Source organism: Castor canadensis, chromosome 6 (genome assembly GCF_047511655.1).
Source record: "Castor canadensis chromosome 6, mCasCan1.hap1v2, whole genome shotgun sequence".
Classification (NCBI taxonomy): domain Eukaryota; kingdom Metazoa; phylum Chordata; class Mammalia; order Rodentia; family Castoridae; genus Castor; species Castor canadensis.
In genome coordinates, this window is record NC_133391.1 from 112,188,437 (window position 1) to 112,245,200 (window position 56,764).

The 56,764-nt window shown below is 38.1% G+C and overlaps 2 protein-coding genes across 9 annotated transcripts in view; one reads left to right on the forward strand and one right to left on the reverse strand.

The window, feature by feature from the left end:
* Ankrd34b (ankyrin repeat domain 34B) overlaps positions 1-14,579 on the forward strand; it is a 15,279-nt gene extending 700 nt beyond the window's left edge. Inside the window, exons 1-5 of one of the 8 annotated variants that reach the window (XM_074077210.1) lie at positions 1-48; positions 491-604; positions 2,258-2,336; positions 5,404-5,467; positions 11,129-14,579. The exon at positions 1-48 is cut by the window's left edge and continues 8 nt beyond it. In XM_074077210.1, coding sequence (XP_073933311.1) covers positions 11,152-12,675 — 1,524 coding nt within the window. In that variant the 5' untranslated portion in view covers positions 1-48; positions 491-604; positions 2,258-2,336; positions 5,404-5,467; positions 11,129-11,151 and the 3' untranslated portion in view covers positions 12,676-14,579. Of the gene's footprint in view, positions 49-102; positions 246-490; positions 611-2,257; positions 2,337-5,403; positions 5,468-11,128 lie in introns of those variants that run through there. The other 7 variants (XM_074077207.1, XM_074077208.1, XM_074077205.1 and 4 more) reach the window with 7 other exon arrangements.
* Positions 14,580-20,221: 5,642 nt separating this feature from the next.
* On the reverse strand, positions 20,222-53,867 carry Fam151b (family with sequence similarity 151 member B). Its single transcript, XM_074077212.1, has 6 exons — positions 53,670-53,867; positions 48,759-48,884; positions 45,997-46,162; positions 43,036-43,253; positions 40,205-40,340; positions 20,222-20,751 (listed from the first exon to the last, which is right to left on the reverse strand). Exons 1-6 carry the CDS (start codon positions 53,692-53,694, stop codon positions 20,592-20,594), a joined length of 831 nt encoding a protein of 276 aa, XP_073933313.1. The 5' UTR covers positions 53,695-53,867; the 3' UTR covers positions 20,222-20,591.
* Positions 53,868-56,764: the final 2,897 nt, after the last annotated feature.

The following is a 56,764-nucleotide window of genomic DNA, read 5'->3' on the forward strand; positions in this document are numbered from 1 at the left end:
CGCAGGAGCGCGCGGGTCGGAGGGTCCGGCTGGAGCGCGCGTCCGCAGGTGCCTGGGCCGCTGGGCGGCGGGAGGTGCGGGCTGGGTGCCCAGCGCGGGCTGGAGGATGCGGGGTCTTTTGCAGCTAATGGTTCGAGACACCGGAGTCACACCGGGGTGGGCGGCCCGGTCGCGGTGGCTCTCGGGCATGCACATTCTTGGCACCAGGAAGCCAGACCCCCTTAACGGAGAGCTGGGATGCAGAGGTGCGCCTGACCCCCCCTCGGCGCGCCATTTCCCAAGTGAGGGCCGTGTCCTCCGGGCGGGCGGGCTGACCGCGCGGGGGCCACTCGCAAGGTTCTGAGCAGAACCCCTTTTCGTGGATGGCAGTCGCTTCAGCCCACCACCTGCTTGCCCTGGCTCAGACAGGAGGCGACGAAACGCGCACCCCGCCCCCATCCATGCCCCAGTGCTGTCGCCCCAGTCACCTTCCTTTGCCCTTCTCCGACAGCACCTTGTGCTTGCTCCCTCCGGCTCTTGGGAAAAACTGAGGAAAGGCCAGCAGGGACCGTGGAGACGCTGCCAGCTTATAAATCCAATCACCTTGGTTTCCGAACACTTGGAGGTGCAGGTTTGCCATGCCATTTCTGTTTGTCTGTTTCTCTCTCTCTCTCTCTCTCTCTCTCTCTCTCTCTCTCTCTCTCTCCCCCCACCCTTCTCTCCCTTACCCCGCCCCCCATGTGTATGTAGTGAAGAGGGAATCTACTGGGAAAGTTGGGGTGTAGGTGCCCCATGGCCCAGTTCTAGAGGCCTGAGGGACAGCCCCAGGCAACTAGAAGACAGCCTCTCCCTTTTAGGTACCATGTGGGAAACAGCAAAGCTTACCAACTCCCCCTTCCCTTGGGCAGTTTCTAAATATTTCTTAGAAGCGGGTACCAGGGAGGAGCACTCTTCCTGGCCAGTCATTACATTTCCCAACCATCTCAGGTGCAGCTTCTGCTTTGGCTCTGCTCCTCATCTTGCTGTGAGGAGACACATTTTGTTTGTGGCCAGATACAGCTGGCCTCTGCATCCCTGGCTTTGGGTTGCCCTGTAGGATTCTGGCCTGTATGGGAAAGACAGGACAGCAAGCCTCCAATCCTGGCCTGTTCTAACTCAAGGTCCCTGGGACTTTTCTGCTCCCTTAAGCCCTCTCTGAACTGTGGTAACCATCTCTGCCCTTCACTCTTGCAAAGGAGTTGAGCATCAAACCGTGAGAGGGTGAGAGTGAAGACAGCCCTGTGTGAGCTGGAGGCAGAGGTTGACAGCAAACAGGAAGCTGACAGGAATGAAGAATCTCTTTAACAGGCTCATGTGATTCCTAAGCCCACAAAAGCTGGGGAAGTCATTGGTGTAGGAAACGTGGCCTCTCAGTGTCAGATGCCACCAGTCCAGAGCTCTCACATTTGCAGGGCCTGTATTTGCTGATGCATGTTTGGGGACTGATATTTATTGTGTACTCGGATCTTTTAAAGTCCTCACCATAGGACTTGGAGAGAGAGCCCAGGTTCCTGAAACACACCCTGCTGCCCTCTGCAGAAGGGCAGGGACTGAGCTCTGAGCTTCAAACCCAATTGTGAAGTTCCAGCCCCCGCTTCCCCTCCCCTACCATAGCCAGACAGCTCACTTTCTGGAAAGGCGCATGGCTCCTACTCGGAGGCATAGTAAAAGGCACAAAGGAAAACAACTGTTCTGTCCTAATGAAAGGGACCTGGGTGCGACACAGGAAAAGCTGACCCTGTCATCTCGAAGATAGCTTTTAAAGCACCTCAGCCCATGTGGCACTGCATGTCAGGTGCCACACAGGCCAGGTACTCCACACAGAGTCCTGCTGGGGGAGAAGATGGTCATCCAATGGGCAGAGGTATTAAGATAAAGGACACAGAAACTTGTACTTAACCCCTGGTAAGCAGGTGTGTAAGATGAGTGACCTTGGAAGGATTTTCTAGACCTCCTCATCTGCACACAGTGAGGGTTGGACTAGGTGAACATGAGGCCCCACCCACCTCAGTAGTCATTGCCAGGCAGACTGCGTCTGGGGAACAGACTCACTGGGTTGCTGTGCATAGGATCCACTCCAGATGTTTTTACAAACTCATAATCAGTGAAATATGATAAACTGATCACTGTAAGGATTTCTTAACAAGGAATTAAAAAACTACACTGTGAAATGGAAAACTGTGTATAACAGATTGTTGGTGTTTATGTGCCTCTGAATAGCTTTGATTTCCTTGGGTAGGAACTGACAGCTGGCTGACAGAAAACTCATCCAAGGGAGAGAAAAGAGTGAAGTAGGAAACTTAGAATAATATTTTCAGGTAACTTTCTATTTGCATTTGGAGTGGGTGTTTGGAAAGGTGCGTGCAGTTACAGTTTGAGTTGCTTCATTTATCAGCAGGTATTTTTGCTCAGGCACCTCATTCTGACATGCAATGCTTTTTACTTCTGGTTTCCTGGCTTCCAGTCTCCTGTAGCAGAGCAGAGAGCTGGGGATCCCACCATTCAGCCTGCAGACTCTTCCTTTATCCTCATTTTCTACATGCTGTCTCCAAGTTTGGAGCCTTTCTGATTGATTTGTTCAGAAAATCAATCTATTTTCTTGCCTAGGAAAGTGGTTGTCAGCTACCTGAGGTGAGGTGAAATGCCTGGGGATCCAGGTGCTTTGTCTATAGACTTAAAGCCATCCTCTTATTTTAGTCCTGTGCCTCATTTCCCCTCTGTGGTGCTCAGGACTTCAGAGTGCTAAATGTCATGGGTCCTATGTGTGAGTGGGCTCCCTTCCCATTGGGTCCCTCTCACCTGTCTTCATGTTGCAGGCTTTACCACTCCATTAACTCCTTTCTCTTTCCACAGTTTATTGAAAACTGCTCATGTGGATACCTTTCCTCCAATTTTCTTTGTTCTTGAGAATATATCCTTGTCCTTTTTTTAATGTTTCTTTTTTTATTTTGTTTTGGTGGTACTGGGCTTTGAACTCAGGGCCTGTTGTTTGCCAGGCATGTGCTCTACTAGTTGAGCACTCCTCCAGCCCTCTTTGTCTTTTTAAAAAATAACTAAGTAACCATAATTTAAATGGGATTTCAGGAATAGAGAGAGACAATAAAAGAGCATGGCAAACATGCCATGGTGAATTGCAAGTGATGCTAAAGAAATTTTACTTTTAAAACAAAAATAATAATGTTGAAATTATGGTATTTGGAAATTACAAGGAAATGCACATAAAGAATATGTTCCTTCCATTGTTCACTTATGAGATTCCACTCATGTTTACAAAATATTACTTATGGATTCTAAAAAAATACCAACATTTTCAATATTTGATCTGTTTTTTAATAGGCTATGGATTTGGTCTGTGATAAAAATAAAAGAAAGCTAAATTCTGAGATTAAGGTGTTTTTGGTTTTTTTGGTGGGACTGGGGTTTGAACTCCAGGCTTTGTGCTTGCAAAGAAGGTGCTTAAAAGATACACACTCTTCTGCTTGAGCCACACCTCCAGTCCCTTTTTCACTTTGGTTATTTTTGGAGGTATGGTTTTCACAAACTATTTTCCCAGGCTGACCTTGAACTTTGATCTCCCAACCAAGTAGCTAGGATTACAGGCGTAAAGAGAAAAATGCAGTGAGTAGAAGGCATAACAGGAGTCTTCCAGTGCTGTCTGATTTCATTCATCGTCCACATGGAATGAATGACGTGACTGTCATTCCATAAGTGAGCAGTCCGACACTTAGAGGCTGAGACTTGACCATGGTATACAGCTTGTTAAGTAGGAGACTCAGAATTAAAATCTAAGTTTATCTGACCCTGACTTTCTCCAGTTGAACTGTTATCTGTATGAAAGGTGTCACTGCGGAATTGTCTAGAAGCTAGATGTAACAAAGGGATTGATTGGATGTTAATATGGGCATTCAGGCTGTTTCTCACAGGAGGAGACAGGATAAAAGAGTATTATAGGCAAAAGAAGTGGTCTTCATCAAACACTCTATGAAAAGTAAGTCAGTTAAATACCAGCGCTCTTGATGTATAAATGGACAAGGCAAGATAAAAGAACCACCTGAAAGAGGAAGAAGGCCTAAAGAGAGGAGATTATTCCAGTAAAGTACTGATTACAAAATGAAGGCATCAGGAACTCAAACATATACTATATATTTAGAGAATAAAGTATCTGTAGCTTGAATTCAGGCCTTCATGCTTGCTAGGCAGGTGCTCTACCAGCTGAGCCACTCCTCCAGCCCTTCTCTGAAAAATTGAATGTTTAAACAATGTTAGAATTTCCATGTGAAATGTTAAAGTGAGCAAACTGCTGGAGGCATGGCTCAAATGTAGAGCCTCTGCCTAGCAAGAGCAAAGCCCTGAGTTCACACCCCAGTACTGCCAAAAAAATTCTAAGAAGTGAGTAAACTAAGTGACTTCAAAAGTCATTATATACCTGCCTAACAAGTGTGAGGCTCTGAGTTCAAACCTCAGTACTGCCAAAAAAAAAAAAAGTCATTAATGACTGAATGCAGTGGCATTGAAGAGGCTGAGTGGAATTGTCTTTGCTAGACATCTCTCCGGGCCTCAGGGGGAGGGTCTGCCGTCATATACATGACCAGCTAGTTTGTGCCATTGCTTAGCTTCCTGAGACCCTGGAGCCCACACCCCACACACACACACACACACACACACACTCTCAAGTGTCCTAGTCACCAGTTACATTGCCAACTACCCTTCTTCCATACCCTCCTGATGCCAACTAACCTTGGTGAGAGAAAAGTTATCACAGGAAATGCTCAGGTTGATGTTTGAAGAAGCCTTTTACTTAAGGGTGGGTGAAAAGTCTAAAGTCTTCCTAAATAGGTTCTCATAAGACTTAAAAACAACGAGGACTGGAGCTGGTAGCTTGTGCCTGTAATCTACCGTGAGCTACTTGGGAGGCAGAGATCAGGAGGATAGTGTTACAAGACCAGCCCAGGCAAAATGAGACCCTATCTTGAAAATATCTAACCCAAAACAAGGCTGTTGGAGCAGCTTAAGAGTAGAGCACCTGCCTCGCAAGCACAATGTCCTGAGATCAAACCCCAGTACCACCAAGATAGTCCAAAACACAGAAATGATAGGAGAGTATAATATTAAAATGTGGTACCTGGCATCTTGTTCTATCTGAATACCTGCTTTTCAAATACTACTTTCGTTTAAGGTTTGTTTTTTTCCTAAATTTTTTTTATGACTGATACAGTACCATTTCATGGATTGTAGTTACAAAGTGATTTCTATATTTGATATTATGTTCCAGCTCCTCCAGATTTCTTTGCTATATTAAATCCATTTGTATACGAAAAGTGCTAGAGAGGGTTTCTTTTGTAATCATTGCCTCCAGTGAACTCTTTTCAAATGCTTTGCTTCCAGAATAGACTTCTGAGTTGGGACACAGGCTGCCAAGATTCTTGACTCCTTCCTTCCTGAGTTGCAGGTATGTTGGCTCTGGAATAGCTTTTTATGGGATGTGACAATGGGGCATAAAATCAAAACATTCACTTTCATTGTGTTTATGTGCATACTTATTGAGTAGTTGATCTTTGCTTTGCATGAATGATACGAAGTGGAATTGAACAAGTTTATCCTTTAGCATACTGCTTTTCATTAACTTACTGTGGTGCTCAAAGGGGATGTTTGGGCACAAATACTGTTAACTACACCATGAAGAATTATGGTGTATGACTGTGAATTTTAACAATGAAATATAGCTTACATACATGCTATGCTGTTTTCTGTATATATGTTCTATTTTACAATAAGCAGGTAAGAGTGGTATTACATTATGGAATATATGCTATTTAAAGAGTAGTAATAAAACAGATGCCCTCATACACAGCACCTAAGCTGAGAAAGAGAGTGCTGAACTTCACAGCCTCAGATAGCCCCCCCAGGTGGCATTGTTCGCCCCATGCCCATCAAAAGGTCACTTTCTCGTGACTTTCAGCTGTTCCCTTTCTTTTCATTTTTGTTTCACACTAATAAATGATCCCTGGATTTTTTAACTAGGTAGCAAGCACACAATTAGATGAATGAAGAAAGGGTGAGATTACCAGTAATTGATGAAAGCTCTCAGAAGGTGAGCTTAACAGTCTCTGGGTCTTCGTCTGGCTCAGCGTCCCTGAGCTCTTACAGAGGCCCCTGTGCTAAGGTCAGGAGTGAGTCTGAGAACACATGGGGATCACCATGACAGGGCTTTCTGGCAGGAACACTGTAGGCCAGGTGCTGGGTATTCAAAGGAAGTGGGTTGTTTGGTCTTTATCCTGAGCCCACCAGGACATATTTCCAGAACAGAGCTGAAATGAGCACCATCAGCTGCCAGAGAATGCAGGATAAGAAGGCGAGAGCAGAGACAAGAACTGAGGACAGGTGACCCACGCATTTGGTCCTAAGATAACACCTGGTGAAATGACAGGGTGATCTCGGGGAGGTTGTCAGTGTACATGCATTATCCCAGCCCTGCCCTTTAGCATTTTCCTGGGTTTTTTTGAGTGCCTGTCCTCTATGAAAACTTTCGGCCTCTGGCATCTCATGTTCTCTTTTTTTTTCTTATTTACCATTCACCTTGGTAGATTACATCTGCTGGTTAATTCTTGAGAGCATGTCCCCATTCTTGCCTGATGATTTGGCTAAATATAGAATTCTAAGCTGAGGATCATTTTTCCTTCTTTCATTTTTATTGTTGATATACCTGAATCTGTACTAATTCTTGATTCTTTAGTATGTGACTTTTACCAACCCTAAAGCCTTTCCCCAGCCTTCACCCACAAGTCTGTGGAATCTTCTGTTTTGTGTTCTGGAAATGTACAATTATGTGTTCTGGGCATGTCACGGGCATAGTCTGTTTTCATTCATTTTGCTGTGCTCTTGTTCTGCCTTTTCACTTTGGTAACTTAGGTCCTTTGAACCCAGAAATTTTTCTTTCCCTTTTTTTTTTTTTTCCTTGAGGCAGGATCTTGCTATATAGCCCAGGTTGGCCTTGAACTCCTAATCCTCTTACCTCACCCTCCCTAGTGCTGGGATTACAAGTGTGCACCACTATATCCAGCTACAATTTTTTTCTTGATCTCACTGATGATTTCCTTTCCTGCTCCCCTTTCCCCCACCCCAACTATTTTTCTTGCTAGAACTTCTATTATTTGGATGTTGGAGTTCCTGGTCTAGTCCTTTAATTGTCTTTTCCTTTTCCTATTCTTTTTGCTTAGCTATGTTAGAGATTTTATTAGCATTGGCATTCAGCCCTTCTATTGAGTTTTGCAGTTTTGTATCATAGTCTTACCTTTTGAGAGTTCTTTTTGTGATCTCTGAATATTTTTTTTCATAGAATCTTCTGTTATTTCATGTTTACACCATCTTCTTATGCCTTTGAGAATAATGAGTTTTTGAAGTTTTCCTTTTTCTAACTACTATATGTTTCTTTCTTTTTTTTTTTCATTTTTCTTTTATTATTCATATGTGCATACAAGGCTTGGTTTATTTCTCCCCCCTGCCCCCACCCCCTCCCTTACCACCCACTCCACCCCCTCCCGCTATATGTTTCTTTCAAGTTGTCCTTCTCTATTTGTCTGGTCTCTCTCTTTAATGTAGGAGGCATTTTGGTTTGTTTTCTGTTGTTTTTGTTTTGTTTTGTTTTGTTTGTTTTGACCTTCTGCTCATGAGTAAAGAGTTGGAATTAAAAAAACTGATGAGAAACCTGGAGTACAGTACAGGGGAGGCTTGTTACCTGTAAGCCTCACTGTGGGATGATCTGGTGATATGTGGAGAATCCTGTGGTCAATACTTAGATGCCTCCTGTTAGGCAGGTCTGTCTTCACAAAAGAGTATAGCAGTCTTTGCCTGGGGCATAAGGTATGGATCCTATCCTCTTTGTAGCAATAGCTGGAGGAAGTAGACTTTGGGTCCCTTCAGGCATGGTCAGTAAGCAAGCCATGACTTGGATTCTCCTGTTTTGGTTTTGGTTTTTCCTTTTTGCTATCAAATATGCCTGCTGTCTCCAGTCCAGAGACCCTTCATTTCATTGTTTTCAGAGAACAGACATCTGGACATGTTCTAGGGTGGGAGGGGGCACTCATCTACCTATGGTGGCTTGGAGCTTGAAGAAACACTTAACGGTGGAACATTTCAAACTTGCACGTGTACACAAGTCACCTGGGGATCTTGGTACAGGCAGAAGGTAGACTATGATGCAGTGGCTTGGGGCTGGAGTTTGAGATTCTGTATATCTAGTAAGCTTTCTGCCGTGGGTTCAAGGTGGGCTCATACTGAGGATCAAGTATTCTGACTGCTTCTCTAACAGCTTCTCACCTCCCCCTTGTTATTTTCGCTGAATTCTTCAGCCCCACCCTCACCCCAGTGCTAAAGCTTCCTGTTGCCTCTTCTTTTGAGGGTTCTGTACTGTGCACAGGTCAGTCCTCAGCTTTTACAACTCTGGCGTGAGGTGTAGCTTTCTGCGGTTGGCCTAGTCAGTAACTGCTAGCTTGTCTGCTTTGTGGCTTTCAAAATGTTGTTGCTGTTCTGGCTCTTTCCTTTTCCCACTATCTCTGTGAGTTGATGTCTTTTAAAAAAAATTCTAGTTCAGGGAGTTATAGGAAGGAACAAAATTAGATGTGTGCACTATGCCATATTAACCCCTAACTCAAGCCAACTGCTAAAATACTTCCCTAAAATTTGGTTTTATCTGAGCAGGGAGTGTTGGCCCATGGTAATCCCACCTACTTGGAAAGCAGAGATCAGGAGGATTGCCTTTCAAGGTCAATCCAGGCTAAAAGTTAATGAGAACCCCCATCTCAACTAAAAAGCTTAGAACTGGAACTGTGGCTCAAGCAGTAGAGCACCTGCTTTGCAAGTGGGAAATCCTGAGTTCAAACCCCAGTCCCACCAAAAAAGATTCAAAATCAATTAATAAACTGGGCATGGTAGTGCACACCTATCATCCCAGCTATTTGGAAGGCATAAATAAGAGGATTAAGGTCCAAGCCAGCACAAGGGAGGTCGGGGTAGAGGGATAGGGGTGGTGGTAGAACAGGAGACCCTATTCAAAAAATAACTAAAAGCAAAAGGGGTCAGGGGTGTGACTCAAGTAAGTGGTAGATTGCCTGCTGAGAAAGTATAATAAGGCCATGAGTTCAAACTCCAGTACCACAAAATAAATATACTAATTAGTTAACTAATTAGATGATTAAATAAGTAGCTACATCTGTGTGAATAGAGCCTGTTTTGTTACACAAATTGCTATGTTATGCCTCTAGGTCTTTACATAAGTAGTGTTCTCTACTTCCCCTTCCTCTTTCGTCTGTCTGCCAAATTCTTCTGTTTTTAAACTTTTATTTCTATTTTGTGTGGTGCTGGGGATAGAATTCAGGGCTTCCTTACACATGCTGGGTGAGCACTCTACCACTCTGCCACCAAGCTCAACCTGTGAAATTCTTACACACAGTATTCAAGACCTAGCTCCAGTCGCTGGCTTCTATGAAATTCGCTTTGGTCCCTAAGTTTGAAACCTGCTGTACTCTCAGAACTCTTACTGTGATCAGCTGTTTGTACAGTATCTTCCAGGCTCTCTGAGCCCCCTGGGGTGGGATTGTGTCTTTGCAGCTCAGTGTCCAACATATAGGAGCTTATGAAAGTCAGTAATTGAGTTTAATTTCTCAATTATTAAGAGACCTTCCCTTCTCTCGCCTCTTTTTTTTTGTTTTGTTTTGCAGTACTGGGGTTTGAACTCAGGGCCTTGCACTGAGTAAGGCAGGCACTCTACCACTTGGACCACACCTAGAGCCCTTTTTGCTGTAGTTATTACCCAGACATTTATGTCCAAGCCAGCCTAGACTGTCAGTCTCCCATTTACTCTTCCCACAAAGCTGGGATGACAGGCACGTACCACCATACCGAACTTATTGGTTGAAAGGGGGTCTTGTGAACTGTTTGCCTTTACTGGCCTCAAACCTCAATTCTCCTCATCTCTGCGTATGGGTAGCTGGGATTACAGATGTGAGCCACTGAACCTGGCTTCTCTTTTTTGTTTTCACTTTCTTTCTGCTCTCATCATCTCTTCTTTTTTTTTTTCCTCCTGAGACTATTATACTTGTTACCTATTCTATTATCAAATGAGAAAGTCATTGATTAGTAATTAAAAGGAGAATAAAAGTCAGTGATTAGGATATATAATATTTTTCTAAAAACTATCCAATTAAAGTATATTTAAATATTACATAAACATCAACTTGGTTTTTCTTCCCCACTCTGAGTACTGTTAAAAAACAAAATTTCCCTGAAGGCATAATTATTATCCTGTAATGAAATTTCTGTTGAAGGAGTTTTAACCCAAAATGTTTAAATAAATAAAACATAAATATTTTCAGTTTTAGTAATAAAAATTAAAATGTATATAAAGCCTGCATAGATCCTTTCAAGTTTTTGCCTAGAAAACTTTTTCACGGCAAATGTCCTGCTGTCAACATTTAACCCGGTAGCTGTTGCAAACCCTGTAATCTAATCAGCATCTGATTTAAATATTAGAATCAATAAAAATGTATAATCACATGCTTACCATCCTATCTCACTGTGAATTTCATACGTTGTCAATTTTCTTAACATTTTATAGACTAAATAATTTTTTAACCTTTAAAAAAGCATGAAAATGCCCTTCAAATTGAAAGTTTATGTAGCTCTCATGTTATTTAATCAAGGAGCATGTCTATGCAATTTAATATTAAAGTTGTAGCATTAAGCTACTATAAACATGCTGTATTTTAATTAATTCAGTTGTAATTATATAGAACTTTTTGATTAAATTTAGTTTTTAATACTATTTTAGATTTTTTCATTGGTAGAAAATAACCAGTTTTTGTTTAATGTGAACTTTAGGAAAGTACTGTGTTGGTGCTGTATTATAAATATTCAAGGAAGATTCTGAAAATACATTTTAGTTTGTAATTCATGGAAGACATTAGTGTTCTAAAATTTCTTTAATTTTGCAGTTCATGAGTTTGCTCTGCATTTATGTCCCCTTTATACATATTTCAGAAATTGTAACAAAATGAATATAAGTTGGGATGTTGATTCTGGCTATCTTTTGGTCTTTATCTTCTTTGATAATCAGGTATTGATGTCTGACTTTTGAAGATGGATGAAGGTACAGAAATTTCAAGTGATGGAAATTCCTTAATCAAAGCGGTCCATCAGAGCAGGCTTCGCCTCACTAGACTTTTGCTAGAAGGTGGTGCCTACATCAATGAAAGCAATGACCGTGGGGAAACACCTTTAATGATTGCTTGTAAGACCAGACATGTTGATCACCAGAGTGTCAGTAAAGCCAAGATGGTTAAATACCTGCTAGAGAACAATGCTGATCCCAACATACAGGACAAATCTGGGAAAACTGCTCTGATGCATGCTTGTTTAGAAAAAACTGGTCCAGAAGTGGTTTCTTTGCTCCTTAAGAGTGGGGCTGATCTCAGCTTGCAAGACCATTCTGGTTACTCAGCTCTGGTTTATGCTATAAACGCAGAAGACAGAGAGACCCTGAAAGTTCTCCTTAGTGCTTGCAAGGCAAAAGGGAAGGAGGTCATCATCATAACAACAGAGAAATCACCTTCTGGGAGGCACACTACCCAACAGTACCTAAATATGCCTCCTGCAGATATTGATGAGGGTCATTCCCTGGTCACCTGTACTACTCCTTCAGAAATTCACATCAAAACAGCCTCATTGCCACTTTCACATTCTTCTGAAACAGACCTGACACTTTTTGGCTTTAAAGATCGGGAGCCCTCTGGAAGCAGCGGGGATACCTGGGACTCCCCTGTGAGGAAGCCTGCAATGGCCCCTAATGGGACCAAGCTACCACAGGCTCCAGCCTGGATCAAGAGTACACCATCATTAAAGCACCAAAACAGAGTGGCCTCCTTGCAAGAGGAGCTCCAAGATATTACTCCAGAGGAAGAATTATCCTACAAAACCAATGCACTGGCACTTTCTAAGAGATTCATCACTAGACACCAAAGCATTGATGTAAAAGATACTGCACATTTGCTCAGAGCCTTTGATCAGGCCAACTCAAGGAAGATGCCATCTGATGAAATAAATTATCAATCTTTGTTTCTAGGAGGAAATCAGCCATGCACTGAAATCCCTGTTGACCAGGACCTAGATGCTAACCAGACAATATTTGCATCCACCTTGAGAAGTATAGTGCAGAAAAGAAACTCAGGGGCCAGTCATTATAGCTCTGATTCCCAGCTCTCAGAGAGTCTTACCCCTCCAACTTTAGAAGATGGCAAAGCACTTGCAGGAAAGAAGAAGATCTTCTCACCATCTCCTTCTCTGCTGTCAGGGTCCAAAGAATTGTCTGAGAATACGCCCCCAAGTTCCCTGAGCAGGAGAAATCATGCAATTCTAGAAAGGCGTGGTTCTGGAGCTTTTTCCTTAGATCACAGACCTGGGTTTTTGCCACCATTAAATGTAAATCCTCACCCTCCTATTGCAGACATCAATATCAACAATAAGATTTGCAGCCTTCTTTCTTGTGGTCAAAAAGTGTTTGTGCCAACTGTTCCTATTTTCCCTAAAGAATTCAAAAGCAAAAAAATGTTGTTAAGGAGACAGTCATTGCAGACAGAACAAATTAAGCAATTAGTAAATTTTTAAGAGATGACTGGAAAACACATTATTTTCAAATGTCTATATCAGAGAAACATAGAGCTAGAAATCTTAAATGTCTTTCTCCTTTTAAGTCTCATAATCAGCTAGTCCATTATGGTTAAGTGGATCAGAATACACTGTGTTTTGTATTAGGCAGTGTGAACACAGAAATAGTATATCATTTCTGCTAAGGAAATTCTTTAAAACAAAATGTAAACTGTTTTTCTCAAAACCTCCAGTATTTATCAACCTTCATGTGGTCCAAGTTTTCCATTTAAACAAAAATCAGCAAAGAAAGAAGAGTCACATAAATTAGATATTTTTTTAATTCTCAGATTGACTTAATATTTCAATATGAAACAATGTTTTCAAGTCAATTTTTTAACATTTCATATCAACAAATTAAAGTTGCAATTCTCCATAATGCTAAGGGAACACTGAGAGCTATGAAATATTTTGACATCAATAAGCCTAAGCAACAGAGAAAGGATGAACAAATTCTTTAAAGACGTTGACTGCAGATAGGTAAAAATCTAATTCAAATTTAAAACATTATAGTTAGAATTGGTAATATTCTTGCTGTCAGCTAACTCTTATACTAGCAGGTCAGAGTTCGCAAACTACTAATCTGCTGAGTTCTGTTGTTTGCCATTTTTTTGCTTTGTTTTGTATTTTTAAACAAGCCTACCTTATAATATTATCTTATGGAATTAATCTTCCTCCATATCTTTTAATTCTTGCTATTATTTTTGGAGCCTATCTATAGCTTTTCAATAACAATTTAACAGAAAAGTTTAAAAGCATTCCTCTTCACTTATTCCTGACTTCCAAAAAGAAACAAGTAAAACAGGAAAAAAAAAAAAAAAAAAGCAAAAAGTTTGGGATTGGGATTTATTGCAAACAGAAATTAAATGCTTGCTTCATTATAAAAGAAAAACTGATAATTAGATTAGGTTAGCTAAAATTACAAAAGCTTTAGAAAATGTGATCATAAAATGTATTAAATATTTAGTCAATATTAAACACTAACTTTTTATTTCTGATATGTAGTTATTAGAAATTCATATAATAAGAATAGAAAAGGATAATTTCTTTAGTGTGACATTCTAGTCATCTAGTATTTTAGGACCTGTGAATAACTTCTAACAAAATAAATGCTACTATTATAAAATACTCAAAAATAACTGTTATCTATATAGCTTCAAAATAGAATAAGAATACCTCTTTCAGTTTAGCAGTTTTAAAACAGAAAAATCAAACTATACAAAAGCTGAGGGTGTTAATCTGATGATTGCCATATACAACTTTGTTTCTGTGTGTTCTGTGAATGCAGGACATCCTGGCAATTGGCATCATGTCTTCTTGATAATTCGATATAAGCAGGTTGTAATGTACATAGTAACTATTTAATTTCTTGTGACTTTTATTTTAAAAGTAATTGGAGGTTATTCCATTTGATGTTTTGAAAAAATAAACATTAATTACATTAGAAATATTTTTTTATTCAGAACTTAATATTGCACCTGATGTTTCTAGTAGCTAAATGCTTTTTTTTATTATTTGCAAGTTTTAATATCAAGAAAAGTACATGACCTCACATTGTAAGGCTATTGTTTGGAAGAATATGGAATAGATTAACTCATAAATAAGATGGTACCAATAAAGATTTAAAATATTAATGACTATTGCTGATTTTTATTATTTCTCAAATACTAATAGTAAATATTTCATCATAATTTTAAGAGAAATTGTGCCACACATGTTACTTCAAAGAACTCGAACACTAAGACTAACTTACTGCTATTCTCATCTCAACATGAAACAAAGCACTTAATAGGATTAAAAATTTTTGGCCATCTTTGAGTAGTGTTTAACCTGCTATCAATCATAAGAACATTTTAGGTGCTAAGGTTGTTAGAGTCTGGTGTAAAGTCACTCCATGGGACTTTTCATATATATTTTCATATATATATATGAAAATGTGGAAAAATGTGGAATAGATCATTGTGATGCCAATGGTGAGTCACAGATTCTACAACAAAAATCAGAAGTGTGTGTGTTGCATTTTTTTAAGTTGTATTTTAACTTTGTATAGATGTCTAATGAAATTTCATTTACTACTTTTATAGGTACCACTCTTATTACTGGAGATAGGATTTCCAAGAATACAGTTACTACTGATTCATGGCAGGAGTGGTTTAGAGGAGAGAGGGCAGCCCCTGTTTCTGAGACAAGTTTGATGTTCACCATCCAGGCAATGCCCAGAGAAGGTGCAGAATACCTGCATGAAAGGTCCATCAGGCATACAGAATCTTTAAAATTTCAAATAATAAAACTACCTCTATTCTGAGTACTTACTCTGTAACTTAATAATTCAATTCCTGTATAGTTTGCTTAAAAGAGGAACTGAATTTACCAGGGTGATGAGACATATATTCATCACACTTTTTAATTTTTGCATTTTCTGATGCTCTAGTTTCCTAGGGTCTTGCAAACACTGGAGGAACAGGTTCTTCCAGGGATAACAAACTCCTAGACACAGCCCAGGGAACACACTGCCTGTCACATGCAAGCTGACTGAATCAGAGCCCACACCCCAACCTCCTCCTTTTTGGGCTCTCACAGGCTCACACTCGCCCCCACCTTTATCACCCCAGGGCATGTGCCAGACAGCCAGTTATAATCTCTACTCCCTAGACCCCCTGATATTAATCAAATTAGCTAATCCTAAATCTGCTTACCCTACCTTGCATATTCCTTCCTTCCTTCCTTTCTACAGGAGTCTCAGTACGGCTTCTGCCACCCTTTCCCTTCACTGCCCCTGCCTCTTGACCAACCCTGATGCTCCCCCGTGGTCCCTCATGGTGTGGTTGCCCCACCATGAGGAACAGAGTTTGCAAAATCAATCATCTCTTCATCTATTGGCCTTGTCATACTGAATGATAACAAAATAGTAAAATCCTACATTTTTTTGAGGTGGCAGTCTCCCTACGTAACCTAGAATTCCAGGGATCAAATGATCTTCCTGCCTCTACCACCCTAAGAGCTGGGACTACAGACATGCCCCTGTGCCTGGCTCAAAACCATCATTTTAAAACAAGGCTTAATCCAATTGGATTAAGTAGATTAATATTTAAGTTTATATAGCCTGGCTTAGTGTTAATATTCCTTAGATCACATTTCTCTTTTTCATTCCTTCCTTCCTTCCTCCCTCCCCTTTACCCTCCTTCCCTGCCACCCTCTTCCCTCCCTCCCTTCTTTCCCCCTCTTCCTTCATTTCTTCCTTCTCTCCTTCCCTTCTTCCCTCTCTACCCTCCTTCCTTCCTTTTTCTTTTCTTTTTTTCTTTTTTTTGAGGCAAGCTGTCTTATGTACTCTAGGCTGGCCTTGAAAGTGAGATCCTGCAGCCTCAGCCTCCTCTGTACTAAGATTTCAGGTATGTACCACTGTGCCACTTAGACCTCATTTCTAAGTTTCCAAGAGAGCCAGATCAAGGACCATGATAAATCTATCAGATTAATTGGAGGTGGCCACTGGCCTCTCCAAGGTGACATTCTGTCTCTGTGTACCTTCATTGAATGTCCACAATTCTTAAAGGAAAGGAAAAGAAAACTTGGGAATAGCTAATACTGCAAGTAACAAAATTTAAAAGGACCTCCTCAATCTGCTGGGACATTGGATCAAAACCAATAACTTAAAGCTTAACAGTCATGAATACCTTACATTAGGCATTCATTAGGCTGATCAATAATTGATGTGGAAAATATGACAGTTTTAGCTACTAGCTTAATATAATCTGTGTATGCTGGAATTGCTAATGGGGTTAAGACTCTATTATTAAAAGATTAATTGGTGTCTTCTACTTCAGCATTCAATGATCCACTGAGAAAGCCACACCTGGCTCTTTCCTCTCGTCTGGGTCAGTGGCATTACCTGACCTTCTGTCATGAAATATAAAAATACTATACTCTTCCCTCTTCCTCATACTCATTTGACATTTTAAAACTCCTTTCTTGCCTCCCCTCTCTCTTGAGCCTCTCCATCCCCTTTTGCTACCATCCTAATTCTGGCCTTCATCTTCTTTCACTTTGAGAACTCCAACTCTCCTGATTGGTTTCTCCTTTCCTTTGCCATCATAATCACTTTTCTACCACTGAAAACTTAACCATTCACTGCTTAAAATGGTGCAATGACTCTCACTGCCTAAGAGAAAAGGTGTAGACTTTAGAATGAAAATCAAATCTTCTCCCTGCCTCATAGTTGGGCACTCCATACTTGTTTTAACCAGGTCAAATCAGGCTTTTTCCCGTGGGACTGTGTGTCTCCTCTGTACCTGGTGAATCAGACCTTTCAACACACAGCTCAAGGGTTCCCTTTCTGCCATTTCTTTGGGGTTCTTACCTATATACAGGTCCATTATTGGAGTTATATGCGTGCAATTTACTGCTTACAAGTCTCTCTCCCCATACTGAACTATAAGCTTCTTGCGGTAAGTCTCAGCATGAGACACTAATATTAGATGTCTCCCTTCCTTCTCCCCAGGGTTCCTACTGAGGAAACTTCATGGGATTCGTTTACAAAAAACAAAACAAAAAGAATAGGTGACTGGACAAACTGTGGTCCACAGACCAAAGGGTGATGGAGATAAAGAAGGAAGAGAAAGAAGTATTTACAGTGAAGAGAAGAGTGACACTGATTGGACCACTATAACACTTAGGCCCCAACCTCCTGCCAGAGGTCCCTAGCTCTCTTGGATCCCCATCCTACTTCTAAAACCTGATTATCAGATTTTCTTGAGTCCACTTGTTCATTATATTCTCATTTTCTACAGAATTATTTAGCACTACCATCTTTATCTTTCAACACGTGACTATTTTTCTTGCATCGGTTCATGAATTTATGATTATAAGTACAGTACAGGCTCTTACTAGGTAGGTTCCCATATTAAATAACAAGGTGGAATTTATGACATTCTTCTATGAGTTCACCAGGTAATTGATTTTTTTTTTAATTACAGGGGAAAAAAACCCCACCAAGCCCAAAGAACCAAGATCCTAAGTATATATCTGGCCAACTAACAATTACATCAGTCTTACAGGGCCAAATTTACATAAATAGTATGATACCATAATGCCCTTTTGCAACCAGCAACTGTAATATCTTCCCACATTAACAAAGATAGGCTTTTTGGTGTCTGAATAGTATTCTATGTATTTTTGTGTATCAAGGTCTTTAAAATATTAAAAATTGAGATGTATAATTTATATACAGCAAAATGTACAATCCAATAATTTTGTGCCAACATATGTATCAAAATAACCATCGCAAAATGATGTAGCACATTTTTATTACCCATAAAATCTTCCACATGTCCCATCTCAGACAATATCCTACCCAACCCCATGCATAACCTCTATTCTTGGCTGTTCTTGAATGTCATATAAATGGACCTATATGGTATGTACTCATTTGTATCTTCTATTGTATGATGTTTTAATATCTATCCTTGTATGTATCAATAATTCAAACATTTTTAGTGCTATGTAGTAAGTGCATTGTATGATTCTACCATTATTTAGCAATTCTCTTGTTGATGGAAATTTGATTGTCCATAGTTTTAGGCTATGAATACAGCTGCTATGAACATTCTTGTACAACATTCTTGTCTTTTTATGTAAACATATGAGCTTTTTCCTTTTTTTTTTTTGCAGGACTGCAGCTTGAACTCAGGGACTATACCCTGAACCACTCTACCAGCCCTTTCTTTGTGAAGGGTTTTTCGAGATAGGGTCTCGCAAACTATTTGCCTGGGCTGGCTTCGAACTGTGATCCTCCTAATCTCTGCCTCCTGAGTAGCTAGGATTACAGGTGTGAGCCACCAATGCCTGGCTGTTTTTCCTCTTGAGTATACGTTTACAGATAGAATGGCTGGGTCTTAGAGATCTTCTTATCATTTCTAGGAAATGCCAGACCATTTTCCTTTATTCCCTAGAAGGTGCTGTCAGTGCTTACAGTATTAGCCTTTCTGGTAGGCCTGTACTGCTATTTTATTATGGTTCAAATTTGCCTTTCCTGGGTAAGTAATGGTGTTGAGTACCTTTTCATATTCTTTTGCTCAAGATGAATATTTTATTTTGTAAAGTATCTGCTCAAGTTTTTTTCTCATTAGAGTTTTTGTTTTTTTTTCTTACCAGTTTATAGGAGTTCTTCCCATATTCAGAATAGCACCCTGTGTCAAGGAAGTGTCAATGGTGTCATTTGATAAGTTTTAAATTTTGATAAAGTTCATTTGTCAAATTTTTCTGATTAGTGTTTTCTACATGATAAAAATATCTTTGCCTACTCCAAAGTCATGAAAATATCTCTTATTCTTTTCTAAATGCTTTATAATTTTAGCTTTCATGCTTAGGACTATGAGCCATTTCAAATTATTTGTGCATTGTGTGAAATAGGGACCATGGTTATTTTTCCTTTATAGTCATTCAAAATTTACTTTTCAACAGCATAAATTTTACAGTTCTCTAAGTATATTTGTTCCTGAGAACAGTTTAAAATAAACTTTTAAATCTTAACTTAAATGTAATTAGGTTTATACATTTCTAAATATAAAATAATGATGCCATAATATTACTATTTCAAAAAATAGTACTTTAAAGATAATATTAAGGGCAAGAGGATTAAGTAGTAATTCATTCTGGACAAATAAATTGTATTCCATATTCCATCAAAATGTGGCTTATTTATTAATTCAAGTCTCTTCAAAAAAATTAATGTATAATCATTGTAAAAAAACCTCACAAATTAAATTTCTTGGTTACTTGAGACAAGGTCTATGTAGTCCAGGCTGGCCTCAAACTTGTGATAACCCTACTCAGTCTCCCGAGTGCTGGGATTACAGGCATGCACCACTACACCTGGCTTAAATATTTTTACTATTATTTTTTAAATTATTTTTATTGAAGTTGTTAAAATACTAAAATGAAATTGCACTTTTCATCTTTGACAATCACAAAAATGAAGTTTTAGGTATCTGCACTCACTAGAGATGAATTTTAAAGCAGAAACACTATAATTATTCCCTTTAAGTACTTGTATGTTGTACAGTGCTTCACGTTGTGTCTCTTAGATCTGTAAGTGTACATGATCATGGTAAGTCATAGGGATTTTTGGTGGAACTAGGGTTTGGACTCAGGGCCTCATACTTGCTTGGGAGGTGCTCTACCACTTGAGCCACTCTGCCAGCAAGATTTTTTTAAAGGAGCTATGCTAAGCATTCCCTATGTGATGGGCATTGAGCTAGATGTCTCTGTTACATGAATCTCAATCCTCACAGCTTCATCAGAGAATTCATTCCCTGCCCCATGCACTTTATAGATAAGCCAAGAGTTGATGGCATTAAAGATAATCCAAAGTCTAGCTAGTAAGAGATAGAGGTGGAGCTGTAAGGAAAATCTGACTGAATTCAAAATCAAAGCTCTTTTCTCTATATAGAACAAACACATTCTTTGGGGGAAAAATGGCTGATTAGCAAAAGGCAAGTTACACCTTAGGACATTGTCTGGCAAATCACATTTTAATAAATCAAAGAAGGAACATATTTTTTCTGAATGCCATGCTCAGGAATTTGCAAGCAGGGCAAAAGATACTTACTTACAAATCCTTACCATTAAGGAACTTACAACCTAGCTGAGGACACATTTCCTAAATTACTACTAATTTAGGGAACTGAAACCTCGTTTTTCCAAATCTTTTGTGTAAGTACAATATTATAAGGACATATCTCTAACAGAGTAAGAAACAAGTATTTTTTGATTGGATAAATTGAGCATAAGCCGGTAATCATAACTGATATGGCAATTAATTCAGACCAAAGAAGAGAATTATGAAACCAAAATAAAGGAAATAATATAGAAGAATCTTCTTTTTAGAGATTAACTTTGATTCCAATGGCTTGTTTAAATTCATGATTTTGTGGTTCCAAAATGTCGTAGAAAACTTGGTTTTTATCAAAACAATCTCTAATATAAAGTAAATCTTCAACGGAATAGTTATCATATTTTCCAGTCCAAATTGTCAGGCTGTACCTGTATTAAAACAAAACAGAACTATACAGTTAAAAATAAAAGATAAGAAACAGCAACAAGCAATTCCAATAAGTCTAAAAACCACCCATTTTCTCTAAACCAAATGTACAAAATGAAAAAAATTAGTGATGGTGTAACTATGTTTTCTTATTTCATTCCTTTATCAACATCAAAGAGACCAGAGGCAAAAAATTCACACTGCTATTGTCTAACTTACATGACTGCTGCATTTGAATTATAGGAATAATAAATGGTTTTAGAAACCCAGATTGGTGGCACTGGAAATGGGTCAAATTTTGACAAAAAGAACTGAAGAGACTGTTGCTGATCACAGAATAGTACCACTGAAACTTGGGTTTGTTCAGTAGCCTGGTCAGAGTGAAAAGCACGACTGGAAGAGCATGCGAAGAGACGTGAATGTCACTGACATTCCCAACATTCACTCACAGATAATGGCCTTTCCTTTCCTTTTGGGGATTTTTGCATAAGATAACAGAATGCCAAGAGATACCATTAAGAGTAACAAACAATAAATTTACACCCATTTCTGAAGTGAAAGAGCAATAGCATATGCAAATTTTAGAATATATGGATATGCCAGGATCTCATTATTTATATTCCATACTTTCATTTTTTCTAGTGACACTACTACTGTTGCATTAGAGTCTAGGGAAATGCAAAGCTGCTAAGTATAACAGAATCAAGGGAAAACTCTCCAAAGCACTTCTACTAATGATGAAAAGAAATAGCTGTCTGAGACATATGGTCCTGTTACAATGACATACTCCTGTCCTCCTAAGTGGTGACTTTGGAAATATAACAAAGGAAAGTACTTTGGACTTTGTTTCATAGCAGTATTATATGACAAACCAAAAAGAATTTAAAACTATAGCAGAGATCACAGAAAAGAAAAAATGAAAATTAGTTTTGAAACCTGTATTTTTTCCTAAAAGGGAAGCTATTAATTTATCTGAACACCATGGCAACAAGCCTTAGAAAAAGACACAGATATGATCATTTAGGTTAAAAGAAGAGCTTTAGTGCTATTTTGCCTGATTTAATGTTCCCTTCCATTATATTTAAATGGAAATGGGGAAAATAAAAGCTTAAATTTTATTTAAGTTAACTCTGAAGCCACATTTTAAAATCCTTTTTTGTGAAAAAACACACCTGGCACATAAAACATACATGTGTATTTTAACAAATCATTGTAAAACACATGCCAGTGTAGCCAAAACACAAAGCAAGAAAGCCTAGATGGCCAGCACCTTAGAAGGCACCTATGAGTCCCTTATTCCATCACAGTATTTCCTGCTCCCTCAAAAGTCCCTCCTCTCTTCCTCACTCTCCCCAGAAGCAAGGTATACAAAAGGGATATGTTGTTTTAAAAGGAAGGGAAAATAAACTATATTAACATTTACTCTTATATGCATGAAGAAGCTAATAATTGATTAATAAGAAACTGACAACTGTGGTTAGTGAGGTTGGGCAGAAGGACGATGTAGATGAGATAGAGGCTTTTCACAGTGTAACCCTATTTGGTTTCTGAACCAATGTTTTGCTTATTTAAATAATTAGAAACAATCCTTAAAGAAAACAAAGAGGCATGAAAGACAATCTATGTAAATGTGTGACAAAAGCTAGAAGTTTTATTCAATATTCCCCAAATTGTATCTAGATGCAAAGTTACACAAAATAAAAGCTACATTTCCCAGCTTCACCTGAAGGTAGGTATAGGTGTATGACTAAGTTATACTCAGTGAGTTACAAGAGCAAGATATTTAACATTGACAATGTAACAAGAGTAATTTTTAGTCCTTACCCTCCCATAGGAAAACTGATTTTTTCATGTGGCAACACATGAAAAAAGTACCTGGTGGGAGCCTGAGAGTCCAGTGGAAAGGTCTCACCACCCCAAGGGAGCACAAGAAAATCCAAAAATAGATGCATTGAAGAGGTGTATAAAGAACAGTTTCACATTACCCATATTGCCCCTCCCTCAACACAACCCAGTTCAATGCCAAGAGACTTCCTTGGTTTATGTTTTCTCCCAAGGGGGAAAATAGGAACACAGTGAATACCAGCTTCCCTAACCATGTGGGATGATGCACATGTGGTCCAGTTCTTTTTTGCTCTACCTAGAACACTGAGACAATCTTATCAGCAGAAGGGAAAAGGGGTGAGGACTCACAGCAACCAAGGCATGGAACTTAACAAAAGACTGCAGTTTCTACTAACCATGTTACAGTCTCCACCAAGAGTTTTACCTATAAACCTTGTAGACTGCATCACATGTGGATGTTCAACTGACCCCCACGCCTCTCCCAGTGCTCTCTGACCCCTTAACCCATGTCCCATGCTCATCCTCACAGATGCAAGCAAGCTTCTGAACATGATGAATGAGCACATGCTGAATGAATGGCCAGCCTGACTCTGTTGGATTGGGAAAATGTGCTTACCCTTCAAAACAAAAGGATAGTGCATTATGGAAAAGAAATGGGAGGTTCTCAGCACCCAGCCTGGCTTTCCAGCACAAGAGAAAGCATAAAAGAGGAAATAATATGAGTAAAGTAGGTATATCCAGAGAAAAGGTATAAAAGACTCCCAGAATCTTGACCCAAGCTAGCTGGTGAAGATCTTTCTGTCTTGAAGTTCAGTAGAACCCAAGAAGCCAACTGCTGCTATGAAGTAAAGTAAGACTTCAAGGAACACAAAAAAAATCAAGAAAACATGACACTACCAAAAGAACATAATTTTCTTACAACCAACCTGAAAGAAATGGAGATCTATGAAATGCCTTGGAAAGCAGTAAAAATAATTATTTTAAGGAATCTGGGCAAGCTATAAGAGTACACAGGTAAGAGAATGAAGTCAGGAAAAAAATACATGAACAAAATTAGAAATTCAACAAAGGAACAAAATCTTAAAATAAGAACCAATCAGAAATCTTGAAACTAAACAATATAATGAATGACATTAAAAATGCAATAAAGACCCTCACCAGCATACTCAATCAAGCAGAAGAAAGACTGAACTCAAAAACAGGTCATTTGAAATTGTTTACCAGCAATGAAAAAAAAACAGAAAAAAAGTGTGAAGACATTCTAGAGGATTAATGGGACACCTTCAAGCAAACAAGTATATGCAACACAGAGGTCCAAGAAGGCAAAGAGAAAAAAAGGACAGAAAGATGAAAGAAATAATAGCCAAAAACTTCTCAAGTTTATGGAGAGATATTGACACTCAGATTCAGGAAATGCAAACTTCCTCCAACAGGATCAACCCAAAGAAGATTACTCTAAGATATAATCAAATTATCACAAATGAAAGAAAAAGAGACTGGCTAGGGTCATGGCTCAAGTGGTAAAGAGTGTCTGCCTAGCAAGCACAAGGCCCTAAGTTCAAACCTCAGTACTTCTTGAGGGGAGGGAAGAGGCAGAAAAAGGGAAACAGGGAAAGAGGGGGAGAGAAAGACATTTAAAAGCAGCAAAACAGAAGCTATTTGTCACATACAAGAAAAATTCCATAATGCTATATAAAGACTTTCTCAGACAAACAAAAGCTGAGTGAGTTTATCACTAGACCAGCTTTATAAGAAATGTTAAAGAGGGTTCTTCAAATTAAAATAAAAGATGCTGAATAGTAACATACAAACATGAGAAAATATAAAATTCACTGGCAAAGGTAAATATAGAGTCAAATTCAGATTGGTGGTGCATAGATGCAATGATTATGCATAAATTACCTTTAATCGTTGTAAAAAGAAGTTAAAAGATAAAGGTATTAAATATGGCTACAGTAATTTTTCAATATGTATATAATATAAAGAGATTCAAAGTGATATTGAAGAATAATCAATAAAAAGTATAGTTTTTATATATGAATGAAGTTGCTATCAATTTAATATAGATTGTTATAGCCATAAGTTTTGTATGTAAGCTTTGTGATAATCATAAAGAGGAATCTTTTAGTAGATTCACAAAACATAAAGGAATAAAAGTGCATCACTGTAGGGCTAGACATGTGGTGCTCATCTGTAATCCCAGCACTCAGGAGGTTGAGGCAGGAAGATCATGAATTTGAGGTAAGCTTGGGTAATATATAGTGAGTTTGAGGCCAGCCTGGGTACTTAGTGAGACCATCTCAAAAAGAAAAAAAAAAATCACATCTAAAAGGAAGATCAGAAGAGAGGGAACAAAGTGACTAAACAATAGTCAGAAAACAATTAACAAAATGACAATAGCAAGTTCAAACTGAATGGAATACATTCTCCAGTCAAATTACATAAAGTAGATAACTGGATAAAAAAGCAAGATCCAAAATATACTCCCTACAAGAGATGTACTTTATTAGTAAGGACACAGACAGGCTGAAATTGAAGGGATAAAAAATATATATACTCCAAGAAAATGGTAACCAAAAGAGCAGGGATAGCTGTACTTACATAACACAAACGACTTTAAGTAACAAAAACAAATAAACAAAACTGTTCCTTGAAACAAAGGAGGCCATTATAAAATGGTAATGGGTCAACTCATTAAGAAGATATAGTAATTGCAAATATATATACACACAACATGGGAGCACTTAAATATTATATAAAGCAAATAGATAACAGATCTGAAAGGAGAGACAGAATGCAATGTAATACAGGAGACATCCCTACAGAAACAGATTATGCAGACAGAAAATCAATAAGGAAACACTGCATTTGAACTTCACATTAGAGCAAATGGACCTAAGAGACATACACAGAAGAGTCCACCCAAGAGCAAGCAGAATACACATTCTTCTCAAGTGCATACAGAACACCTTCCAGAATAGGTCATATGTTGGTCCACAAAACAAGTCTTAACACATTTAAGATGTCTAAAAGTATATCATGTTTCTTTTCTGGACACAATTGTATGAAACTAGAAATCAGTAATAAGAGGAAAGCTGAAATTTTCACAAATATGTAGAAATTAAACAACATACTCTAATAAGTCAAAGAAAAAAATCAAAAGGAAAACAAAAACATACACTGAGATGAACAAAAATGGAACCAAAACTTACGGGGTGCAGAAAAAGCTGTGCTAAGGGGAAACCTAATAATGTAAATGCGTAAGAAAAAGGAAGGCATAAATAAGCAACTTAACTTTTACATCTCAATAAACCAGAAGAAGAAAAGTGCACCAAAAGTTAGCAGAAAGAAGGAATCAATAAAAGGGTAGCAAAATAAAAGATCAATAAAACTAAGTTGGTTTTTAACAAGATAAAATTGAAAAACTTTCAGCTAGATGAACCAAGAAAAATGAGAAGATTCAAATTTTAAAAATTACAAATGAAAGGAGATGTTGCAGTTGATACCACAGAAATATAAAGGACCTACCACTTACAATTATACAGTTATAATTATTGGATAAGCTAGTAGAAATGGATACATTCCTAAAACATTCAACCTACCAAGACTGGGTCATGAAGAAACAGAAAATTTGAACAAATCAATAATGAAAAAGGAGATTGAGTCAGCAATAAAAAATCTTCCAAAAAAGGAAAGCTCAGGGGTAGATGGCTTGGCTTCACTGATGAATTCTCCCAAATGTTTTAACAAGAATTAATGTCAATCCTCAAAGTCTTTCAAACAAAATTACAGGAGGGAGTACTTCCCAAATTCATTTTATGAGGCCAGATTACCCTGATGCCAAAGGCAGACAAGGATACTACAAAAAAAGAGTATCCCTCGTGAACATAAATGAAAAAATCCTCCAAAAAGTACTAGACTGAATCTAACAAGACATTAAAATGATCCTGTACTATGATCAAGTGGGCTTTATCCCTGGGATAGAAGACATTTCAACACATATAAATCAATAAATGATACACTACATTAACAGAGTAAACGATAACAATCATATGATCATGCTGATACAGATAGAAAAGGCATATAATTCAGTCCTTTCATGATAAAAATGCAACAAATTAGATATAGAAGAAATGTGCCTGAACATAATAAAAGCTAATATGAAAAGCCCACAACTAACATCATACTCAATGGTGAGATGCCAGCAGCATTCCTCTAATATTAGGAAGACAAAGATGTCCATTCTCACCATATCTATTGAACATACCAGTAGAAGTCTTAACCAAATCCATTAGTAAAGAAAAAGAAATAAAAAGCATCCAAACTGGAAAAAAAAAGAAGTAAAACTGTCCGTGTTTGCAGATGAAATGATCTTAGATATAGACAACCATTAAAGACCCACAGCAAAAACCTGTTCAAAGCAATAAACAAGTCAGTAAAGTTACAGGATACAAAATGAACATGTAAAAATCAGTAAAGGAATTCCAATTGCAGCAGCATCAAAAAAGAATACTTGGGAATAAGTTTAACAAAAGAGGTGAGATATCTGTACACTAAAACATCAATGGAAGATATTGAAATGATAAATATAAACATATCCTATGTTCGGAGGTTAGAATAATATTGCTAAAATGACCAGGAGTGGTGGCGTACTCTTGTAACTCCTACTCAGGAGGCAGAGATTGAGAGCATTGCTGTTCAAGGACAGCCTGGGCAAACAGCAAGACCTCATCTCAACAAAACAACCTGGGTGTGTGGTGGTGTATATTTTATAATCCCAGCTACATGAGAGACAGAGGTAGGAAGATCACAGTCTGAAGCTGGTCTCCAGCAAAAAGCACAAGACCCTATATGGAAAATAACTAAAGCAAAAAAGCGCTAGGGGCATGGCTCAATTGGTAGAGCATCTGTCTAGCAAGCACAAGGCACACTTTAAAAAAAAAAAAGAAACCACAAAAAAAAAATAATGTCCATACTACTCAGATCAATCTACAGATTTAATGACATCCCTACTCCAAATATTAACTTAAGTGAAGTTAGTCAGGTTCAGAAAGCCAACGGCTACATGTTTTCTCTCATATGTGGAAGACAGAGCCAATACAAATGCAAGCAATATTATGAAAAACAGGTCACGCTAAGGGGATGTCACTAATGGGAAACGGAGGGTAAAAGGATAAAAGAAAGAAGTTAAGAAGGTGAATACGGCTGATGTACTTTCTATACATACTTCCTATACAAGAATGAATATAGAAATTTTAAACCCGTTGAAATCACCGTAAGAAGGGGACTAGGGTAGAAAGGACAAAAATAGAGGGTATGAACCAATTAGGGTTATAAAACAAATATTCATGGAAATGTCACAATGAAACATCCTGTAATGTCATTAAAAAAAAAAAAGACAGAACAGGAAGGCAAATCAGGTCCTGTCTGGGAAGGCTGGTGTCAGTGGGAGGGAGGAAGGTACAAGGAAATTGTATAAGAGAGTGAATATGTTGGAAATACTATGTACTCATGTATGAAAATAGAAAAATGAGTTGAAACTATTCCAGAAATTGGGGTAGGGGTTTAAAGAAGAATGATGGAGGGGATGAATTCAACTATGATATATTGTAAGAATGTTTGTAAATGTCACAATGTACCCCCGATATAAAAATAATATTAATAAATAAATAAATAAAAATCCCTACTCCAATTTCCAATGACATTTTTCATAGAAATAGAAATATAAATCCTAAAGCTCCCATAAAAATCAAAGCAACCTTGAACAAGAAGATCAAAGCTGGAGGCATCACATTCTTGATTTAAAGTCACATTACAAAATTACAATAATCAAATGTCATGGTATTGACATAAAAACAGACACATAGACCAATGGAACAAAACAAAGAGCCCAGAAATAAACCTACATACTTGTAGTCAACTGATTTTCAATAAAAACTCTACCAGTAGAAATATAAACATTATTTGATGATCAGACAATAAAGCCAGAAGTTAATAAAGTCAAAATGTTAAAATTCTACCACTTAAATGCCTAAAAAAATTTCTCTTAAATAACTTTTGAGAGAAAAGAAAAAAAGCCACAGTTTCAGAATATTGAAAAATTAATGATGAAAAGCTATATAACAGCAGAGGACGCAGCTCAAATAGTGGGCAAAAGAAAAGGTATGGTCTTAAAGGCTTATATTAATAAATATAATTAATGATCATAAATACAAAGTAGACAGTGGCATCAACAGGATGTGGTTCATATGAGACCAGCTGAGGAAATCTAGCATGCTCAGGACATGCAGAATTCAAGGCTATGCTATGGATGCTTGATTCGTTTTGCTCATAATGCCACCCCACTGCTGCTAAAGATGATGGTCTGCCTTTCAACAAATGTCAAATTTTCATTTTCCCTCTTTTATTAAGCACATTAATTTTTACTCTGCTCTGTGGGCACCATTTGCTTTTTGGGAGGCAGATGCTCACAAAATTAAGGGCAGGGAAACACTCAGTAGATCATGCAAAGATTTCAACACAGGTGGCCATATGGCTGAATTGACTGAGAACTTCTCTGCGTCTACTCAGCTGCAGAATGCATTCACAGGAATTTAAGATGTTTTGAAATTTCTTTTGATTTTTAAAATTTATTATTTTTGACTGTGGTTAAAAATAACATAAAAATAATTTATGTTAATAAATTCATAAATAAGGTGGGCTTACAGTATTAATGAACACAAAAATGAAAATTAAGTAAACTAAGCATCCAATGGAAAAAAATGAAAACTACATAAAATAGAATCTTAAAAGATAAAAGGCAGAAATTAATGAGTCATAAGTCAGAAAAATAAATAAATCCAAGAGCTGATTCTTTTTTAAAAAGATTATTATCTAGTTTAATCATGAAACAAGGGAAAGAACCGGAGGTGTGGCTCCAATGACAGAGTACCTACATTGCAAGCACATAGAGCACATAGCCCTGAGACCGAACCCAGTCCCTGCCCACAAAAGAGAGAAACAAGGGGAAAAGCTCAAGTAAATTAAAGCTCAAGTAACTAAGAGAGTAATAAACTATTTCAGCAACCATCTCTAAATAAAATTTAAAACCTGGATGAAATGAACAATTTTCTAGGAAAATATAATTTATGAAAACTGGCTTCCAAAGTCATAGAAAACAGAACCAACACATTAATCATAAAGAAAATTGATTCCTCAAGTTCAGATTTCCTGAAAGTATCAGGTTAGATGGTTTCACTGATTAGTTTACCAAAACAAAGGTACAGACCATTTCAATGGTATTTTAAATATCCCAGAGTACATGAAAAAAAGGAAACATTCCTAATTTATTTTATAAATAAGCATGACACTTAATCTTAAAACTGAGAAAAAAATTCAGACCAGTCTCACTTCTAAATGCAGAAATCCTAACTAAAATGTTAGTAATAAAATCAAGTAGCACATTAAAAGACTGATATATTATAATCAAGTGGGGAAACATGAGAATGGTTGAATATTATGAGATATCAAGATTATTTTAATAGATACAGTGGGAAATATGATTTATGATTACTGTCATAGAAATTTAAAAGGCACTTAGTAAAATTCAACATGTACAAGGATATACATATATACTTCTTTAGACTGCATCTTTGCAGAATACTAAGCTCTTGCTATATTATAGGTAAGAAGGAGATGTATTATTTGACCTTTCAAGAGTTCTTGACATGGGCACTAGAGACCGTTGGGTAATAGAATTCTTCCCTGGGGGGCTGTCCAGTGCGATATAAGATACAACCCTGGTTTCTACCACAAGTTCCTGCCACACACATTCAGTCTGACAACCAAAAATGGCATTGCCTGGGAAGAGTTACACTGTGCCAAGTTGAGAATCCCTGTTCTAGAGGTATAAACCAACATACCTCAAAAAGAAAAAATTAGCAGTACATAAGTTGAAAAGAGGCAAAATTAGCATTGCTTGAAAATAATATAGTTTTTGCTTAGAAAACTAAAGAAAATCAACTGAAAGGCTATTAAAAATGATAGGAGAATTTGGTATATAGAGTTGGGCCCAATACAAGTATACAGAAATCATTAGCCTTCATATATACATATTCATATTTCATATATATATAAAACAACCAGAACAAGATATAACAGCAGCAAAGGTCCTGTTAAAATAGCAACTTAACATAAAATAACTCAGAATAAACTTTATAAAAAATGTAAAATATCTAAGCAGAGAAAAGATAAAATATATCTAAAAAACTCACAAAAAAAGAACTGTACAAATATATGCTCAGTCTGTTCTTGAGTAGAAGTTTCAACATCATAAACCTTCAATTCTCTTTATGATAACCGAAAAAAATCTCTTTGGAAAAAATAGTCTTTTCACTTTTGAACCAATAGGCTGATTCTAAAGTTCCAGAGGAAAAGAAATGCAAGCAAAAATAGCCAGTATATTGTTTATGGAGCATAGGCTAAGCTGTTTTAACACAGAAATTTCAAAATACAGCAACTCAACATGACAGGGGTTTGTATTTCTCTCAAAACTGCCCAGAGGTAGGAAGGAGGTCTCAAGTTGGGGGAGTGGGCTCTGCTTCAGGGGTCATGTGGATTCCAGGTTCACTCTCTCTCCCCTCTGTTAACCCTAAGCATTCTTATCCATCTAAGTAGAGGCTGACAGTTACCATCATATTCATGATCCAGAACACAAATATTGAAAGGAAAAATGTTGCAGAGTGATATATACATTCCACTGGCCAAAACATGGTACCTTAAGCACATTAAGTGAATAGAGACTGAAAAACATGGTACCTCTGGGTGGTCACAATATCAATAAGAGCTTGTGTGAATCTCGGTCATTTCTGGAACAATTACAAGTAATCAGAATTTTTTTTATTCTCTCTGCCTTCTAGTTTACTAATAATGTAGTACATGGGTTTTTGTTGTTATTGTGATTGTTTTCCTTATGCTTTTGATGGTGTCTAGCAAAAGAAGTGAGATTGGGAACCAAACTGCCATGCGCTTGCTTGTATTAGAAATACTCATTATGCTTATGCAATAATATGAAATGCAGAAGGGACAAAAGAAGGTTGCATGTTTGCTTGCTTATACCTTTAAAAAAGGTGTGGTGGCTCGTGCCTGTGATCCTAGGAGAGAGGCAGAGACTACCTGAGGTCAGCCTGGGAAGAAAGTTAGTGATACCCTATCTCAACCAATAGCTGGGCAAGGTGGTGCAGGCCTGTCATCTCAGCTACACAGGAAGTATAACAGGAGGATCAGGATCCAGGCTGGCTGGACAAAAAGTGAGCCCTATCCCCGAAATAACTAAAGCAAAAAGGGTTGGAAAAGTGGCCCAAGTGGTAGAGTGCCTGCCTAGCAAGCACAAAGACCTAAATTTAAACCTCAGTACCACCAATTTAAAAAAAATATGACTGACAATTCAGCAGAGCAACTGTTCTTGACCAGGTATGTTATCAAGAATTGGAACTTTGCCATGCTTCATGGTTTTGACAGCAGAATGGGTTATTAACTACTTAAATGAGAAGCAAAAAGGTATTGGCAGGTGATTGTTAAGTTCCTTGACACAGAAATACTGTCTGATAGTGCACTATTTCAGTGGCTCTCTAAGCATTACAAGATTCATTTGTGCACTATTCACTACAGCTTGATTCAAGATGAAAATATTGTTTAAAGTTGAGATGTTACTAAGTATTGTTTCTCTAGAAACGGCTCCTCTTTTTAGTATACTATTTGTATTATCGACATTAGAGCACATTACATGATGATTTATGTAGCACCTGACACCAGAGTAATTAAAATTATTAGGTCCCTGGCATTCTTGGGGTGGGCAGAAGGTCCTGAGGCTAGCACCGAAACCAGACCCCCTGATTTATGACCATTTGTTTCTCCCTGCCTGATTGTTTCTCAGCTTGCAAGACAACTCAGGAACTTCCAGTTATTCAACTAGCCAGGCATGTCAACCTGCTCCATCTGGTGATCACAGATAATCAGAGACCAGAGATTCTCTCCCTCCCCCATGGCTTGGCCCCTCCTATATAGCCCACTACCCATTTTCAGCCAAGCTGCTTCACTCTGAACCCGAAAAGGGTGACAGCCCTGAAGTCTGGTTCCTAATAATCTTTCCTTTCCACACGTGGCGTGGTCTTTATTTGGCAGTACCTTACCAAAATAACCTCTAAGATTCTGTTTAACATTGTTTTATAACTATTTTTATATTTAAACACCAAAACTCACTCTCCAGAAGGCACTAGCTCTGAATACCCTCTCTAACTAAACAATGCCCATGAGCATTTGGTGTTTCCATTTAACAAGTATTTACTAAATCCCTGAGATGTGCTAGGCACGGTTCTAAATACTGAGGATTTGTGGCTCATCAAGACGAACAAAACTACTGTCATCACGTAAGCTCATAAGCATCAGACAGTAAGAGGTAACTATTAGGAGCAAAATTAAACACCTAGGTCCACCATCAAGCTAAGACTACCCTTTAGTCTTTTAAAGCAGACTCTTACTCAGATTTTATTATTTGAATCACTAATGTCAGCCTAGATAACTAAGTATGTCAGTGTTTTTGCCTATTTTTAGAAAATAATAAATTTACTATTTCTTCCTATCTTAAACAGTATAAATAACTCTAGGACTGTAAAAATGTCAAAAAGTTCTTTATCTTTTTCTACAGAATAATTACAAAAACAATCAAACTCCAAAATTATAATTTTGGAGGATGAAAATGATTGTATAAGGCAGTAAAATGACAGAGTAGATATTGAGCTTTTAGTTTTGCTACTATGGAAAACAAACCATCCACAAACTACAGATTTAAAAAAATAGATTGAGGAATTGAGAACATAGTCCAATGGTACAGTGCTTGCCTAGTATGCATGAAGTCTGGGTTGGATCATCAGCAAACACACACACACAATATTTAATGATCTCAAATATTTGCTACTATTATGAGATTAAGTTAAATGCATTATAATGCTAACTTAAGATAAAATATTAAACTATAAATATATTTGGCTTTATAAATTAATAAGATGATGTTAAAATGAATTCTAAATAGTTTTTTCATTAATAGTGATGATTCAGTGTTCTTTTAGCCACCCATTTTCATCTCGTTCCTTTGTCATGTATTTAGGATGTAAGTTGAAATAGGAGAGACAACTGTGCATATCATATCACTAAAAAGAAGGTTAAAGCTCCCATAAAGACCTTCAAGTTCTAGGCAACTGTACTTACATGCATAAACTATATAAAACCATTTTCATAGAGTAAAGTAGATTTACACACACAAGCAAAAATTGAGACAATATATTAATAAAACTGACACAATTGAAACAATTAACATTCAGTTCATAAACAAGAATAATGAAATATAATGCAATTTATTATCTGACATCCTATCTACTATATTTTCTTAAGTATTATTCATGCTATTTAATATTTAATGTCATAATATTAATATTTCTAGTGATAACCTGAAATACAATAAAAACTTGAAATTCTTTTAAAGTAATTTTTAAAAATTAAGTTTTACGTACATACATATTTATGTATTAGTCAGAATCAATATTCTAAAATATAGGCAATTCATAAATTGTTTATGGTAACAATTTATTATTTAAGAAATTTTTCCCTACCTGGGTGCTGGTGGCTCACACCTGTAATCCTAACTACTCAGAAGGCAGAGATCAGGAGGATCATGGTTCAAAGCCAGCCTGGGCAAATAGTTCACCAGGCCCTATCTCGAAAAAAACCATCACAAAAAAGGGCTGGTAGAGTGGCTCAAGCAGTAAGAGTATCTGCCCAGCAAGCGTGAGACCCTGAGTTCAAACCCAGTACTACAAAAAAAAAGAAGTCTTTCCGTGGCTGAGGATGTAACTCAGTGGTAGAGTATTTGCCTAGCATGTGCAAGGCCCTGGGTTCCATCGCCAGCACCACAAAAAATAAACAAAAGAAAATAAAAAAACTTCCCCAACAGTCTCAAAGCTTGTCCTTACTATGAAAACACAGGCTAAGGATTAATGAGCTGCTAACCTTTTCAACTTCATTATATAGATTCAGAATAAAGGGTGAAAATAATCACATTCAATGTTCTCAACATCTTTTGAGAGATGCTTTATTATGAGATTTTTTTAAAGCTAAAAGTTCTCTATCGTTACTAAAAAGAAGTAATTTTTTGTTATGACCTATTTACATGTGAAAAACCATAGAAAAAAATTGTTTCTGTATAAACCAACACTACCCAGTTTGAAAGAACTAATACTGCATACTTAAGAAACGTGTAATTTCTGCTTAATGCAAAATACATGTTTTAAAATTTCTTACACTATCTTAGTCACACTGGACAGTCCAGGAATGTTCAGTTAGCATTTGGTAATTTTCATTATGTCCACAAAACAGACTATGTTAATTTTTACAGGGTCCACTTGGATTATGTTTAAAGGACTTATTTCATCTCCTGGGTTACCAGGTGCCTCTGTGAGTTTCATCAAGGTCAAACAACCATTCAAAATCATTAAGATAATTTAAAATGTACACAAATGGATATTCAGCCTTGACTGTATTTTCTCACAAATGTAGCTATTGTCTGACAGTTTTTCTGTATATGGTTATTTTAGTACTAAGTCTCCATGAAAACAAAATGCATTTATGTTGTGAATGTTTCTCATATGCTGGTATGAGGAAATACTGTCAAGAATTCTGGAGATCTTTATGAGAATTTGTTAGAATTTGACTGGACATTAGATCAAGGGCAAACACAACAAGGGAATTGGACTTTGATCACATGATAAAGCGAGAGCACACAAGGGAGGGGTGAGGATAGGTAAGACACCTAAAAAATTAGCTAGCATTTGTTGCCCTCAACGCAGAGAAACTAAAGCAGATACCTTAAAAACAACTGAGGCCAATAGGAAAAGGGGACCAGGAACTAGAGACAAGGTGAGATCAAAAAGAATTAACCTAGAAGGTAACACACATGCACAGGAAATTAATGTGAGTCAACTCCCTGTATAGCTGTCCTTATCTCAACCAGCAAAAACCCTTGTTCCTTCCTATTATTGCTTATACTCTCTCTTCAACAAAATTAGAGATAAGGGCAAAACAGTTTCTGCCGGGTAGCTAGCGAGGGGCTGGGGGAGAGAGGGAGGGGCGGGGGGTTAGGGAGGGAAGGGGGGGGAAGGGGGGAGAAATGACCCAAACATTGTATGCACATATGAATAAAAAAAAAAGAATTTGATCGACTGCTTTAATTCAGTGCTCTCCATCCTGAAACTACATTTTAAAAAACCATCCCTTGTGTTTCCTTATAAATTTACTGTTTGATGTTCAGGTCTTTAATTCAATGGGAATTTAATTTGGAAGTAGGACTACAGAAAGCTGTTAGCATTGTTTTTCCACACAGTCAACAAAGTACTAACACCAGTTATTAAACGTTTGCTCCAATGATTGGCAATGCCAGCTGTTCCTACACTAAGTTCCATGAGAGATTTAGGCTCATTTCTTGACTAGTCTATTTAAAAAGTAGTAGAAAAACTGTTTTAATATCTGTACCTCTATAATATACTTTAATACTTAATAGGTAACCCAATTAATTCTTATTACATAGTGAAAGAATAAAATTTTTTATGAAAAAGATTTCTGAAGTGGTGGAATTCAAAGAGAAACTAATTTCTCCATTCATAACATTTTGTGAGTGGATAAACAGATATCCACTATAATATATTCTATAATATATACTATTCTATAATAGAATAAAAAACATTTTTGGGAGCCAGGCACCAATGGCTCATGCCTGTAATGCTAGCTACTTAGGAGGCAGAGATCAAAAAGATTGCAGTTCAAAGCCAGTCCAGGCAAATCATTCATAAGACCCTATCTCAAGGTGTCTTTGTCTGGTTTTGGGATGAGAGTAATATTGGCTTCATAAAATGAGTTAGGCAGTGTTTCTTCCCATTGTATTTCGTGGAACAGTTTAAGGAGAGTTGGTGTTAGTTCTTCTTTAAAGGTCTGATAGAATTCAGCAGTGAATCCGTCAGGTCCTGGACTTTTCTTTTTTGGGAGGCTCTTGATGGCAGCTTCAATTTCTTTTTGTGTTATAGATCTATTCAGGCGATTAATATCCTTTTGGTTCAGTTTTGGGTGTTTGTAGGTTTCTAGAAATCTGTCTACTTCTTTGAGATTTTCAAATTTATTTGAATATAGGTTCTCAAAGGAGTCTCTGATGATTTCCTGGATTTCCATGGTGTTTGTTGTGATCTCTCATTTTGAATTTCTGATTTTACTGATTTGGGTTTTTTCTCTCCTCATTTTAGTCAGGTTTGCCAGGGGTCTATCGATCTTCTTTATTTTTTCAAAGAACCAACTTTTTGTTTCATTGATTCTTTGTATGGTTTTTTTTGTTTCTATTTCATTGATTTCAGACCTTATCTTAATTATTTCTTTCCTTCTGCTTGTTTTGGGGTTTGTTTGTTCTTGTTTTTCTAGGAGTTTCAGCTGTAGTGTTAGGCCATTGATTTGAGATCTTTCTAAAACTACAGGCCAATTTCCCTAATGAACATCAATGCAAAAATCCTCAGTAAAATAATGGCAAACTGAATCCAACAACACATTAGAAAGATCATTCACCACGACCAAGTTTGCTTCATCCCAGGGATGAACCATCCCAGACGTGGTTCAACATACACAAATGTATAAATGTAATACAGTACATCAATAAAAGCAAAGACAAAAACCACTTGATCATCTCAATAGATACAGAAAAAGCCTTAGACAAGATCCAACACCACTTCATGATAAAAGCTCTAAGAAAACTAGGAATAGAAGGAATGTACCTCAACATTGTAAAGGCTATATATGACAAACCTACAGCCAACATCATACTTAACGGTGAAAAACTGAAACCATTCCCCCTAAAATCAGGAACGAGACAAGGGTGCCCACTATCTTCACTCTTATTCAACATAGTACTGGAATTTCTAGCCAGAGCAATTAGGCAAGAAGAAGAAATAAAAGGAATAGAAATAGGTAAAGAAACTGTCAAAATATCTTATTTGTAGATGATATGATCCTATACCTTAAAGACCCAAAAAACTCTACCCAAAAACTCTTAGACACCATAAACAGCTACAGTAAGGTGGCAAGATACAAAACCAACCTACAAAAATCATTAGCTTTTCTACATACCAACAATGAACAAACTGAGAAGGAATATATGGAAACAATTCCATTCACAATAGCCTCAAAAAAAATCAAATACCTAGGAGTAAATTTAGCAAAGGATGTGAATGATCTCTACAAGGAGAATTACAAAATCCTGAAGAAAGAGATCGAGGAGGACTACAGAAGATGGAAAGATCTCCCGTGCTCATGGATTGGTAGAATCAACCTAGTAAAAATGGCTATACTACCGAAAGAAATCTACATGTTTAATGCAATTCCCATCAAAATCCCAATGACTTTCATCACTGAGATTGAAAAATCTACCCTAAAATTCATTTGGAAACACAAGAGACCACGAATAGCCAAGGCAATACTCAGCAAAAACAGCAATGCTGGAGGTCTCACAATACCTGACTTCAAACTATATTACAAAGCAATAGCAATAAAAACAGCATGGTACTGGCACAAAAACAGACATGAAGACCAGTGGAACAGAACAGAGGACCCAGATATGAACCCACACAACTATACCCATCTCATTTTTGACAAAGGTGCCAAAAACACACGATGGAGAAAAGACAGCCTCTTCAACAAATGTTGCTGGGAAAAGTGGTTATCCGTCTGCAAGAAACTAAAACTAGATCCATGTCTATCACCCTGTACTAGTATCAACTCAAAATGGATCAAGGACCTAAATATCACACCTGAAACTCTCAAGTTACTACAGGGAGGAGCAGGAAACACTCTGGAACAAATAGGTATAGGCAAAGACTTCCTCATTAGAACCCCAGCAGCCCAGCCACTAAGAGAAAGGATGGACAAATGGGACTTCATAAAATTAAAAAGCTTTTGCACAACAAAAGAAATGGTCTCTAAACTGAAAAGACCACCCACAGAGTGAAAGAAAATATTTGCCAGCTATGTATCAGACAAGGGACTGATAACCAGAATATACAGGGAACTTAAGAAACTGAACTCTCCTAAAATCAATCAACCAATTAAGAAATGGGCAACTGAACTAAACCGAACTTTTTCAAAAGAAGAAATTCAAATGCCCAAAAAACACATGAAAAAATGCTCACCATCTCTGGCCATAAAGAAAATGCAAATCAAAACCAAACTAAGATTCCACCTCACCCCTGTTAGAATAGCCATCATCCAAAACACCACCACCAACAAGTGCTAGTGAGGATGTGGAAAAAAAGGAACTCTAATCCACTGCTGGTGGGAATACAAGCTGGTGCAACCACTCTGAAAAAAAATTTGAGTCTTCTTAAAAATCTAGACATAGATCTGCCATATGATCCAGCAATCCCACTCCTGGGGATATACCCAAAGGAATGCAACACAATTACTCCAGAGGCACCTGCACACCCATGTTTATTGCAGCACTATTCACAATAGCCAAGTTATGGAAACAGCCAAAATGCCCCACTACTGACAAATGGATCAAGAAAATGTGGTACTTGTACACAAAGGAATTTTACTCAGCCATGAAGAAAAATGAAATCTCATCATTTGCAGGTAAATGGATGGAACTGGAGAACATAATTCTGAGCGAGGTCAGCCAGGCCCAGAAGACCAAAAATTGTATGTTCTCCCTCATATGCAGACTTTAGATCTAGGGCAAATGCAGCAATGTGGTTGGACTTGGGTCACATGACAAGGGGAGGGCACATACGGGAGATAAAGGAATAGGTAGAAAACCCATAACATGAAAGCACTTGATGTCCCCACTCCAGAGGAACTAATACAGAAACCTTAAAATGACAGAGGTTGTCATGAGCAGGGGCTTAGGAACCAATGTAAAGATCAGTTAGAGATGAACATGGGTCGTAACACATGGGTACACGAAAGCAATAGGAATCTCTCTGTATAGCTATCCTTAACTCAACTAGCAAAAACGCTTTGTCTTTGTTACTATGCATGTCCTTTCTTCAACAAAATCAGTGATAAGGGCAGAACGGGACCTGCCTGAAACTGAGGAGTGGGGGGAAGGGTGAGGGAGGGAGGCAGGGGGGAGAAATGACCCAAACAATGTATGCACATGTAAACAAACAAACAAACAAACAAACAACAAAAAAAAGACCTATCTCGAAAAAACCCATCACAAAAACAGGGCTGGTGGAGTGGCTCAAGGTGCAGGCCCTGAGTTCAAACCCCGGTACCGCAAAAAAACCCAAAAAAAACAAAAACAACATTTTGGGGGCATGTACTACATACAAAACGTTTTTGTGGAATAGGGTAAAAACAGTGTTAAATGGAGGTACATGAAGAAGCTTCCATCTACTGCGGGGATGTGCGTACTTAATCCGTTTCATTCTCTTTGTCTCTTTCTCTCACGTATACTGTCCTTCCATCACTTTCATGCCCTGACTATTCCTGTTTCTCACTCTCACACACACTCACACGTACAGCACGTACTGTTAAACTAACACATACCTGTTTGATTTCTTTAGTAACCAAAGCAACTGAGAACAAGACTGCCTGACTAACGCTGCTCTGACAGGGAACGTTATAGGTTGGGTTAGTCCACTGCATATATATTCCATCTCTTTCACCATTGTCCAAGTGTACCCTGAAATGTAAAGAAACAGAAGTTTTCTAGTTGGGATCTTAAAAGTCAATTAAATTAAAAAAAAATTATATTAGCTAAGAATGAGTAAATCTCTTGAAAATTTACAAGTAAATTAATAGGTAATTCATAAAATTCCTATTTGGATTTAAAGGAAGTTAAAACATTACTTAATGCAAGGGAAAATCATTTATTTATCTATTATTTATTTAAGTTTTTGCTGTGATAAGGATGGAACCCAGGGTCTTGCACAAGGTAGGCATGTACTCTACATTTAGTTACATTCCCAGGCCAAGGGGGAAAATTTTTTTTTTTAAGACAAGGTCTCCAAATATAGCTCAGGCTAGCCTCAAACTTGCAATCTTCCTGCTTTACCCTCCCAAGTGCTAAGATAACAGGCAAGTGCCACCATACCCAGTTATCAAAAAAAATATTTCTAATGGAAAATGTACACAAAAATCATATCACAAGTACTCTAGAACAAAGTTAACAAAAAATGGTAACATTAAGATTTTACGGGGGCGGAGGATATAGCGCAACAATAGATAAACACATACTTAGCACACGCAAGGCCTAGATTCCATACCCAAAACCAAGTAAAAACAAAAAGAACCCAAGAAAGATTGCTCAAGTGCAAAAAAATAAAAGCAAATTTGATACTAATTTTATTTACTTAAAGATTTTAATGCTCTTCTCTTAGGTCAGTCTGCATCATTAATATTCTCTATAAACTGAGATTTTCTATGTGTTATGTTTTCTTTTCCAAGAAGAAGTGGCTGGCAGGTATTTACTAGCTGTCTAAGTGATAATTAACTTTGAGTCAATTTTCTTTCTGAAAGAAATTACTTACACATTTTATGTAAAGTAGAAATAGTGGTAACACTGATTTTATAAATCATGTTAAGACACTGTAGAAAACCACACTTGCCTGGTTATAAAGAACATTTGAAAAAAATTAATTCCCTAAACTCTATCAAAAGTAGGCTGTTAAAGTCATTGGAATGTAAAGGAACATGCAGAGAAATCCTAAGTGAGGAAGTTAGTTTAGCAGCTAAATTCCTGATGAATATAAAGCTTCTGTTTTCTTTAAAATTTAGAAAATGGTATTTTTATTATTTGAAGAAGGTACTACTAACAGAAGCCATACTTATATGACTATAAACTTGCTTTTAAAAATTTGTAGTATAAGAAGTAAGGGAGGAGCCAGGCATGGGTGGCTCACACCTGTAATCCTAGCTACTCAGGAGGCAGAGATCAGGAGGCTCCTGGCCAGTCCTGGGCAAATAGTTCTCGACCTAGCTTGAAAAAAAACCATCACAAAAAAAGCTGGCAGAGTGGCTCAAGCAGTAAAAGCACATGCCTAGCAAGTTTGAGGCCCTGAGTGCAAACCTCAATGCTGCCAAAGAAAAAAGGGTGGGGGTGGGGAAAGGAAGATAAAATACATGTTGGTAATCACAGGAGAGCAGTGAGGGAAAAGCAGCCTAGAAACATTCAGGATCCAGATATGGTTTAACTTAGTGTAAGCCAGAGGGCAGGGCCAAAACTTGGCTACACAATGACTAGATGAAGTTTAGAATCAATAAGGGAGATACTAAAAAATTTTTATTTTATCTTTTTCAAACATCTTAATTACATGTGACATACTTTAATGAAACTAATAAAAACTTAAATAATTAGAAAGTTAAAATAGTTACGTAAAAGTGGATTTTTTTCTCTTGATTAATAAATTATTAGTTATTAGAGTTATAACCTAAGTACCACTACTCACTAGGTAGCAGTTCCTCTAACCTCATGTTGGATATTAAAACTTTACACCTGGGGCTGGGGGAACAACTCAGTGGTAGAGTGCTTAACTAGCAAAACTCAATGCCCTGGGTTAAATCTCTGCACCAAAAAAAAACAAAAACAAAACTTCAAAACCAACCAACCAAACAAAAAACCCCAAGGAATACAAAAAATAAATTGTAAACGAGTAAAAAACGAATGGTCTGAAACCGTAAGATATAAACTAACCTCTCCATAGGCTCTAAATGCCTGTTTAGTTGATGAGGCTTACCATATGGACAAGACATCCCAGAGCATCTGATTGCTTACTGGCTGTTACCTGGAAATCACTACATAGGGATGGGGGAAAATATAGATGAACTAATGATGTAATGAATTTCAACTAGGAATAAGAAGCTGAATGCCAGGTCCACCTACAGAATGATATGAACAGAACGAAGGGACCCCACCTAGAAGAGTGTCTCCTGGCTTTCCACTCTCTTGTCCAGCCAAAGAGAACATAAGGAGGGTCCCTTTAATGTAGTGAGCAGAACTTGTACTTCAGGCCTCATCTCACTTGAAAAGCTTTTAGTTCCTTCATCTAACATATGGCTCCTGTGCCACAATATAGGGGAAAATAAGAGTCTACAATGTTTTAAAATTTCAAAAAGAGTAGCTCCTGAGCTTTTTGTTCAAAGCATGTAGAGGCAACTTTGGTTATTCTAGACCTTGCAAATAAGTATTTCCATGGAAGCTTGGTGACAGACATTACCGATGAACACAGTATCTGTCTGAAATAACAGAAATAAGGTCAGGTTTTTCACTATACTTTTAGATTTTGGGGGATGATTTTTTGGCTATTTATTAATGATATTTTAATAATTGTAGGATATTTTAGTTTGACCAACAATAAACACATTGGTAGAATTATCACCTTCAATGACTTTCTCACGATGCCATCCTGTTGTCCAACCCAGGGAAAATGTCACATCTGGAAAGAAGGATGTCACAATGTCTATAAATGGTTTTGCATCTACTACTTTGCTACTCCCATTTGGACCAGGAAGAATATCAGCATTAATCCACACAGGACATTTCAGGTGCCTCTTCACTTCTTCCAAGAGCATCATGGATGGTTCTACAGCTGCTAGACTAAACACATGGTTTGTTGTTAATTAAACATTCTTACAGTAAAAAGTTCTTTTAGAATAATGTTGTAGTGTTCTCCAATTCATAATAAAAATGTAACACAAAATAATATCTGAGTTAAATAAAATCAAAGATCACACAGCACCCGAGGGAGAAACAAACAAATGCCATATCTCAAAATGCTGATTTATACTTATTATTCATGAAAGGAACTTAAAAATTCTACAAATATATAAATAACGCCTCCACTTATGGACCAATTAGAGGTGTTAAAGCTCCACATCAGAATCCCTAATTGTGAATTTAAGAAAAGATACAAATATTCATTCTTTAGAGAGTATACAAGTAAGATAAAAAATGAAATACACTCATAACCTACACGTTCACATTGGGAAATACCAAGTATATTCAGGCACTGTGTCTCAGTGTCTTCAGCTCTGGGCCTGGAAGAATAAAGAGCCTGTTTTCTTTCATGTGTTCTTGGGTAAGTTTGAAGATATAAGCACATTTCTGAAAATGACTGGAAAGCATAAAACTATGTTTCCTTAAAACTTTTATAAGTTCCTATTTTTCTCCTTTATTGTAAGTACAATAAAGAAACTAGAGACAAGAATGTTGTCAGTTTAAATTGAAAATCAGCTTCGTATTATCTTACTGTCCAACATCTATTCTAGCTGACATTGACAACTTCAAGATGATAAGGTTCTAATTAGACCATGTCACTTTTACTTTATGAAAATGTATGCACAAGCTTTACTGGAAAACCAAAGTATTTCTCTTTTTATTTATTTTTATTTTATTTAATTTTTTTGCGCTGCTGGAGATGGAACCTAGGGCCTCATGCATGCCAGGCGAGCACTCTATCACTGAGCTATATCCTCACCCCCACTACTAATTCTATCTTCTGAACTTTAAGATCAACCCTTCTGAATTTTTAGAAATGTTCATTTTTAAGAAAATTAGGCTTATAGTGCATGCTGTGATGAAAGCCTGATGATAGATTTTGGAGAAGAGAACATTCAGCAACCCTCCTCACATTCCATCTTTTCTGAAGGATGGGACACTTCTATCCTTTCTTCCCTCCACAACTTTTCTCACTGGAAAAAAAAAAAAAAAAAGCTAAAACCAGAGAAACCAGGCTCTAGCTTTTAGTTTCTAGTCTCTCACTCTGCTACTCTGTGGTACACTTCTTTCTTCTACTCTTCTGTCACTGAAATGGAGGCCCTAGATTTTAATGGGTTAATAATAAGGCTGGACCTTGCAGACTTTAATTTAGATGCAGTCATTTCTCTATCTCGTACTGTGTCAATGCCATGTTAAGCCACAATTCTAGTGCTGCGAGTGTGGTTCAAATGGTAGTGTGCCTGCCTAGCCAGTGTGAGGCCCTGAGTTTCATTTCCTCATCTGGAAGATGAGGATACCAGCAATGACCTATCTCTTAGGACTGTTATGAGAACTAAACGAAGAACACATGCAATGCTCTTACAACAGTGTCTCACACATAATAAATGTTCCCATGGCTGCTATAGTCATGCTCCTTTAAATATGCTGTGATTTAGAAAACTATAAAACCTTTGTTTTTAGTTGCCTGGCCCTTCTGAGGTAGCTGCTAGTGCTTAAGAATAAACAAGCTAATCTGTGAGAAGGCAAAGAATACATGAAAGAGAACAATTTAAAGGGCAACAGTAAACACAAAAAAATTGAGCTCATGAAAAGGCAAGGATATCTAAAACTTTAAATTGCCAAGTATTACAGATCAAATACTTAAATCCATAGTAGAATGAATGCTGGATTGGCTCCAGGAGACTTAGGGTCTGGTGCTAGTTCAGTCGACAAAGCTTAGCTGTTATCTTTAGTAGATCATGGAACTTCTCTGTAACTAAGTTTCTTTGTCAATAAAACAGTCATCACTCACAAACTTTAATAATCTTAAGGTAGTTTTTCAACTCACAAGTCCCCGTCAATCCAAACTCCTATACATTTAAAATTCTGCACATCCATTCATTCACCAACAGAATAATCAAATTCACTGATACAGCTAGTCATACAACAAAGAGTTAGATCATCTTAATAACCCCATAAGATTTTTTAAGTCCTCATTATTTTCTTGAGGTAATTCAATTTTAAAATACAAATCAGAGATGAGGAAGGTTTACAACCAACACTCCTGGAATTTGACAGCAGTGGCATCCATGGGGCTTATGGTGAGCTTTTCTGGTATATACTTGGCTTTCCCTATCATTTTTACCCTACCAAAATACTAAAATAACAAAATTTCCTGTTACGGACTCAGAGAAGGAAATAACATTATTCTTCATTATCAATACCAAAATAGTTTTTTTAAGAAACACTTTGGTCATTGAAGAATTCCAAGTAATTCTCTTTACAAATATAATAACATACATCAAATTGGATATGAATTAATTCAATAAAATTCTCTCAACTTTCTCCTTCCCAGACTGCTTTTAAACAATACAAGTATTTTAAACTTATCATTTTGTTATCACAATGACCACTTGTGATAAATTCCTTTATAAAAATTAATCTTAGCCTCAAAAGGTCCCTAAGAAACAATTTGAGCAAATAGCTCAGTGGGTCTTAGGTTCATTCCTGAAACATATTTGAGTCTACAATTACATTCTCAGTTTAAAAAAAGTACAGAAATGGGTAGGCATAAATATGTGCAGTTATTAATTCTTCCCCAAAAAGTCTTCAGTAACAACCAAAAGCATGTTTGTATATATACCTCTTGAAATCTAGCTTGATGCCTTTATTGGTTTTCATAACCTCAGTCAGCCACTCCTGAAGAGTATTATCACTGCTTGTTTCAGGAGGATGGGCCATGATTGGTTGGCCATGCTCTGATCCATCACTTGGAAGAAAGACATCGGCCTCTATCATGTGAGCAGTACCTGTCCAAATAAAAGAACTTCAGTTAATGCTAATAAAACAAGGGGCAGAACTGCAGGAGATGCCATGTCCAGTACCATTCTGAGGAAAACAAAAGGAAAAACTAATACTGAGTAATTACTACATGCCAAATACTACACTAGGTCCTTACTTGTTCTTATTTTTTCTAGATGAGCAAACAGGTGCCCAGAAGCTAAATGATTCTTAAGCTAGTCATACTTATACACTTTTTTCCCAGTACTTAGGAAAATGAATACACAAAGGGAGGCTTAATAAGTATTTATTGATGTTTCCAGGGAATAAAGAATAGTATTTTTATCTTCTCTATCCTCAAATTAGAAACTATAGGTATATATTATTTATGTTTCAAAGTCTATACTAAAAATTCATTTCTTTGGTTTAAAGCTTAGCTACTGTTTAAAAGCATACATCCTCTGGCACGTGAGTAATGTTATCAGAATTTCCAGGCCCAGCTGAGCTCCCAGCTGAATGCAGCTCCATGAATGCCCCCAGCCTGTACCACATATAACAGACAAACCAGCCAGCTGACACACAGACTGGTGAGAAATAATACACAATGTTATTTTAAGTCACTAAGTTTTGGGTGGTCTATGTACAGGGATAGATAAATAGGAATAAACATCTGGAAGTAGAGTATTGCCACAACAATGCTGGGGCCTGACGAAGGATACAAAAGGCAAGGAAGGAACTACTTGTGGAAGTGGGAAGAGCAGTGAAGAAATTCTTACTTGAAGCATGAGAACAATCTGTTTTATGTAGCAGTAAAACTCTGGCAGCACTGTCACCTATAGCAACTGGTAGAAGACAGGGACTAAACCTAATGAATTTGTGGATTTGGTGGAGGTTTCCAGGGGGAATGTTCACAGTGCCAAACAGCTTTGTAAACTACCTATGACAAAGAATGAGAAGAGAGGAATAAGCCAAATCATTAACTGTTCAGGCTTCAAGTAGCATGTAGAGGAAATATTTCCAAATTGGGCCTCATGACCTAAATACCTCCAAATACCATTACACTAGCAATTAAATTTCAGTATGAGTTATGGAGGGTACAAATATTCAAACAATGACACCCCAGTAAAATTTGGCTTCAGTGCCAGTATCAAGTCAATGGTGCAACTACAAGACCCTTTATTAGACCTCAGTAGGATGGTGCCTCATGTCCCCACAGGTGGATGAAAAAGTTCCACAATATTAAGGGTATTATCCCCAGCACTCCCACATACAGAGCAAAGCAGAGAGAGGTCAACCTTAAAAAGGAAGGGTATATGTGACTTTTTATTATAGGAATGATTTATCATTTATAAAAAGACTACTACATTTTTATAGGAGATATATCCATTTGGATCAAAAAGAACAGAGATAATTCAAAAAGAAAAGAGGTCTGTGGGCTCCCAAATTTTTATAGGCAAGAAGCAGTCTGAGAAAGGCACTTAGCCTTTCTAAATGCCTAAATGTGCCATTTCTCAGTAAGCACACAAAGAGATGCTGAACAGCACTAATCTTGTAGGGGACACAAATCTAAATCACAGTGAGCTATTCCACACACTGGAATAGCTTTAATAAAAAAAATGCATAATAATAAGTGTTGGCAAAGATGTGGAGAAATTAGAATCCTTATCTATTCTACCAGTTCTCACTGGTAAAAGCTTGTAGTCATTTTTAAAAAGTTTGGCAGTTCCTTAAAAAGTTAGTTACCATGACTCAGCAATTCAATTCCTAGACATATAATGCAAGAAAACTGAAAACATGCCCACAAAAAAACTTGTATGTGAACATTCATAGCAATAGTAGTCACAGTAGGGAAAAGTGGAAACAATTCAAATATTTATCAACTAATGAAAGAACAATAAAATGATTCAGCCATAAAAAGGAATAGAGTAATGATATATGTTAGAACATGAATGAACCTTGAAAACATGACAAATGAAAGAAGCAAGACATAGAAGGACGCTTATGAAGGGGATATCTGGAATTTTGATTCAGGGTAAAGAAGGGTCACTCAGCTGACACCAAAGGTAAGGGTTAGTCAAAGTGCAGAAAAACAGTATTCTAAAGAACGTGGTTTTGTGAGAAACCCTAAGTGGCCAGTGTGGAAGGGATGGACCAACAGTATGGTGGGTGAACGTGGAGAAACTGGCCAGCTTATGCACAGCTTTCAGCCTGTCAAGGTGATTTGAACGTTCCAATAAAGAGAGCCCCATTCTCCACATGGCCTCTGAGAAATAAATAGCCAAATTAGCAGATGGGGATCAAATTATTACTTATATTATCTACAAAGCTGGACAGAGGGCACAACTTGATGAGTGTGCTAATTTCTAACTGCCATCATCATCCCTGATCCACATGCTGGAGCACCCTCTTCAGAGCAAAATTCTAGCAAATACAAATATCCAGATGGCTATTTTCCACTCTCTAGGTGGAAGAGAAGAAAGCACTCCCTTGTCCGTTGAATTTGACAGATTAACCCTAATCTAATCTAGCAAATACAAAAAAATTCAAAAAATTTTGCTTAGATATCAAAGCAGGTGTTGAGTTAACGTGTTATGCACGGTGAACAGAAGTAACGAACTGACTCACTTCTCACTGCCTCGTTCATCTGTGCCTTGTGATTAGCTGCGTGATACCAGATGATCTCAGCGCCATCTTCTGTTGAAATCTGGTTATTCCTCAGGAAATACTTCAGTATATTTTCACTCCAAGATCCTAAAATGACAGTATTTACGTGAAAAAGAAAACTGTTTTTTATGGGGCAAAATGTTTTAAAATAAATTTTATTGTATATATGCAAGGTAGACAACATGTTGTAAGACACATTGAAAGTAAAAGGGTTACAAGGCAAATTACCATATCCATTATCTCACACAGGTACCTATTTTTTAAGTTTTTATGGCAAGAGCTGCTAAAATCTGCTTATTAGCATAAGTCTAATAACAGTACAATTTTATTACCCCCAGTCTTCATGTTATACATCTCTTGATTTGCTCATCCCACATTTTGTTATTTATATCCTCTGACCTACATCTCCCCACCCACCCCCAACTGATATTTTGTTCCCTATCTCTGCATACCTGAATCTTTTTAGATGACACATGTAAGTAAGGTCATCCAATACTTTTTCTTTCTGTTTCTGCCTTACTTCACTGAGAATAATAATGTCCTGCAGGCATTATTGCGTACATGTTGTGGCTATAGCAAGATCTCATTTTTTAGGGCTAAATAGTATTCAGCTTCAGCTTTGTGTGTGTGGGAATACACATCTGACTTCTTCACTTATTCATCTGTTTTAAGATGCCTAAGTTGTTTCCATATGTAGGTTCAAAACAAATTGACCTATAGCTAGGCAAAAAAGTAATAAAGTATTAAACATATCCTATGATTTAGTGAATACCATACCAAAAATGAAAAACAGAATGGTTGTCTGGGGATATATCTGAGTGTAGAATGCCTGCATAGCATGCGCAAGGCCCTGAATTCAATCCCCAGCACCATAAGAAAACTAAAAACAAACAATAAACAAAAAGTCCAAAATGGTTATACAGATATGTTTTTGCACCATCATAAAGTCAAAAATTCCTTAGTTGAACCATCCTAAGTCAGGGACTGTCTGTATCTTTTAGGATTTAAGGAGGCTCCAGTTACCTATGATCTAGGGTATTCATATTACTATTTTAAGTAGGCTGTAACTGAAAATATTGCTAAAAGAAAGGCAAACTAGTTGCAATTTTTTAATGACTAAGACTTTTTTGAGTCACTTTGATTTACAGAAAAAAGTGAGCAAAAAAGTAGTGTTCTCATTTGTCCCCCACACTCCCCTCAAATTCCCCTTTTAACATTTTGCATTAGAGGTGTGTCTGTTGTAAGCAATGAGTCAAAGTTGATATACTATTGTATCCATAGATAAAATTAGCATACACTTTTTACTGGACACTCTACAGGTTTTATAAATTTATAATGACATGTATCCACAATTATAATAACATTTAGAATAATGGTTTTGCTTCTCTAAATCTCTGTGTTTTATCTATTAAAATCAACTTTGCCCAGGGCAATTTGTGTCTGTTTTCAAACTGCCATGGTAGAGTTGAACAGTCAAAATAGAATTGTGTATATTGCAAAGTCCAAAATTTAGTATCTGGTTCTTTCTGGAAAAAAATTTTATTGATTGCTAAGATACAGAAACAACCTACTTATCACCAATGTATGACAGATAAGGAAAATGTAGGCTGTGTGCGCAATGGACTACTATTCAGCCTTATAGAAGGTAATTCTGTCATTTGGGGCAGGGAGGAATCTCAAGGGAATTCTGCTAAGTGAAGCAAGGCAGGCAGAGAGAGAGGAACACCTCACAGTTTCCCTTACATGTGGATCCTAAAGTGTCAATCTAGGAGAAGCAGAGAGAGGAGTGGTGGTTACCAGTGGCTAGGGGAAGAGAGGCACACGATGGGGAAAGGGGAGATGGTGTCAAAGGGACCAGTCTCAGACAAAAGGAGTAAGTTTCAGAAATCTACTGCTCAATATAGTGACTACAGTTAATAACAATGTATTGTACATTTCAAACTTGCTAAATATAGACTTCAAAAATGCGCTCATCTCAAAGAAATAAGTCTGTGAGGTAACAAAAAGTAAATTAAAAAACAAAGTTTGTTGATCCCTGGACTAGAAAATTATTAAGGTTACATTGAGTTCCAAAAATTGTATACCAGAAGTAGTATTTACCATTAAAAATAACCTGCCACTGTCCACACAAAAGCTTGTACACAAATGTTCACAGCAGCATTAATCACATTACATTCTTCATGTGTTCCCCAAATTTCATGTATTGGAAACTTAATCCCCAATGCAGGGTGGGGAGGTGAGGCTTAATGGGAGGTGGTTAGGTTGCAGGGCTCCACTTTCACAAATGGATAAATGCCATTATCTTGGGAGTTGGTTGACCCCATCTTGCTCTCTCCCCGGTCCTTCAGCTACGTGATGCCTTCTGCCATGTTATGACACAGCAAGAAAGCCCTGTAGTCCCTCAGTCTTAGACTTCCCACCTTCTGGAACTGTGAGCAAATTAACTTTTATTGATAAATACCCAGTCTGTGCTATTCTATTATAGCAGCATAAAACCAACTAAAATGATTCGTGATAGTCAAAAGAAGAACTGGCCCAATATCCATCAACTAATGGATATATACAATGCAATATATGCATACACTGGAATATTATTCTGCCTTACAAAATAATAAAATACAGATATATGCTAAAGCATGAAGGAAACTTGAAAAATATTATGCTGAGGGAAAGAAGCCAGACATGAGGTCACATACATACTGCATTATTCTATTTGCATGAAATGTTCAAAACAGGCATATTTACAGAGACAGAAAAAAGATTACTAGTGGTTTGAGTTACTAAAGTGTGGAGGTGGAATTCTTTTTTTGATGAAAATTTTCTACAATTGATGGAGTCTAGTTGCACAAATCTGAATACACAAAAAAACACTGACTTAGACTGTTGAAATGAGTGAATTATCTGGCATGCAAATTATGTCAATAACAATAAGCAAAGGAAAAAAGTTTGAAAAGTCTATCCACCCTTTCATCCAGAAATCATACTTCTATGAATTTACTCCATAGACAGAGATACTCATATAGGGGAAATAACACATTTCAAACAAGGATATTTCTTGCAGTATTGTTTGTAACAGCAAAACGAGTGAAAACCAAAATGTCCGTCAACAATGAGTTCACTAAATCTTGGTATATTTTTACAGTGGAACATTATGCAGTCCTTAAAATGAATAAGGCACTCTATATGTACTGATATCATCTCAAAGTTATGTGAAGTGAAAAAAAATGAAAGGTGAAGAACAATAATCGTACTGTAGTATGAATAATAATGCCCCAAAGATGCCTGTCTTAATCCTCGAAACTTGTTAATATGTTACATAGCAAAGTGCGAAATAATGCTGCAAATGGAATTAAGGTAGTTAATCAGACACCCTGAAAGTGGGGAGATTGCTCTGGATTTGCTGGGTGTACCAAGTACACCAGGTCCTTACAAGTGAAAAAGGAAGCAGGAAGTCAAAGTGACAGAACTGAGAAAGACTCAGCGCGCGCTTCCTGAAAATGCAGGAAGAAACCAGGAGCCAAGGAACACAGGCTCTAGAAAGCAGTAGGGTAGGAGCTCTGCCTGAACTTCCAGAAGGAACACAGCCTTCCAGACACTGATTTTAGCCCACTGAGACCCAATTCAGACTTCTAATCCTCGTAACAGCAAGATAAACGTATGTTGTTCTAAACTGCTAAAAACTAATGTTATAAAAAGTTTTTGTGAGCTGGACGCTAGTGGTTCATGCCTGTAATCCTAGCTACTTGGGAGGTTCAGTTTGGCAGAATTACAGTTAGAGGCCTGCCCAGGAAAAAAGTTTGAGACCCCATCTCCAAAATAACCAGAGCAAAATGAACTGGTGTAGTGGCTCAAGCGGTATAGCACCTGCTTTGCAAGTGTGAAGCCCAGCGTTCAAACCCCAGTTCCACCACACACACACAAAAAGTTATTTGCATGTGAAAAACAGGAGAAAGAAAAAAAGAACTCATGGCACACGTGAGAGATGTACATAAGACATCTCTCAGAGGATATGCAAGGAATGCTAATAAAATGCCTGTGTGGAGGGGAAATGATTGGTTGAGGGATGTGCGAAATCGTCTCACTCTAAGTCCTAACTGCGCCTTTTGAACTCCTTTAGGTTGAGACTATATTATTTTTAAAATTATATCTATTAAAAAGCTCTTGTGACACGGAGATTTATGAAAAGATTCAAGATTTAAAAAAAAAAAAACTTGCATTTTCTATGGTCCCTACTTTCTTCCAAGTCAAGACTGTTAGAAAATACCAAAAAGTTGCTAGGGATACTGAGTACTGGCAGCATTGTTTTTCCCTACTCCGATACACTTTAAAAGTTCTACAATGCGCGAGGCTTACACTCGGGAAAACATCTAACCTGAGAAGGGACGGTGTCCCCGAGGCTGTCTTAACGCGACTGCTCGGGCTGTCATTTCTGCAGAAGCGCGCGCCCGCGGCTTAAGACACCGTGGACAGCGGGGATCCGACGACGGCGACGGCCTGACCACCGGGGCTGTGCTCCCGGCCGCACGCCTTCATTGCACCCTCGCGGGTTCCCACAGGGGAGGACACGGCCCCGGCCTCCGGGTCCACTGCAAGTGGGGGCAGGCGGGCGTCTCAAGCCGCTCATTTCGAGCAGGACCTCCAAAGGCAACATGCCTGCCCTTCTTGGGCGCCCTTCCTCCCCAGGGTTCTCAACGGTGGGCCAGAGCTCCACGACCCCGAGGTGAGGAGGACAGCAGCCTCCCCCGCCAGACAAATCTCAGAGCGCCCCCGGGGCTGAGGCCGGAGAGTCGCGCTGGAGCCCACCACTCAGCAGCCCGTGCTGCGCACCCCCCGGGAGTCCGCGCGGCCGGAAGCCCGAGCACCCACGCTTACCCGGGCCGCCGGCGGGCGCTGTCATGGTGATGGACGCCCTCCCGCCGTCCGCGCGGGTGCCGAACGTTTGACACCCCGCTGACAGGTCTTCTTTGGCTTGGAAAGCAGACTCCACAAGCGACAAGCCGCAGATGGGCAAAGGGCCGGCAGCCCCACTGCGCGCGCAGCGATGCCGAGCCAAAGGGACGCGCCGTGATGCGCATGCGCACGGCTCCTTCCTGCAGCGTGTGCCCTGCGGACGTCGCAAACGACGCTGGATCTGTAAGGTCGCCTGCGGTTCTTCCCAGAGCGTTGGAGGGGGCTGTAGCTAAGGTGGAGTACAAGTCTCCAAAAAGTTCGATATACTTTCATTTTAATGTTAGTCACGTCCTAAAGCCATGGGATCACTGTTACTCCATAAAAAGGAGTATTGCTGCATAAGGATACTGAAGTAACTTCAAGTTTTCTGTCCCCTTCTCCCAATGTCCTACCAGTGTCCTTAGCGCCCTTAAACTCCATCCTTCTGCAGCCAAGTTGGAGAGGAGGGAGAGTGTCAGAGTCAGACTGACCCCAGCTTCAGCATGGCTCTGGCCCTTTGGGCTACTGTGACTCCAAGGCACCCAAAGCTGCCAGTTGCAAAATCAGGATAGCACAATGGTATTGTTAGGAAAAACGCCGCTCTCAAAGAAAGCTCAGGAGAAAACTCATGTCCATAGAGCAAAGTTTAATGGCAGGCCCAAACTGCCAGGCTGGCTGGGGAAAGATGGCGCAGCCCTGAGTCTGGGAGAGCAGTGGCTTTTATAGAAGGGGGAGGGTAAGGAAGTTAGCGCATGCACAGGAGTCTTTGGTGGGGGTGGGGCTGTCTTAGAGCACTGGAATTTGTTTAAGGGCAGGGGAGCCATTTTGGCTGATTCACAAAATGGTGACATTATTGTTTTATCATTCCCCCATTTTTTTCTTTAATAATGATGAGGGTAGGGGCTGAGGATCAGGAATTGGGGTGAAGCATTGGTCTCTTTAGCTGCTTCCTGCTGGCAGGGGGCGTTGTATGGGGCGGGATCCTCAGGCTCCTGTGGTGTCCTGGATGGGGCCTTCACGGTAGTTTTCAGGGAGTTTTTGGAGAGGTTGGTATCCCTGGAGGTACAACTGGTTAAATTTTTGATTAGCAAGAGCAGACATGTAGTGTGATACAAGGGAGGAAGCTTAAGAATAGGAGAGCAAGAAGCATAGGCATTAGGATGGGCATTGGCCAGGAGAACCACTGTGAAAACTTGTTCTGTAGACAATTTCAAGAGTCCTCCAATTCCCTTCTCCATTTTCTAATTGTTTCTTGAGAGCAGAGTCTGTCGGAGGCAAGTTTTTCTAAGAGAAATGGGTGGCCATACATTATCTAAGACCCAAATAGGAATATTACGAGGAGCATAAAAAGGTGTCTACTCAGGGACTGCATACCTAGGGATCTAAATTCTGCAAAATCCTGTAACTGCCAGGAAAACTGTAAGCTGTCTTATCGTATGGGGGTTGGGAAACGGAAGATTGGGTTGATGCATTTATGACTCAGGGAGTGAGTCTGTCCCTTTAAGGCCACACCTAGGTAGGTAACCTGTGGGAGGCAGGGGCTGTCAGGATTTAAATGTAACACTCTTGGATAAAAGAGAGCTTTAGCTCATTACTTTATATAAATTGACACTTTTAACCTTTTAAATGTTTGTACCATATTTAGATAAAGTATAACATAACACTGTTACAAGATGGTCATTTAAGACACATAAGCAAATATGTAAATGAACTCTGATTTAGTAGTACTTAAAGCTTGACAAGATCAGCAGAAAACAAATAATTTCTTTAATAAAATCTTTCTCTGTAATGGTTTATTCTCAGAGCAGAATAATATTAAGATAATCTTGTTATTTTATAGACATAGAGGATTTGATTTTAGTTTGACATGACCCCAAAAATCTTTTAGGCAACTCTTAGATTATATTCAACTTTAACTTTATCACACATTGAAGTTTCTTATTATGCATTTTTAAAACTTACTTAGACCTTTATATAACATACTAAACCCTTTGATGGCTTGTTTTTATCCCTCCTATTTGAGACAATCTTTAGGATAAACCCTTTTCTACAAAATCCCTTCTCATCCAAAAAAACCATTCCTTTTTCCTTTAACTTCCCAAAAAATACATTTATTACCTATCTATATCCTTTCCAGTTGTTTATTTTGTAACTTGTATTTTAAAATTGACTTTTATAAGAATTTTAAATTTATTATAGGGGCTGGAGTAACTAATTAGTAGCCCTTATTGTTTTTAGGAATAGGCATAAGGCCTCATCTTTCCTCAGGCTTGAGGGGATATTGTTGTAGGTGTGGAAACTGTGAGGGATTTTTGAGTTTTATTTGAATAGGGAGGGCCGTCCTGGCTCACCCTACACTCATCTCATCAGTCCACACTGTGGAATCTCTTTGTTCCTGAAGAAGGGTGCAGCAGAGATAGCTGCCTGGGGGGAGGAGAATTTGAGCTTTTAATTGAGATAGTAAATCCTGTCCCAGCAGGGACACTGGAGTTTTAGGTACTGTGAGGAAACAGTGACAGAAGAGGAGGTCTCCCCAAGAGCAGGCCAGAGGACAGGTAAACTAGCGCTCTAGGGGCTGGCCAGATTTGCCCTGAATGATAACCTTTGTCATTGGACCGGGTACCAGGAGAAAAGGTAAAACAGAGAAACGGGCTCCACTGTCTAGGAGGAAATGTTTTTCTGCCATTATGGCTACTCAACATTGATGCCAAGAAACGGAGTGTGGACAGGAGGCTGAGACCCATCAATCTATAGGAGGTGGCATCTCACCTTCCATCTGGAGGCAGGGGCACTTAGACCTCCAGTGGTTACCCTTACAGAGGGCAGGGTCCCAGTTGGGGGCAGGGCTGTCTCCCGGGCTGTCCCCCCTTAAGCATTTTCTGCAGAAGTGCCCCTCCCGTCCACCACAGTAGTAAGTTCAGGACACAGGCCCCAGTCGGGTGGGGCCCTCTCTGAGAGCAGCAATGAGGCCATGGTGTCTCTTATCTTTTTCTCTCTTGTTAGGAAGGTCCTGGACATACAGACATAGCTATAAATAC

Excerpts from the sequence above, each read along its gene's own strand:
- Fam151b (XM_074077212.1), bottom strand. The coding sequence starts at position 53,694 with ATGACAGCGCCCGCCGGCGGCCCGG. Across the intron at positions 46,163-48,758 it reads GATGAACGAGGCAGTGAGAA|GTACTGCTCACATGATAGAG; the intron begins GTGAGTCAGTTC and ends TTATTTGGACAG. Across the intron at positions 40,341-43,035 it reads TCGTGAGAAAGTCATTGAAG|GGTACACTTGGACAATGGTG; the intron begins GTGATAATTCTA and ends TTTACATTTCAG.